Raw genomic sequence first — 72,089 nt, 5'->3', positions numbered from 1 at the left:
TGGATCTTATCTGCGTAGATCTGGCACTTGTGACATCTCTTCACGTGTTTATAACAGTCAGATTCCATTGTCAACCAATAGTATCCTGCTCTTAAGATCTTTTTGGACATTGCATGCCCATTTGAATAAGTTCCAAAGGACCCTTCATGCACTTCATGCATTAACATGTCTGCTTCGTGTCTATCCATGCATCTGAGCAAAACCATGTCGAAGTTTCTTTTGTATAGCACATCTCCATTCAGGAAGAAACTGCCAGAAAGTCTCCTTAGAGTTTTCTTATCTTTGTTTGATGCCCCAAGCGGGTACTCTTGAGTTTGGAGGAAGCGTTTGATGTCGTGGAACCACGGTTTATCATCGATGACTGCTTCAGTTGCAAACACATAGGCAGGCCTTTCAAGGCGTGTAATTCTGATTTTAGGCATATCATTCCAATGATTGACTTTGAACATGGAAGATAGAGTAGCCAAGGCGTCTGCCATTCGATTCTGATCTCGAGGTATATGATGCAACTCAACCTTGTTGAAGAAAGTCAACAGACGTCTTGCATAATCTCTGTAAGGAATCAAGCCAGGGTGGTAAGTTTCCCATTTGTCTTTGATCTGGTTGATCACGAGAGCTGAATCTCCATATATGTCTAGGATCTTGATCCTTAAGTCAATGGCTTCTTCGAGTCCCATGATACAAGCTTCATATTCTGCGATATTGTTGGTGCAATCAAATAGCAATCTGGCGGAGAACGGGATATGAGTACCCTTGGGAGTGATGATGATTGCCCCAATTCCATTGCCAAAAGCGTTTACGGCTCCATCGAAAATTAGGCCCCATCTTGATTCAGGATCAGGACCTTCTTCAGGTAACGGTTCGTCACAATCTTTCATCTTCAAGTACATGACATCTTCATCAGGAAAGTCAAATTTGAGAGATTGATATTCATTAATTGGTTGATGCGCCAAATGATCGGCGAGAATGCTTCCTTTGACTGCTTTTTGAGTACGATATTCAATGTCATATTCGGATAACAGCATTTGCCATCGGGCAATCCTTCCTGTTAAGGCAGGCTTTTCAAAGACATACTTGATCGGATCCATTTTGGAGATTAACCAAGTAGTATTGTTGATCATGTACTGGCGGAGACGTTTTGAAGCCCAAGCCAAAGCACAACACGTTTTTTCGAGCATGGAGTAACGAGACTCACAGTCTGTGAATTTCTTACTCAAGTAATAGATGGCATGTTCCTTCTTACCGGTTTCATCTTGCTGTCCAAGCATACAACCCATGGATTCTTCCAACACAGTAAGGTACATGATTAATGGTCTTCCTTCAACTGGAGGAATCAATATCGGTGGTTCTAACAGGTATTCCTTGATACTGTCGAACGCTTTTTGGCAATCTTCAGTCCATACAACCCCTTGATCTTTGCGGAGAAGCTTGAAAATTGGCCCACAAGTAGCAGTCATTTGAGAGATAAACCGGGAGATATAGTTCAATCGTCCGAGAAATCCTCTTACTTGCTTTTCAATTTTTGGTGCAGGCATCTCTTGAATAGCTCTGACTTTGTCGGGATCTACTTCAATACCTCTTTGGCTGACAATGAAACCCAAGAGTTTTCCAGATCTAACCCCAAAAGTACATTTGTTAGGATTCAAGCGAAGCTGATATTTCCTTAGTCGTTGAAACAACTTCAAAAGGTATTCAATATGTTCTTCTTCTGTGCTGGACTTGGCTATCATGTCGTCCACATAAACTTCAATTTCTTTATGCATCATGTCATGGAAGAGAGTAGTCATTGCCCTTTGGTAAGTTGCGCCTGCATTCTTCAATCCAAACGGCATCACTTTGTAGCAAAAGGTACCCCATGGGGTGATGAAGGATGTTTTCTCCATGTCTTCGGGAGCCATCTTGATCTGATTATAACCGGAGAACCCGTCCATGAAGGAGAAGACGTTGAACTTAGCGGTGTTATCAACCAGCATGTCGATATGTGGTAATGGAAAGTCATCTTTTGGACTGGCCTTGTTCAAGTCACGGTAGTCAACACACATTCTGACTTTGCCATCTTTCTTCGGAACTGGCACTATGTTGGCCAACCATTGAGGATACTCTGAGGTGACTAGAAAACCTGCGTCGAGTTGCTTTTGAACTTCTGTTTTGATCTTGTTAGCCATATCAGGGTGAGTCCTTCGCAATTTCTGCTTAACCGGCGGACATTCTGGCTTCAATGGCAAGTAAGGCTGAACAATATTGGTATCCAACCCAGGCATGTCTTGGTAGGACCAGGCAAACACGTCAACATATTCTTTGAGAAGGTCTGTCAACTTACTCTTGATATCAGCATCAAGCAGCGATCCAATAGTCACTTCTTTTTTGTCTTCTTCAGAACCCAAGTTGATCTTTTCTAAAGGCTCTTTGTGAGGCAGAATGGCTCTTTCCTCGTGCTTAAGTAATCGAGAGATCTCGTCTAGGATCTCCTCTTCTTCCTCTTCTTCGGCTTCGAACACAGGGAACTCAAAGTTGGGAGAGGGCATAGGGTTATTGCATTCAATGGGTTTATCAATAGTAAATCTGCACATGTGATTTATATTTATTTCAGAAAATTTATGAATGCAAGAGTGTATGCAGATTTTTTTTGAAAAAGATTTTTTTGGTTTTTTAGGATTACCATTTCCAGAAAAAAGCAAAAATAAAACATATAGTATAGGGAATTCAAAATGACACTTTATTTATGATTCATCTTTGAAAGAAAGCCCTAAATACAAACTCATTTGTCTTGGGCAGGACAAAGAGGGAAACTTTTAAAACAAAGCCCTATACACAAAGTTATTTGGGCGGAACATTTAAAAGCAAAGCCCTATAAAACATCTCTCTGCTTTGGGCAAGGCAGGAGGTCAAAATAACAGCGAGGTGATTACTTTGAGCGGCGAACAACATTTGGAACGTCGACAGCTTTCCAGTAGCAACGAACTCCTCTGTGTATTATGTATTCAGGAAAATTCTCCTCAGAGTTATCTTCAGTGTTGACATTGACTGCTGGTCGAGCAGGATTTGAAGGTCCTGGTTTGTCACCCTTGTTCTTTGTAGAGTTGAAACGGTCTTCTTCTATTTCTTGAAGAGCATAAGATGAGTCACAATCTTCAGAATTTTCAGGATGTATTTCCCAGTCTTCAGGATGAAGAGACTCATTGTCAGCGACACTTTCTGAGTCAACTGCGGGGCCATCTTCCCCTTCATCTTCAAAAATGGCATTTATGTGATAATAACCATCTTCAGGATTATAAATCTTGGCAGATGCATTGAAGCCGAAATCTTCAGTAATTTCAAGCTGCTGAGGAAATTGACAGGGCTGATAAGCCTCTTCTGGTTGACTATTATATTCGAAGGAATCTCCCCATCCAGTTGGTTGGATATCTTCCATGGAAATCTTTGAACTTTCAGGTGCAGTATATTTCACCATGTAATCAAATTTTCCACTTGGTTGTCCCAAGGTGTCCCAGATTTCTGCAGGAATAGGCTCAGTTTCATTGCCTTTGGATTTCTCTGACGGAGGATATGGTTCTTCCTGAGATATGTATCCCGAGTCATTGAGATAACATTTCCATTCTTCTTCAGTATCAGGTAGACCTTCTTTGATACATTCTTCGATAAGGACATTAACCTCTTGAGGAATCGGGTTAAGGAATCCTCCACTAATGAATGTTTCTTTGATCGGACGAAAGGTTTCATCCTTCTTGGTGCAGTTTGAGAATGTTGGTGAACATCCGAGACCTGCTCTAGTTTCATTCTTGGTAGGGATCACAACTTGCCCCCAGCCAGTGGTAGTTCCATCTTTTACTACTTTCACTGCCTCTTTGTAAGAAGAGATTGATGCTTTCTTTTTGGAAGATTCGTCTTATGAAGAGAGACCTTGGAATTGCGTTCCTTCCACATCATCAGCACTGATGAAAGAGAAATTGGACAAATGGCTCACCATCAAGGCTTGTTCTCCACTTATTGTTACCAATTTGCCGTTTGTTACAAATTTTAACTTTTGATGGAGCGTAGAAGTTACTGCCCCTGCTTCATGGATCCATGGTCGTCCTAACAGACAGCTATAAGCAGCTTGAATGTCCATAATCTGGAAGGTGATTTGAAATGTATGTGGACCAATTGTCATGGGAAGGTTGACTTCGCCGATAACAGATTTTCGCGATCCATCAAATGCTTTGACGACTACACCACTGAACTTCATAGGCATTCCTTGGTAAGACAAGCGAGCAAGAGTTGTCTTTGGCATCACATTCAAGGAAGATCCGGTGTCTACCAACACATTGGACAAAGAATCCGACTGACAGTTCATAGAAATGTGCAAAGCAAGATTGTGATTTTTGCCCTCCTCGGGGAGTTCTTCATCACAGAAACTTAAATTGTTGCAAGCTGTTATGTTAGCTATTATCCCATCAAAGTGATCAACAGTCACATCATGGTCTACAAAAGCTTGATCCAAGACCTTCATCAGGGCTTCCCTGTGGGCTTCTGAGTTTAAAAGCAATGAAAGTATTGAGATCTTTGAAGGAGTCTGCATAAGCTGATCCACAATCTTGTATTCACTTCTTTTAATAAGCTTCAAAATTTCATCAAAATCAGGATTGACATTGGTTCCACTGGATTGACCAACATCAGTGTTTGTATTACTGACAGGAGTTTCCTCAGGATTCCCCACTGGCGTATTGACAGGATTTTGCCTGGTTGCAGGAACAACAGGCTGCTTTGGAGGTAGTGGAGTATACACACGTCCACTTCTTGTTACACGACTTACATCAGCGATGTTTACGACAGATGAAAGAGTAGGTAAAGGAACTTCTTGTCCGTCCTTTATCATTGTGGCATTGTAGTTGTATGGAACTGCCTTGTCAGAGTCATAAGGAACAGGTCCAGGTAAACAAATGATCAAAGGAGCAATAGGAACCTTCGGCTTGTTGTAAGTAACTTCCATGCGCTCCGGCATGTTGAAATGAGGAACGATGATGTTAACTGTAGGCATTTCCGAGTTGATATCTGAGACTAAAAGCTCATGCGGATAACATCCTATCATGTTAACTTCATTTTCATCCCTATTTCTGTAGATCTCAATAGTACCATTATCTAGCAAAACTTGGAGATCTCTTCTCACAATCGAACATCCGTGAGGATCCACACAACATATTCTACAGGAACCGTATTGATGCTGGCAAAAATTCTGCCCCTGACAAAGAGTAGCGTGCATTTGTACCAAATCTGCTCTTGAGAAGTTGATATTATAGACTCGGTATTGGCCAGGACATCCATATACCATGTTTACAACATGCCCTCCATGATTGGGCAGCGGATTTGCTTGCACATTTGGATTCAAATTTCTGAAAGAGAGAAGATTAGATCTAACCAACCTCTGAACTTCATATTTCAAAGCTATGCAATGCTCAAGATCCTGGCCAGGTGCTCCTTGATGATAAGGGCATGAGACCTCAGCTTTGTACCACCATGGGAGTCTCTCAAGTACTGGTGGTGGTGCTTTAGTTTGAATAAGGCCTCTTTCAATCAGTGCAGGGTACAATTCTGTGTAGGTCATCGGAATCGAATCAAACTGTGGAGCTCTTTGCACACGATTCTGATTGTTGTTAAGTTGTTGAGCCTGTTGTCGAGGCTGTTGTTGTTGAAACTGCGGGGTAAATCCCGGATTTGGCGCTGTATTAACGACTGGCGCGATAGCAGCAATCTGTTGTTGACGATTAACATTTCCTCTTGACTTTCCTTGGGATACCATGTCAACACTTTGTTCTTTCTTCTTTGGGAAACTACTTCCGAACTTTTTGGTTCCGCTTGAAGATCCACCTTCTTTAGTTAGACGTCCGGTTCGGACCCCTTCTTCTAGACGCATCCCCATGTTTACCATTTCGGTGAAATCACTTGGAGCACTAGCAATCATGCGTTCATAATAAAAGGGACTGAGAGTATTCAAGAAGATCTTTGTCATCTCTTTTTCTTTTAACGGTGGATTAATCTGAGCAGCAGTTTCTCTCCATCGTTGGGCATATTCTTTGAAAGCTTCATGGTCTTTCTGAGCCATGGATCGAAGCTGATCTCTGTCTGGAGCCATATCCGAGTTGTATTTGTATTGTCGGACAAAGGCCTCACCTAGGTCGTTGAAAGTCCGAATATTGGTGCTATCCAAACCTGTATACCACTTCAGTGCGGCACCGGTCAAACTGTCTTGAAAGTAATGGATGAGCAGCTGATGATTATCTGCATAAGTAGACATCTTTCTGGCATACATCACGAGATGACTTTGTGGACAAGAACTACCTTTGTACTTCTCAAAGTCAGGGACCTTGAATTTAGCAGGTATTTGTACACTGGGAACCAAGCATAGCTCTTGGGCATTCTTTCCAAACAAATCTTTCCCACGAATAGCCTTGACTTCCAATTGAATCTTGTTGAACCGTTCTCGGAGATCTTCCACAAGATTACGCGGATTTGTGCTATCACCTTGATCATGATAAATCTCATTGCCATCATAAGGAACAGTGTGAACCGTAGGGGTCGGAACTGTCATAGTGGGTTGAGAAAGTGCCATAGTGATTTGGGAAAAAGTTACCCCTGAATGTGGAATAAATGCTGAACCTTGTGTAGCAGGTGCTTTAGTTGTAGCTGTTTGATCCCCAGAGAAATTATGACGGAATCCTGTACCAAAGCTGAAAGGTGGGCCCCAACCTTCTGGCATGGAGAAAGATGGGATGTTGAATGCAACTGTAGAAACTGGAGTAGTGACTTCAGATGTTACCGTCGCTTGACTGTTAGGTGGCGGCGGCTGATTCTGTGCGGCCATTAGAGAGTCAACCAGAGTAGTGAGACTTTCCAATTTTTCTTGAAGGGTGGTCACTGTACCACAGAGCTCAATATTCTCTTGTTCAGAGTGTTCCATTACTCTTCTTCTACTTGAACGAGTATTGTATCTGTGATCTGATTGCGAGCGCGGTCGAGAAACTTTGAGACGCGATAGCTTGACGATCTAATGGAGAAAGATCCAAAAGATGAGACTCTATACAACAGACTCGATATGCAGAATGATGTATGCAAAAAGAAATTTATGATTTTTCCAAACATTTTAAAGATTAGTTCCTTGCAAACATTTGAACACAAACTATTCTTTTATTCATTTTTTTTTTGCAATAATGGGAAATTTTACAACATTGGAGCGTAGCTCCTTACAGAATCAAATGATACATGAAAATCTAAACAAATCCTAAACATCTTCATCAGACGAAGAACCAAATGCATTGTGCAGCTTGAGCTTCATGATTTCTTTCCCATAGTAAGCTTTCAATTCGGCCTTTTCAGCCTTCAGCTTGTCAACCACATTCTTCCAATTGTCAGGCATCGGAGCGTTGCTTGTCGAGGCTTCAAGATTTTTCTTGCTTTCTTTGATGTATCTTCTTATTGCGACATCTTTCCGACGAATCTTCTCATCTTTGTTCATGAGCCATCCATCCTGATAATAGAGAGTTTCTTCATGTTCTTTCACTCTTTTCTTCAACTTTCTATTTTCCACCTCAGTGCTACGAAACTTTTCTTCCCAAGCGTCTTTTTCTATCCTCATCTTGGTCAAAGTGTCTTGGTATTCCTCCATAGCGGGAATGTTGGGTCGTTGAGATACCACAGGGAACATGGGTTTTTCATAATCATAAGGCATTTGAAACTCCTTTGCTCTTTTCTTTACCCAACAGATGTAGGCGTTCGTAGCGATACAGTTCCTTATCTCACCCTTTTCTTTCCATCGGATGTCGTACCAGGCTTTCACCATTTTTGTTTTCAACCCTTGAGGATCATTTCCTTCCTGATAGAAGTAGCTTTCCACTGTAGGGCCAATGGGTTTAGTTGAATTTGCATACCCGAGTTGTCGTCGGGCTAGGACCGGATTGTAGTTAATTCCTCCTTGTGTACCAATGAGGGGTACGTTGGCGAATTCTCCATAACTTTCAATGGTTTCTGTACCGCAGCGAGCCAAGGTATACCACTGAATATCATTATTAGTAAGAGACATAAGTCTTTGAGACCAACGTAAACCTTCTCGGTTTTCCGTGAAAATGGGAGACTTAGGTAAGTGTGAAACAATCCATTTAAACAACAGAGGTGCACAACATACAATAATTCCACCACCTTGGTGATTCCTATGATGGACAGAGAAATACATGTCACCAAGCAGAGTCGGAACGGGATTTCCATTCAAAAAGACCTTTATGGCATTGATATCAACAAAGTCGTCGATATTGGGAAACAGAACCAACCCATAGATGAGCAAGGCTAGTACAGCTTCAAAAGCTATCATGCTACCAGTTTCAATGAAATCAAAGGCTTTCTTTATTAGAAACTGCGAAGGCAAACCTGGAAGGTTTCCTTTGGTAGTCCAATTACTCTCTATTTCAGATTTCTTCAAGTGGGTACCTGTTGCAATGACTGGTGACTTAGGAATGGCTTCCAAACCATTGAAAGGTATTTTGTCAGACACAGGAATACCCAAAAGATTGGCATATTCTTCCAAGGTTGGTACCAACTGATAGTCTGGAAAGGTAAAACATCGGTAGACGGGATCATAGAACTGAACCAGAGTTTTGAGAAGTCCTTCATCAACATGAGTGTTCAAGATAGGCAAAAGCTTTCCATGGCTTTTCCTAAAATCGGAAGGATCTTGTACAAAAGGTGCTAACTCTTTCAGTCTTTCCACATTAGGCGCTTTGAAACCATACTTCTTGGTATGCCTCTTTACCCACTCCATCACTTAATCCTATAATGTTTGCAAGGAAAATTTCTCTAAATTTTTTTGGAAAAATCATGTTTTTATGGAAAAAGATGGGTTTTTTAATGAATGTATGAATGCATGGATGCATGGATGCCACATATTCAAACATGGTAAAGCAAACATGGTAACGCAAACATGGTATTGCAAACATGGTAATACAAACATGGTATACACAAGTTCAACGGTCCAGCGTCACGAGCATGAGGTCAGAGAACCAAACATGGGATAGTACTAGGGTTTATCACCTGCAAAACATGTTCTACTGATACGTCAGAGTCCACATTTTTCTTTCGGATATTACCGGCTTGCACAACTAAACTTGTGAGCCAGCAATATTCTCAAGAAAAACTCGTCTGAGTGTGGTTCTCCGCATGACAACTAATCCAAGTCTACACCTGAATAGTTTCTGCACCACAACCTAATAAGGCCAGGATGGGTTATGGGTTCTACAGCCAACTCAGCTTCTACAGTTCAATGAAAGCAATAATGTCTTCGCAACTGAACTTGCTAAACATATACTACCAACAAGGAACCTCCACTGAGCGGAAGGATTCTCATGCTGACTTTTTAAGGACTGAACTCCTTGTATGCCATACATGACTATACCCTCCACCTAATTCTTATGTGTACTTAATCCGGGTTAGGATTTGTCCATAATGTATCACTTGTAACAGAATCACAGAAGTAACAGAACCACAGAACCACACATGTAACAAGAATAAAATAAAAACAAAATAAATAGAAATAACCCTTTCTTTGGAAACAATAAAAAGTTTTGTCCCCAGTGAAGTCGCCATTTTTCTGTCGCGGGGAAAAATCGTTGTCTTTTTTCGGGATGAGACACCTGATGCCTTCTTTAGGCTCGAGTGCTCAAAAAATGATTTTTCTTTTGTATCGACCAAACTTTTTATTGTTTCCAAAGGAGGAAAAGGAAAAAAGTTGCAATAACCTAAAAACAGGTGCAAAGCCCAAAACTAAAAGCAATGCACAAGTGGGGGAGAGATTCCGGGTAAGAGGGTTGGTTATACGAAGGGAAGGTATTAGCACCCAACGTATCTATAGTACTCTATAGGTTTCTTTATTTTGTTTTTCATCCTTTGTGGTGGAGGTTCTTGTGAAATAGGTGGGACCTAAGGTGTTTGTTTGATTATGCTCGCAAAGATCATCGCGATCCTCTGCATACATATCCCTTAGAGGGAATCAGAGCATCTGTAGCTCGGGGTCTACGGGTGCTAAGGTTTGAATGGTTTTTTTTGTTTTGTTTTGCTCGCCAAGGATCGACCTTGTGCCTACGTATTCTCAAAGGGATGTTGAGAAAGTCAGAGCAATCGTAGTTCCCACTTATGCTAGTGGAAGCAAAAGAAAAGAGACAAATGTCATCTCAATGTTCGATGTATCTAATCTATATCATCACATACATCTGTTTGTTTTTTGTTTGAAAATCCTTTCATTATAAGCCCTGGGCCATGCCACTTATGGCGCTTAGAATGATAAAGATGTTTTTGTTGTTTAACCAGCCTTGTGGCAAAAACTTTCAATGAAGTCAGCCTTGTGACAAAAAGTTTTGATTAATCAGCCATCCTTGTGGCAAAAGTTTCAATGAAGTCAGCCTTGTGACAAAAACTTTGATTAATCAGCCAGTATGGTGGTAAAACAGTTTGATTGATTAGCCAGCCTTGTGGCAAAAAAAAAGAAATTTGATTGATTAGCCAGCCTTGTGGCAAAAAGGTTTGATTGATTGATTGTTTGTGATGATATATAAGAGATACTCCTATCATAGAGATGAAAAATGTCTAATCTCCTAGGGTGTTTGATTTGGATATTGGGGATGCTTATAAGAAGTCCGTGGGTCCTTGTACGAAGCCCAAGAGGAGGCTATCCGAGGGTCCTTGCATTGTAAGCCCAAGAGGAGGCTATGGGAGGGACAATCCAGGGTCCTTGCATTGTAAGCCCAAGAGGAGGCTATGGGAGGGTCACTCGTTTGTACAAAGCCCAAGGGGAGGCATGGTATAGTTGGTTTGAGCTCTTAGAGCGATTTCACCGGGAAACCATACTCTATGTCCTAACTTAAACTAGGGGAGATTCTTTGCACGAAGCCCAATAGGAGGCTATGGGGAACCTAGTGTTGTACTAAGTTGAACAAGTATATATAACACAATCACAAATATGAACAAGTACGAACAAATATGAACAAGTACATGCACAAATATGAACAGTTATACATATATGACAAAGTGTGTGTATATAATGGAGTTTATGAAGGAAATATACCTGTAAGCATGATCCATTTGTATACACAGGGGCTCGGGACTCATACTCGGGGAGAGACCCTTCTGAGTTTATTCAAAGCTATGTAAACAGGTATTTACAAAAGGGCTTGGGACTTATACCTACATGGAGGCCCACGATATTTTTGGGAAGATTTAAAGAAAACCTTCATTTTTTGATTTATTATTCAAGGTTAAAAATCAAATTTATCGATGTATGTACAAAAAAGTGTATGTACAAAAAGGTGTACAATGAAGTACCTAACTTCATGTACGGGAATGGGACTTATACCTATGTGGAGGCCCATGTTTGATTTTATAAAACATGGTGGATGGTTTTATTTAAAGATGCGTCGTTTGAAAACAGTTGTTTGAAAGCTTGTTTTGAAAGAAGTTTATTGTTTAAAAAAAACTGTATAAAAGGAAAAAGGAGTGGGTCTTATACTCTCTAATATTCGAGAGGCCCCACATCGCTTTGAAAATCAATTGATCAATTAAAAAGATTTAATCAATAGTTTCTTTTGAAATCAAAAAGGGATGGTTTATCATTTTTGAAAAGAATCGCGATCGCTTGTTTTAAAACGATTTGAAATAGAAAGAAATCAAATTAATCAAGATAAACAAAAAGATTATACTTAATTAACACCTAAATGATTAGGGTTTGCTCAAAAAATATTTACAAGTGTTTAAGTTTGAAAATCAAATGAAAAACAGTATTTAAAAGTATTAAAAGTACTTAAAAACAAGTCAATTTTAAACTCAATTAAAAATATATTAAATGAATCTTTTTTTGTGAGTTTTTTTGATATTGTCAAAATATGTATATTAAATAAAGAGTGTAAAAAAAATGAAGTGAAAATGATGAATTTTGATTGGTTTAATTAATTGGCGAAGTTTGTTAAAAAAAGAAATAAAATTAGTTGTAAAAAAATAGGTTTGGTCCCTAGAGGACTTGAACTCGTGACCCTAAGGTCACCAACCAAAACAATAACCAGCTGAGCCACGCTTGTGGCTTGTTGGTAATACGCGCTTGGTAAAATATATTTTCCAACTAAATTTCAAAAAAACTAAAACGCGCTTTGAATTTTCTGAAAACTGAACCAAATTGAACAAGTGAAAGGTCTATCTTGCTCGTTTTTTCACGGGGAACATGATGGTGCCCTCAAAATTCATTTATTTTCACTCTAAGGGGGTCAATTTTGTGATGAACACGAAGAACCCTAAAACTGAAATTCAATGTGAAATCGTGTATGATCGTGTTATGATGCAATTGATTGAGGGTTAATGATCCTCATAGGTGCAGAAACAAGATGGTATGCTCATATTTCATTTATGATGCGTGCAAGTATGAGTTTGAAGTTCAAGTGGCTTACCTTCAAAAACGGCAAAAGTGAGAATCGAATTCTGCAATAGAGGTGTTACAGAAGTTGTTTGATGATCTGGATAGCTTCAATGGACCATATGGAAGGTGTCTGGATGCTTGGAGTGGATTGAAAACATCTGGATCATTCCATGGAACCTGATCTGCAGTAGAGCCAAGTATGAATTGAACTTAATGATTCTGAGGTTTCTGGGCATGGATGATGATTGGAATAGTTCACATGAAGTATATGGATGATGTTTGGATGATTAACTTGGACAGAATTGGCCTGGATTTCATTTTGGCATGATAAGGCTAGTGTTATGCATATTTGGAGGTGAGATGATGATTCTGAGTTTGAGGTGTTTTTGGAAGGTTTCAAAGGTTCAAACAACTTCCATATGGTATTTGGGAAGTGTTAGAAGCATCACTTTGCTTAGAACTTCAAAGGTTTAGAGGTTGAGAATTTTATCTCTTTTGAAAACCATGAAACTTGCATTCTAAGAAAGGAAGAGAAAACCTATGTTTATGAGGTTTTGGTGTGATTTTGAATGAGGTAAGGACCTCTATTTATAGGCCAAAGTTTCTGAATACAAAGCTCTTGCAAGTTGATCAAGAATGATGATTTGACTTAAGAGATAAAATGGAATCTTTCACATTAAATGCAAATGGTTAAAAGTGACTTAACCATGGTTATTTCTCTAGCTTCTTATCCTCTTCCATTCTGATCTCAAATCAGAAAATATCATTCAATTATTGCTTCTATGCATCATTGCTTGGATTATAGGTCATGTAGTCTTGAAACTTAGTGAAAAATGGTGCAAATCCAAGTGAAAATGATCACTAATGTCAAAATTCAAAACCATGGCCACACTCCATATTTTTTCATGCTCTTGGACATTTTGGAAAGCTCATGTTACATACTTCAAAAGCCTAGTTGAAAGTTTCCTCAAGTCTCTTAAGGAAATGGGTGAAAAAGTTCCATGAACTTTGAAGAAAATGAAGTTTTAAGTGAAATTTTCATAAGATACCAACTTTGAAGCTCCATATCTCTTAAATGGTTGATCTTATGGAAAACAATTATATGTGACAAAGTTGTTCATTGGATCAAAATCTACAACTTTCATGTTGGAAGTTTTTTTCAGTTTGTAGGTGAAATTTTGAGTTATTCCCTTCCAAAGTTTGGAAAAAACCATGAAAAACACTTAGAAATTTTTCGAAGTATGGAAAGTCAAACTTTTGACTTTTTGATTCTTGATTGATTTTCTTGATTTTTCTTGATCAAATGACTTCATATATCATATATTGATTATTCAAAACTTCAAAAGTCATGGTTGACCAAAATTCTCCAAAAGTCAATGGTGATCTTGTACAGTTGACTTTTTCAGACGAATCGCGTTTCTGGAGATTTCAAATGAAACAGGCTATCCTCACCAAATGAATGGTATGAATGGATCACATTGAAGCATTAAAGGATATTGAGCCATGGTTTGAGTTGTGACACCATGTCCTGATTAAAAGGTCAGTTGTTTAGTGAATTAGGTCAAAAAACCCTAATTGTCGACCTGATAAAATTGATGACTGTGGATCTTGAATTGAGATGCAATTTCCATTGGATATTGTCATAGGGATTATTTGAGGATGATTGAAACCTTTGATTGACTCCCTGAGGATTTTTAGGGTTTCCCAAATGTGATCCCTGATTTTAGTCCCTGATAGTTCAAAACCTTAATCTGATGATTTGAAATTTCACTGTTGATCAATCCTTGTGTAGGAGATGTCTTGAGTCAATAGATTAGGTCAAAATGATGCACTTGGGGTCTTGAGGTCATGTCCCTAGTCATTAAGTCAAATCCTGAGCAAAAGTCAGGAGTATGCTATCTTCAGTCAAAACCCTAATCTGGTTGATTCAGAGCCTTTGAGCTTGTTGAAATAAATCTCTAAGGACCAAATGTTGATTGTTGATGAAGATGATTCATTTGAAATGAAGGGAGAACAAAACCCTAATTGGTTTGTACTTGTACTGATGAGTGATTTCCTGATCAAATCCTGCTGAGTCACAAGTAGCAAACACAAGCTATGCAATTTGTTAGAGATGCAAATGATGCATATGCAAATGATATGAGGTGGTATCTTAGGTCAAAAATTGGTGTATGACAGACGTATAGATCCTTATCCCACATACCTTATGAGAGTCTGGATCTGCGTCTCACGAGTGCCAAATCAGAATTCTACCTTGAGCTTCAGATCACCTTTGTCCCACACATGTCGGAAAAAGGATGACTCACGCATCTTTTGCACGATAGTGATACTGTGGCATTATACCTGTCCGGTAGTACCAACATGGTGGTCCAACTCCGAGGCCATGTATCCAGGTAATCTACCTCTATGGCGTATAACGATATCCACGCGTATCCTAAACCCACAACCGACAAGTGTCTGAACAGACCTCCAATAGGTGCATCGTTCCTCAAGTCCTTAGAATCACACTCCTCAGGATGCTAAAACCTGAGAGTGCTACACACCAAGGTTTACTTACTCGGAAAACCAAAACGCCAAGCACGAAGACTTGAAGTTCAACTTCGGATTACCATGCCATGCGCGTACCCACTCGTCCCACACATGCATGAGATTCCAAGGATAATTCGGTTCGGATGGGATTACTATGGTTCCTAACAACCAACGCAACTGCGATCATCCTACTGACATTCTAGATAGATCTTAGTTCTTACTCGCTTGAACGCCAATGCCAAGCGTAGTTCTATGGCTTCACTCGGGGTCAGACAAACAACAACTAACAAGAACTTAGGTTACTGCAATTCACGCTTCTACATCATTTCATATTCCATCTAGCGTAGTTCTAGAACTTAAATATAAAATGATAAGAACAGGAATACACATCCTCTTCCATTGATCGGGTATCAGGCCTCGCCCAATCGTAAGTTACCACACTCGTACATTCCACCAAACCTTATGATCAGTCACCATTTTTGTTAGTATTTCACCATTTAAAAAATAAGAATTCAGGTAAACTGTTTGATTTAACACGCGATTTTAAGTTATCTTTGTTCTTTTCAATAAAAAGTATTTTTGCTTAAGGTAACCACTTTCTAGTTCCTTTTTACGCTCTTTTGTGGTATAATTAGTGGTTTCAGGTATGAGCATGGATGTCCAAGATCAGGAGCACAAAAGCAGGGACAAGCAAGAAAGGGAGAAAATCCAAGTCAAGGCAGCCCATACGCGTATGGACCTGCTGATACGCGTATGCCTTGGTCAGGCTCCAGTCCCATACGCGTCCCTCAAATTCCAAGGCAAAAAACCAGTCTGCTCATACGCGTATGGGAATGTCATACGCGTATGACCCCCATCCTGTACGCGTCTCATACGCGTTGTGCTGAATTCATGTGTAAAAATTGCTCTGCCCATACGCGTATAGGGAGTCTCATACGCGTATGAGGCCCAAAATGTTGCCCATCTCAAACCTATATAAACCAGTACTGCGAATTTCACCGGGTTGGACGATTTTTGACTGCGAAGACACGTTCAGAGCGCTGGAGAACTCAGAATTTGGCAAGGGTTTCACATCATTCAAGAGTTTACACAATTGAAGATTGATTCCTCCACAAATTTTGTAATGACAACAATTCTTTTCATTGCTTTGTTTTTGATTATGAGTAGCTAAACCCCTTTTTGCTAAAGGGGGTGACCCTGATTATGAATGTAATGAATTCGTATTTGTCAATGCAGTAATTTTATTATTCATGGTTAAATTGATTTGTTCTTGTTATCGTTCTTAATGCATAAACCGTCGGAAAAACGGATTATGAGTTTTTATAAGTATTAAGCTGGACAGCTATTATCTATCGACCTGAATAAGAACATGGGATAATAAATATTATCTAGGACTAGAAATACTTTATCTTGACCGGAAAATTCTCGATATTTGAATGCTTGATCATTACCGTAATTGACTATGGACATAGAAGTTAAGGTTTGTGTTCAAAGATCTTCTGACTAAGGACTTAGGCTTAGATGCTCTAGAGGACCGGTAATCAATTGTTGTGAAGTATATTATTGCATTGATAAGTTGAAATTATTGCAGGCAGAATCATTCACCTACCTTTAGCATACTACTCATATTTGTTATTCGTTTAACCAATTTATTCGCTATTTCTAAATTGAATATTTTCATCGTTTCCTTATAAACCAAACCATTTACCAGTGACCTTTTGTTTAATTGAAATCATATTCAAACTCTATATCCTCAAGCAGTCCTTGAGATCGACATTCGGAGGAAATTCCTTTTATTACTACAATAGGCAAAAATAGTACACTTGCTATTTTCCTATCAAGTTTTTGGCGCCGTTGCCGGGGACTGCCAAAGATAATAGAGTTAATAGAATTATTTCAATTAAAATTTTGTTGCTCCGCGACTAAAATTTTATTATTACAGTTACTTTTGTACTTTTACCATACTAACTTCTGTCTAATCTGTTTATGCGAGGTAAGGCCTCAGCTGATTTTCATTTTGACGCAGAACCCGAAAGATCTTTGCGAGCTAGACTTCGACAAGCTAAACGAGAAAGACTGGCAGAACCAGAAAGCGAGGAAGAAATCATTGTTCACTCCGAACATTCGGATTCTGAGTCAGACACAGGTTCACAACCAGAAATTCATATCATGGCTGACTTACCTCCTCCAGAAAGACTCTTGGGAGATTATGGTAGAGAAAATAACCCAGCAGGGAGATTGACAATAGTAAATCAACCGGTAAATGTTGCTCACTTTCAGCTGCACCCATCAACCATTCGTCAGCTGGAAAGTAAACCGTTTTCAGGAAAAGTCAATGAAGATGCCAACAAGCACCTACAAAAATTCCTGACAATGACCACATCATTAAAAATTGAGGGGCACTCAGAAGAAGCAAAACGGTTGGTTATGTTTCCCTTTACCTTATCTGAGGACGCCGAAGAATGGTTTTATTCCCTACCTGCAGGAAGTATTACTACTTGGCAACAAATGGAAACAGCATTTCTGAATGAGTATTTTCCAGCTTCTGTGTATATCCGCAAGAGGTATGACATTATGAATTTTAAACAGAAGGATGGAGAGTCACTGGGAGATGCATACAAAAGGTTTAAGAGGTGTTTAGTTGCATGTCCCACTCATAATCTGGACGCAACTGAACAAATGCAAAACTTTGTGAATGGGTTGAGATTAAAGACAAAGCAACTTATTGATACAGCTGCCGGTGGATCAACTAATTTCGCGACACCTTCTGGTATTAAGAAGATTATTGAGGCTATTGCTGCTAACGAGCATTTGGAGCTCTATGATCGTACTGTGAGCCAACCTGAAGGAAAAATTGATTTAAAATTGGCAAATCAGGTTGTGAACATGGAAGATCAAATTAAAGCTGAAGTGGAAAGAAGACTGAAAGGTATGCACTTAGGTACTCAAACGGTAGCTCAAGTTCAACCCGCTCAAGCGATGGTTTGTGAAATCTGTGCTGGACCACACTTTGCCATTCATTGTATTGCTACTGCAGAACAAGTGGAGGGTATAAAGTTCTTGAGGCAGAATAATCCCTATTCCAACACTTATAATCCAGGGTGGAAGAATCATCCAAATTTTTCGTGGAAGGATCAACAGGGTAATGTCCAAAAGCAAATCCCTCAACAACAACAGTACATGCCTCAACAACCACCTTACCAGCAACAATATCACACACCTCAGCAATCCTATCAGCAACAAGGGCCAAAGAAAGCAGATTGGGAGATTGCCATTGAAAAAATGGCAATGCAGAATGTTAAATTCCAGGAAGAGACAAGGGACAACCAAAGGAACACTAATGCTTCTATCAAAAATCTTGAACTTCAACTTGGGCAGATAGCACAGCAGATCACGAGCTCTCAAGCACCAGGTGCTTTACCAAGTGCAACTGTGACAAACCCGAGAGAGCATAATAATGTGAGTGCAGTAACTACAAGAAGTGGAAAAGCAACTGAAGTTCTTGAAAAGAAAGTTGAAGAAGAAGATACACTACTTGAAGTGGATTTGGAAATCTTAGAAAATAAAACAACCCCAACGGAAGAAGTCATAGTGAAGCCAGCTGTGAAGGAAAAGTCCAATGAGCAAAAACCCATAATAAAGCTCCCATTCCCACAAAGGAACAAGAAGCAGAAGCAGGACGAGAAAAATTTTCAGAAGTTTGTAGAAATGTTCAGGAAGTTGGAAATCAACATCCCATTCTCTGAGGCACTTGAGCAAATGCCTATCTATGCCAAATTCATGAAGGACATCATATCCAAGAAGCGCACCACCGACACTGACTCTGTTATACTAACTGAAACTTGTAGTGCTATTTTGCAGGGTATGAAGATTCCAGTTAAAAAACCAGATAGAGGCTCGGTTACTATTCCTTGCACCATTGGAGATAGATCCTTTAAAAGGGCTCTGATTGATTTGGGGGCTAGTGTGAGCCTTATGCCTTTGTCCATCTACAGGAAGCTCGGGATTGGAAGAGTTCAAGACACCAGAATGACACTTCAATTTGCTGATCACTCGGTGAAAAAGCCCTATGGGATTGTTGAAGATGTTCTGGTTAAAGTTGATAAATTTGTTTTTCCTGTTGATTTTGTAATTCTGGAAATGCCAGAAGATGAGGAGATACCCCTGATCTTGGGTAGACCATTTTTAGAGACGGGTAGGTGTATGATAGACATTGAGAATGGTACTATGACTCTTAAGGTTTATGATGAGGAGCTGAAAATTAATGTGAGAAGCACTATGAAGCACAAAGAGGATGTAGGTACAAATCACTCAGTGGAAGTGATTAATCAGATAGTAGCCGATAACATTCAGAGTAGTTTTCCAGAATCACCTTTAGAAAGAGTTCTGTGTTTGTCAACTGAGGAGATGGAGGAGAGTGATAATGAGAAGGAAAAAGAAATTCTTGCTCTTTTTGATGCACAACCACCTTGGTTGAAATCCAAACCACACCGGTGGGAGGATTTAAGAGGTTCACCGGAAATAGAAGATAAAAAGGAAAACAAAACAGGTACAAGTTCTGAGTTAAAACAACTTCCTGTTAATCTTAAATATGTTTTCCTAGAATCTGGAGAAAAATGTCCTGCTATTATCAATTCTGAGTTAAATGAAAAAGATGAAGAAAAGTTGATACAGGTACTTAAGAAACATAAGAGTGCTATTGGTTGGACTATCGAGGATATTAAAGGAATTAGCCCCACGGTATGCATGCATAAAATACTGATGGAGGATAACCAGAAACCGGTTGTGCAACCTCAAAGGAGGTTAAATCCAGCAATGGAAGAGGTAGTAAGGAAAGAAGTGGTAAAGTTGTTGGATGCAGGATTAATTTATCCTATTTCAGATAGTTCTTGGGTGAGTCCAGTACATGTGGTACCTAAGAAAGGAGGAACCACAGTGATCTTGAATGAAAAAAATGAGCTGATTCCAACTCGCACAGTAACAGGGTGGCGAGTATGCATTGATTACAGAAGACTCAACACTGCGACAAGGAAGGATCATTTTCCTCTTCCGTTTATTGATCAGATGTTAGAGAGACTTGCAGGGTATGAGTATTACTGTTTTCTGGATGGATATTCGGGGTACAATCAGATTGCTGTAGCCCCAGAAGATCAGGAGAAGACTGCCTTCACATGCCCTTATGGTATTTTTGCTTACAGACGGATGCCGTTTGGGTTATGCAATGCCCCAGCTACTTTTCAGAGATGTATGACATCTATATTTGCCGACATGCTTGAGAAGCATATGGAGGTGTTTATGGATGATTTTTCTGTTTTTGGTTCTTCTTTTGATATTTGTTTGGCTAACTTATCTCTTGTTTTGAAAAGGTGTCAGGAAACTAACCTTATTCTCAATTGGGAGAAATGCCATTTTATGGTGCAGGAGGGTATCGTGCTTGGCCACAAGATTTCCCATAAAGGAATTTAAGTGGACAAAGCCAAAGTGGAGGTGATAGCTAACCTTCCACCCCCTGTGAATGAAAAGGGGATAAGGAGCTTTATAGGACATGCAGGCTTCTATCGCAGGTTTATCAGAGACTTCTCAAAAGTAGCCAAACCATTAACTGATTTGCTTGTTAAAGATAAGCCCTTTAATTTTGATGGTAATTGTTTGGCAGCTTTTGAGACTTTAAAGAGTAAGTTGAGTACTGCACCTGTTGTAATAGCCCCCGATTGGTCATTACCTTTTGAAATAATGTGTGATGCTAGTGACATTGCTGTGGGGGCTGTTTTGGGACAAAGAAAGGACAAATTATTACATGTGATATATTATGCTAGTCATGTCCTTAATCCGGCCCAAATGAACTATGCAACTACCGAAAAGGAGTTGTTGGCCGTGGTTTATGCTTTTGACAAATTCAGGTCTTATTTACTTGGGTCTAAGGTTATTGTTTATACTGATCATGCTGCTTTAAAGTATTTGTTTGCTAAGCAGGAATCCAAACCAAGACTGTTGAGATGGATACTTCTCCTTCAGGAATTTGATCTTGAAATCAAAGATAAAAAGGGGTGTGAGAATACAGTTGCAGATCACTTATCTCGCATGAACCCGATTAAGGAAACTGAAGAGGAGCATCCAATCCAAGACACATTTGCTGATGAGAGAATCCTAGCGGTGACTGGAACTCCATGGTTTGCTGACTATGCCAATTACTTGGTAGGTGGAGTTATACCTGATGATTTTAGTGCTCACCAAAAGAAAAAGTTTCTCTATGATTGCAGGTTTTATTTGTGGGATGACCCATTCCTATACAAAAGGGGAGTGGATGGCCTAATCAGAAGGTGTATTCCCGAAGGAGAGCAGAGAGATATACTGAAGGCTTGTCACGATTCCGAGTATGGAGGACACTTTAGTGGAGATAGAACCGCAGCAAAAGTCCTCCAATCCGGGTTCTATTGGCCTACGCTATTCAAGGATGCCTATTACTTGGTCCGAGAATGTGACAGATGCCAAAGAACAGGTAACATCACGAGGAGAAACCAGATGCCACAGAATTCAATGTTAGAGGTAGAGCTGTTTGATGTGTGGGGTATTGATTTTATGGGACCGTTTCCACCATCATTCGGAAAGAACTATATTTTGGTGGCGGTCGATTATGTGTCCAAGTGGGTAGAAGCTGTAGCATTAGCCACAAATGATGCTAAAGTAGTTGTGAGCTTTCTTAGACACAATATCTTTTCCAGGTTTGGGGTACCAAGAGCCTTGATTAGTGATGAAGGCACTCACTTTCTGAATAAGCTTATGGAGAGTTTGCTAAAAAAATACAATGTGAAGCACAAGATCGCAACACCATATCACCCTCAGACGAGTGGACAGGTAGAAGTGTCCAACAGGCAGATCAAACAGATATTGGAAAAGACTGTTAGTGCTTCTAGGAAAGACTGGGCTGTGAAATTGGATGACGCGCTTTGGGCTTACAGAACAGCATTCAAAACACCGATAGGTATGTCTCCGTATCAGCTTGTTTATGGTAAACCTTGTCATTTGCCACTCGAACTCGAGCACAAGGCATTTTGGGCCACCAAATTCTTAAACCTCGATCCCAAAACAGCTGATGGTTCCCGAATTCTCCAACTCCATGAGTTAGAAGAATTTAGGAACTATGCGTATGAAAATGCCAAAATATATAAAGAAAACACAAAAAAATGGCATGATCAGAGGATCGAGAAGAAAGAATTTTGGGAAGGGCAGTTTGTTTTATTGTTTAACTCCAGGTTGAAGCTGTTCCCTGGGAAATTAAAGTCAAGGTGGTCCGGACCATTCGTGGTCACGAAAGTATTCCCTCATGGAGCAGTGGAGGTTAAAAACCCAAGTAACGGGGATATTTTCAAAGTCAACGGACAGAGGTTAAAACCTTACCATCAAGTCCAAGAGGTAGGTTTGATTCAATATCTTCGTCTCACATCTTGATGTGGAGACCGTCGAGCCATGCGACGTTAAACGAAGCGCTGCTTGGGAGGCAACCCAAGGAAGGTACGCATTTTGTTTTACCGCAAAGTTCTTTCATTCAGTTAAAATAAAAAAAATTAAAAAAATAAAAATAAAAATAAAAAAAAAAAAAAATAAAAATAAAATAATAAAATAATAATAAAAATATTTTTTTGAAAAAGCTAAAAATTTTTGCTGCCCATACGCGTATGAGACCTAGCCATACGCGTATGGGATATTGGACACAAAGGGAGAGGGCTCTGGTCGTATGCGTATGGTACGCGTATGGTGGGCCAGGTACGCAGCCATACGCGTATGACATGTGATACGAGATCTGGATACGCGTGTTTGAATTTGTGACCGTTGGAGGTTGCGTATGAGAAACACCATACGCGTATGACTTTGGCTGATACGAGATCCATGAAATTTACACACAAAAATCACTCTGCCCATACGCGTATGAGGCGTATGATACGCGTATGGGTCGTCCATTCTCGCGTATGATACGCGTATGGTTTTCTGGTCCCACTATTTATACTTTTTCCTGACATTTCTGATCATTATTCTGTTTTTCCATACGCACAACTCTCGTATTGCTCTCATTTCATCTGCAGAATTTTGTATTTTTTTGTGTTTTTGTGCCTCAGTTTTCAGGTTACATTGTTCTTTCTTCTCAACCATGGCCCCATATGATCGTAACAGATTCAGATCTGCTGCACACTATGCAAAGTTTGAGAGTTTAGCCACCAGAAACATTATTGAAGAAAGATCCTGGACGTTAACACCCGAGGAACTACCTGAAGTCCAAACTGTTCTTCAAGAACAAAAGTTAACATTTCTGAATGAGCGGATTAAACCTGTTAGCAGAGTTTTGATCCAAGAATTTTATGCCAACGCCTTCAGGCCAGAATCAGAGGTTGATCCAGTGTTGGAATCTCGAGTTCGGGGTAAAAGAATAAACTTCAGTGCTGATAAGATTAATCGGATTCTGAAATCGCGACCCCTCGAGGAACATTGTCACTATCAAGAGATGAAGATGTCCATGAGAAGATTCTGGCCATTTGACGAGATGAAGAATTTGTTGCTTCAAGAAGGAAAAGACTGGCACCCTACTACAAGAGCCTCGCCTTCAAAGATGATGGTGGTGGATTTGGCCCCTATTCCAAAAGCTTGGGCGTTCTTTGTCCATCACACTCTGAGCACCAATCAAAGCGGCTCTGATTTAATTGCTGAAAGAGCAATGTTGCTATATTTTTTTCTGACCCACCGTCCTGTGAACATTGGGCGGATCATCTCTTCTGATATGGACGACATAGCGCAATCTTCTTCAAAGAAAGCGCTCGGTCATGCTTCTGTGATTTATTTGTTGTGCAGGAAAGCAGGCGTTCCAGATCTTGATGGACCGGTGGTTAGACCAGCTAAATCCTTAGGGACGAGTTGGTTGTCTCTCGTTGCTCCTCACAACACTCAGGCTGAAGAACCTAGAGATGATGGTTCAGGACCGAGTGGCACAGCTAGACCTGAGAACACCACCCCCGCACCAGAGAGTACTACTGCTCCAGATGCTTCTGCATCTGTTCCATCATCTTTACCTGCAGATATGATGGATGAAAACTCTCGGTTGTATCGGTTTATGATGTCAGGTTGGTGTCTGTGGCAAGACCAGTGCCTGCAGATGGGGATTCCAGCACGCTATATGTGTCACCAGACTGATTTGTGGAATGATGCTCAGCGCTTCCGTGATCGTTATTCGGGCACTTCAGATGATCCGTCTTTTGGGATCGTTCGCATGCCGGGATTTCCTGCACCATTTCAGATGGGGGGGCCCTTTATCCCGCAGGAACAGCCACATCAGCAAAACCCTGACCCACAGCCGAATGTATCCCCAATAGATGCATTTGTTCAGGGGACACCTTTTGATATCGATGAGCACATCAGTTTTGATGCGGATATGCAGGACAGAGATGGAAGAACCGACGCATAGAGTTCTTTTGTTATCTTCGAGTTTGTTTGTTAGTTTTTATTTTGTTTCAATTGCTTATAGTTATCGTGTGTTTTGATGTACTTTGCTTTCGTTGTTTTGGTTTTATTTTAGTTTCATTTCTCTGTAATCGCCTTTTGGGCATAACTTATTAATGAATTCGTTGTTTTATCATTCAGTATGAATTTCTTGTTTATAGAGATGGTGGTTCTAACTAAATGGGTGACCTTGATTCTAAACTCCACAAATGAGTAAATCATCCAATCATGTTACCTCATTCATAGATACCTGTGACTCACGATCGGACGCACTTTAGTCAACGTCATCCTGAAATACTAACAGCTTTGTGACAACTTGAGTGAAGAAGCACAATATGGAGAATCATCAGGAGACCTGTCAACATCAAACTACCATGGTGAGATCAGATATAGCCGATTATTCATTCCGTTCCATGAGAGATATTCAGGTATGATTCTACTATTCAGAATTTGCATGCGTCCTTTCTGTTGTATACTGCATGAACACACACTGAGGCAAGTTTTTTTCTTTCACCCTAGAGCCTTTTGTAGTCACCTAATGTTGATTATCCCTTGTTACCCATTTTCGAGCTAAAAAAAAAAAAAAAAAAAAAAAGCTATCTTTTCTTTCTCTCACACCCTGACCTTCCCCTGTTTCAAGTATGTAAATTACAATTGTTGGTTTCTTGGTTTTTGTGTAAGTTTGGGGTTGCTCCTGGAATAGCAACGTGTAAGTTTGGGGTAGCTATGCAATGATGTTCAAAAGATGAACTCACAATATGAGTACAAAAAAAAAAAAAATATTTATATATATAAAAAAAAAAAAAGAAAAAGAGAGCTTACAATGAAAAGGTACTCAGGAATAAGTGCATGGAATTACCCGAAAACTTTTCCAAGAGACCCAACAGTAACCGTGTTTAGCAATGAGACGCAGAGACACATACTTGAAACTTGAAACCTTCATCCTTCTGTTTTTATTCCACCTTGACCCGAGCCCCATTACATCCTTAAAGACCTCGACAAAGTGTGTGAATTATGCATGTTAACAAGGATTAGGATTCATTCGAATTATTGAGTGAGTATTACATACCATGAATTTGAGTGTAAACACATGAACCCCTGAGAGAACTGGTGAGAGTGTGAAAGAAGCTGACAGGTCGAATGATGTTTCAAAATGGAAGTGTCTCTAAGCGATGGTGGCATAAAGTTGGAAGAATTAAAGGGGTGATCGCGAAATGAGGTGCGAAAGATTTCACAGGTATTGTGGTAAGAGTTTTGTTTCAAATAAGTTTGGGGTGATATGATTGGTCTTGATTTGGAGTTGCTTGAGGACAAGCAACAATTTAAGTTTGGGGTTGTGATCAGTCACCATTTTTGTTAGTATTTCACCATTTAAAAAATAAGAATTCAGGTAAACTGTTTGATTTAACACGCGATTTTAAGTTATCTTTGTTCTTTTCAATAAAAAGTATTTTTGCTTAAGGTAACCACTTTCTAGTTCCTTTTTACGCTCTTTTGTGGTATAATTAGTGGTTTCAGGTATGAGCATGGATGTCCAAGATCAGGAGCACAAAAGCAGGGACAAGCAAGAAAGGGAGAAAATCCAAGTCAAGGCAGCCCATACGCGTATGGACCTGCTGATACGCGTATGCCTTGGTCAGGCTCCAGTCCCATACGCGTCCCTCAAATTCCAAGGCAAAAAACCAGTCTGCTCATACGCGTATGGGAATGTCATACGCGTATGACCCCCATCCTGTACGCGTCTCATACGCGTTGTGCTGAATTCATGTGTAAAAATTGCTCTGCCCATACGCGTATAGGGAGTCTCATACGCGTATGAGGCCCAAAATGTTGCCCATCTCAAACCTATATAAACCAGTACTGCGAATTTCACCGGGTTGGACGATTTTTGACTGCGAAGACACGTTCAGAGCGCTGGAGAACTCAGAATTTGGCAAGGGTTTCACATCATTCAAGAGTTTACACAATTGAAGATTGATTCCTCCACAAATTTTGTAATGACAACAATTCTTTTCATTGCTTTGTTTTTGATTATGAGTAGCTAAACCCCTTTTTGCTAAAGGGGGTGACCCTGATTATGAATGTAATGAATTCGTATTTGTCAATGCAGTAATTTTATTATTCATGGTTAAATTGATTTGTTCTTGTTATCGTTCTTAATGCATAAACCGTCGGAAAAACGGATTATGAGTTTTTATAAGTATTAAGCTGGACAGCTATTATCTATCGACCTGAATAAGAACATGGGATAATAAATATTATCTAGGACTAGAAATACTTTATCTTGACCGGAAAATTCTCGATATTTGAATGCTTGATCATTACCGTAATTGACTATGGACATAGAAGTTAAGGTTTGTGTTCAAAGATCTTCTGACTAAGGACTTAGGCTTAGATGCTCTAGAGGACCGGTAATCAATTGTTGTGAAGTATATTATTGCATTGATAAGTTGAAATTATTGCAGGCAGAATCATTCACCTACCTTTAGCATACTACTCATATTTGTTATTCGTTTAACCAATTTATTCGCTATTTCTAAATTGAATATTTTCATCGTTTCCTTATAAACCAAACCATTTACCAGTGACCTTTTGTTTAATTGAAATCATATTCAAACTCTATATCCTCAAGCAGTCCTTGAGATCGACATTCGGAGGAAATTCCTTTTATTACTACAATAGGCAAAAATAGTACACTTGCTATTTTCCTATCACCTTACTAGGTTACTACTCTCGCTTAGGGTACTTCAAGTTGGATCAGGATATAATACTCCTCCCATCCAATTACTGTCCGTACCAGCGCAATTAGAAAGGTCTGACTCCTCCGTCTGCATATCCAAAGGTTATTCTGTTCTATCAGCTCATCAGTCACACCTAACACCAGCAACATCATTAATACTGAATCCTACTAATTCCCAGCTCAAAACCTTCGGAGAATCTCACTTACAAGGCTCCTACTCAATCCTGTTTGGATTTCCCTTGCTATTACCAAGACTTAGAGAAAGTTTCATTTCGTCCAGTCAAAATTCTGGGAGTTCTAGTTGTCTCGATCCACAACTTGACAGTTCGGGTATCACTACTTCGTGTCGAATGCTCTCCTTAAGCTTGACGACTCCAATATCATCCACTTAAAATGTCCAATAATTCATTACTCTTCCATCTCCAACAACTTAGGTTCATAGTCTTGCAGGTATTACGAGTCCTCGTGGCGGCTCTGCCGTAATTCCACTATCACGCATTCAGTCGATGAGTTGATCAAGTTCAATGACTCAATGAGATATCAGCAAAATCAGGCTAGCAGCGTGTCATACCCCAAAATTTGCCCATACTATTTCGCTTGTTCAAACTCAAGTCAAGGCACAAAGCTCAAAGACATCCCTCCTAAACAAAAGCTCAAGAAACTAGGGTTTGTGTTCTGAGAAAAACCAATGGACCAAAAGACTCTAAGGCACCTTGTATGGTTTATGATGTTCCAAACTACCTCCATGACAAAATACAAGGCTCAATTCAAAAGATTGACCACTCAATTGCTCAGAAAGTCAACAGTCGACTAGTTTAATCTAAAAGTAAACTATGGTCAAAGTACAGTCAAAACTCCCGATTTTTTGTCAGCATCCTCATTTTGAAGTATCATTCACCATTTGATCAAGGACTGATCATGGTTCATCAAGAAAAGATCAGAATTCAACAATTTTAAAAGTTTCTAAATTAGGGTTTTTAAGGAGAAAGTCAACCCAACTTTGACCAGCCATATCTTTCACATGGAACATCATAAATTTCCCATCTAAAGCTCATTTTGAAGGAAATTGAATTCTCTACAATTTTGTCTCTCACATGCTAAGGCTGAAAATGCTTCATTTAGGAGATATGGATCAAAGCATTACAGGTCCTTCTAAGAGATCACAAAAAGTCATTTTTTCTCAAAGCTCATAACTTGAACATGGTAGACTTAATTGAGATGAAACCAAAACATCATTTAGAGTACATCTTGAGCTTTCCAAAAAGTCCTAGAACTCCTCCATACCTTAAAAATTAAGGGAGATATGCCTTGTCAAAGTTGGAAAATTTTGAGAGAAAGATGTGAAACAAAAAGGCTTCAAAATGAGATTTCTTGCAAATGGGCACATTCTTTTTGATTCAATCTTCATCCAAAATGTGTCCAAAATATCAAGGCTAATTACCACGAACTGTGGAATAAAATTTGATTTTATTTGAATTTTTATTTACTTAAAAGGAGATTAAAATCATATAATCAAGGAATTTTGAAAGGGATTTGATTTGGCTATAATTTCCAATCAAATCCAATCAAATACTCATCATATTTTCCACCCAATTTCGTGAAAATAATATTAATAGGATTAGATTGAAAATTGGCCAAGATTGGAAGATTCTATAAATCAATTCTCTTAAAACTTGAATCAAAAGATTCAAAGAGATTCTGGCCTAGATTTTTACCCTAATTTATTCTCTTATAAGAGCATGAGGGTTCTAGAAGACAAGGGGGCGGTTTTGGCAGCACAAAGAACTAGGGCTTGCATCTCAAAAGTTCCAAGTCATATTGCACCTTCGAACTCCATGTTATAGCCAGTTTCAAACAATTTCAAAGACATATTCGCGTTCCTGGGGAAAAATAGAGTAAGAATGTGCCGATTTCTATAGTCAAGGTACTCTGAATCACGCCATGCATGAACCCCGTATCCATACTTTTTCTTAAATTCAAGTTTTTTTATATATGATGTTTACATTGGAACTAACATGACTAACAATTTCTTGAGGATCTTTTGATGAATTTGGAACGATAGCATGGAGTTTATCGTGGCTAAAACACGATCTGCCATTGATGAAGCTTCAGAACGGAGAAGCTCTGGATCTCACCACTCAGCTATCTTCAAGACCTAAAAATTGATCCATGGAATTCGCAATGTGGTTCATAGTCGATCTGGGTGGTTTTGTTTCGTTTTCCAATCGTTTATGCAGGTTTGGACGCGTGAGGGTTATCGGAGAAGATAAGCGGACTTACTATTCCGGTGGTGTGCTTCCTAGGACGGTCAAAACGGCGCACGTGGCCCAAGCATCAAGATTCTATTGGATGGTCAATCCGCCTATGTTCTCTCTCCACTGATAATTGGTTCATTCATGATATGTGGGCCCGGTTTGACTGATTTGTTGAATTTAGCATCTAGAAATCATTATTTTATTTATTGGTAAAAGCTGATTACAATAACAAGTTGTACGCGCAATCCATGTGGTTGGTGGATCTTTGGTAATTGGCGAAACCAGGGTTCGATCCCTGGATTGCGTCTTCGTTTTATTCATTTGCTACATTGGTTTTTCAGGTTAGATCCAGCGCATACAGCCAGATGGAGCTCACGGTGCATCCCCCCAGAATCACCATTGGATGGCCAAATCTGCAGATCCAAGGATCGGTATAATGAAGGACCACCATGGAACTTCACTAGCATATCACGCCCAATCACAGCTAAGCATCTTTTAATTTTTACTTATTTATTTCTTTTATTTGTAAACTCTTCTTATTTTATTTTCTTTTCTCTATTCTTTATCCTTTTAAAAATTAGTTTTTTAAAACATGTTATTCATTAGTTAATTAAATAAATATTTTCACCATTATTTCTTTTAAATCAAAAAATCTGATTTTTCTTATAATATTAAATTAATTATTTTTAGGCTAATGGTTATTTTAGGATAACAATTTTAATATTTGGGCTAATCAAATTTATTTTATACCTTGAGCCCTGATTTTATCATGATAGCTAATCACTGTTATTGGTAGGCATCGCCCATTAACTTAGTGTGTTGAGTTTTCTCATAAAACCTCCATTCCCTAAAAATCAGGGTTTACCCCTGAATATTTTCAAAACCTTTGCCTTTTCAGAACCTCTTTTATTTCTTATCAATGTCTTTTATTTGCCACAAAAACTTTTCTACCTTTCTCTTCTTCATTTTTCACGGTTAATCAGGATTATTCAGCCGCGCGCCATACCATTCGAAAATCTAAGTTCTGATTCCCTTTTTATTTAAATATCATTTTATTTTTAACTTTTGCCTTGTAGGTTCAATTAGGTTTTACTTCATCTGTTAATGAATTCCTCCTACACTCACCCCTATTATTTTCTGTTAATTCTCAGATGATCAGAGTCAATCAAGGGTTCGAGAAAGATCAAGGCATTCAAGGATCTTTTATTTGTCTGTTTATTCTTTTTCCTTTTAATTTCCCCCATCCCCGCGGGTGTTTATTGTAATAGTGTAGGATTTTTGTTTTCCTGCCTTTAATTTTCTGTGTGATATTTGCGTGGTTAGTAAAATAGGGAGTGCAAGATAATTAATCAAACGTAGCTCATTATTTCAAGATAAATATAATCGAATACTACCACATGATTGCAACACACACACACACACACACACACCTTTAAGGTAACCACTCTCATGCTGCCTTCTCAATCAAAAATAGTCAAGCCCGTCGAATATATGGATACCATAGCCTGCTGGCTTCGATTCCAAATCACCATGTCCCTCCGATAAAAGATCATAGTCCCTTTAAGTTGCCTACGATAAATATGATATCGTCCCTTGATAAAATGGTGATAGTCCCTTCGAATGCTAAGGTATCCTTACTGTTGCCTAATGACTATTATATACTCCCCTTATACGACCTGCCCTCTTCATGGTAGGGACAGTCTTATGGCGAACGATTATTCTCGATGACCCTTTGATGACCCGCACATCCAATTGAAAGACTTCCTGCCCTCTCATGGTATGGATAGACTCTTTCACCCGAAAGACTTAAAGAACAAGAAAGACAAACTTAGGGTAGGTAGTTCTTAATTGCTTGCTCCATTCAAAACAAAATCAAATGCTTTCCACACCTCTCTTTTCAAATACTTTCAAACAAGGCTACGCTTATTTACAAGCTAAAGTCCTTAACAAAACCTTTTTACTATTCACACATGACACTCAAAACTTTTCAAAACAAACAAGTGAGTTAAGCAATTAAGAGCCCATGGATAACCATGGATGCAAAGGGTGCCTTACACCTTCCCTTTGTATAGCCTACCCCCCGAACTCAAAATATTTCAAAGTTCTTTCCTTTTCTTTTTGCCTTTCCAATTGGATAAAATAAAAGTCGGTGGCGACTCTTGCTTACCGCGACATTTCAAATAAAGTCAGTTCACCGTATTACAGAACTGGCGACTCTGCTGGGGATGCATTTGAATAAAAGAGGGGTTACCTTTAAGCTTAGGATCACTTAATGTTTTTTTTGCTTGCTTTATTTTTCAGGGCTGTTTTGGGAATTAAATGAAGGACGAATCCTATTCCCGGATTCAAGAACACTTAAGATTAGGAGTGGCATAGTCATGGCGACCTCTTTCACATATGTGGGAGATGAGTTAATATGAAGTTCACACTTGAGTTAGGACTCCATAGCATATTGTCATACCCCAAAATTTTCCCATCATATTTATTCATATTTCAATCCACCTGACTTCCAAATGCTCAAAGATACACAAGAAGGAAGCATGCAGTCTCTCTCCTAAATAACAACCTCTAAATTAGGGATTCTTATTTAATCAAGGAATCTAAACTTCTGACACCTCAAGTGGACTACATGGCCTCTAATATGATTCAAAGTCCTCATGCCAAGTTTCAAGTCCCGATTCAAAAGATTGCTCACTCAATGGCCCAAACGATCGATAATCGACTGATTGACCTAAAAGTCAGAATATGGTCAAACCACAGTCAAAACTTTTGATTTTTGGTCAACATCCTCATTATGAAGTATCATTCATCATTTGATCAAGTATTGATCATTATTCACCAAGAAAAGGTCAAAAGTACACAAAAGCTCGAAGTTGCTAAATTAGGGTTTCTAGGTAAAAGTCAACCGAACTTTGACTAGTCATAACTCTCTCCTACCTTCTCAGAAATATCTCAACCAAAGCTCATTCTCAATGAAATTTGATTCTCTACAACTTTGATGTTGGGCCCAAGGTCAAGAAATGCTTCCGCATAAGAGATATGAGTCAATACATTACAGGTCTTTCTAGAAGATCGCAAAACGTTGTTTTTTGTCAGGAGCCATATCATCAAGATAAAATCTTCAAATGGAAAAAAACTTCCAAAGTGGCTTGTAGAGGACATCTTGAGGTTTCCAAAAAGTCCAAGAAATCCTCCATACCTTGAAAATTGAGTGAGTTGTGGCTTCCCAAAGTTGAGCAATTTTGACCAAAAGGCATGAAGGCCAAAGTGATGATTTTTAAGTTTTTGGACTAATGGGCCTAAGATTTGGACTTCAAACACATACATGACCTAAATTAGGTCTTCTAAATCCATCACCATATTTTTGTCATTTTTACTTTTTATTTCTTTGAATTTTATTAAATTAAAACTCAAAATAAATTAAGTAAACATACAAAAAATATGAAACAAATTACATGATCCAATTTTTATTATTATTCAAAAGCCCAAGTAACCACCATTAAAAGTCCAAAAACATGAAACCTTTGGTATGAGAGATATCATCCAATTTTAGAAAGAAAAGTCATATCTTTTTAGCAAAAATTTAACTCATGAAATAAACTAATTATCCAAGCCCACCCTTAACCTAATTCCCCTTCCTATATATACATAACATTATCAGCATAGAGGGACATGGTTTTATAGCCCTAAGACACTTCAACCAAACTTCAAAAAATCAAAGAAAAGATGGAATTTGGTTTCATGTTGGGAGTCTAATTCAAAGGCTCATAATGATCAGTGAAGGATCCTGAGACTCTCTGGAAGCTGCTCCAATGATTCCTAGATGACACAACATCGTGAATCACTCTCTCCAAACTCATGGTTTACGCTTGCTTTTATTATTACTCAAACTCATAATTCACGCGATTTAAATGATATATAATCGTATGTTCATGTTCATGTTGATGATTGAAGTCGTTTAGCACCATTTTTTCAAAGGTTTGATGCAGGAACAAGGTATCACCATAGCTAGGGCACAAACATGGAAAGCATTCGTTTTCGTACATAGAAGGCGATTCAGTTTAAACAAATCACGCCATTGAATTCGCAAGACCTTGATTATGGAATCTGGGCACTCATGTTGTATTGCTCCACGTGTTTTTTTGAATGTTGATTTGTTTGCAGAATTCGAAGGATAAATCGCAGCAAAAATCGCAGAAGATTCCAAAGCTAAATCCGCAGGTAATGAGGATGAAGACGATGACATGGCACTTTGACTCTTGGACCATGCGTGCGCCTTCCGTATTGGCCAGTCAACCAACCCGACCCTCTCTCAGCGTTTGATTGGATACAACATATCCCCTGGGACCCACGCGCCTCCATCTTTGACTTATTCTATTACCCGTTTGTTTTTATATTTATTCAATTCCATACATATATTTAATGACTAACAATTCCAGCGCAGGTGGCAAGGCATACTCATTCAGGACCATCAAGAAGCGTGTTCGATCCCCAGGATGGCCATTTATTTTTATAAACTCACGTGAACGCAGATCCAGTGCTTTGTCATCGTCGCACGCCTACCATGCAGCGTCAAATCTCTACCACTGATCTCCTCAGCAATCCAATCCAACACACACAGATGTGAAGGCTCACGGTGGACACTCACACGCCAACCTCATAGGATCCCAGCGTCCCACTTTCAAGTTTTATATTTTATTATTGTGTTTATTTATTTATTCTCAATGCTTTTTTTTTATTTTTCCTTTTCAATAATAATAATAATAATAATAATAATTAGGTAGTTATTATTTACATTAGTTGATTAATTTAAACTAGGATAATAAATTAGTAATTTAATTTAGAATAATTAGGATTAATATTTTTGATTTAGTTACAATTAATTAATTTTAGGCTAAATGATTAAGTTAATTAAAAATAAATTGGGATTAATTAGTTTTAGGTTTAAATTAATTAGGGTTTAATCTTTAAATTTCAAAAAATCATAGATAATCATAGAATACTTTTAGGTAGGTGTTGTCCGTCAACTAGTATTTTACCCTTAGGTTTTTTAGCCATTACCCCTTAAAGTGTAGGTTTGCCTTTGGTAATCAAATCGAATTTTTCAAGCGCGAATCTCTCCTCATCTCACACTCTATGATTGTCGCGTGCCTTTATTTTTCTTTTGCCTTTATTTATTTATGACATTTATTTAATTATTTAATTTTCGCCAAGTGAATTTTGCCTTTATGTTGCCTTCATTTTTTATCTATTTATGTATTTAATTCCGTTATTTAAATTCTTGAAGCTGTATAGGTTGCAAATTTTCGGATGTAATAGTAATTAGGATTTAATTTCTGCTTTTCACATTCCCCGATTTTTGGTTATGTATCCCCCAATCCCGAAGCTCTGTAATAGCGTAGAATTTGATTTCTGCAATTTATTTTCTATCAATATTAACTGTGTGGTTAGTAAAATAGAGGGTGCAAGATAATTAATTGAACGTAGCTTACTACTTCAAGATAAATACGATCGAATACAATCATGTGATTGCTGCACACACTCACCTTTAGGGTACCCCTCTTGTTGCCTGTTGCCTTCGATTTTGATCAAATAGTCAAGTCCCTTCGAATATAGGGATACCTTAGCTTGCTGCCTTCGATTCAAAATCACCACGTCCCTCCGATAAAAGATCATAGTCCCTTTCAAGTTGCCTACGATAAATATGATCTCGTCCCTCGATTAAATGGTGATAGTCCCTTCGAATGCTAAGGTATTCTTACTGTTGCCTTAATGACTATTTTATCCTTCCCTTAGACTACCTTCCCTTTTTATGGCAAGGGACAGTCTTATAACGAACGATACTTTTCCCGATGACCCGCACATCCAATCGAAAGACTTCCTGCCCTCTCATGGTATGGATAGATCCTTTCGCCTGAAAGACTTAAAGAACAAGAAAGACAACCTAGGGTAGGTAGTTCTCAATTGCTTGCTCACACATTCAAAATCAAATTACTTTTCACACCTCTCTTTCCAAAACAATTTCAAACAAGGCTACGCTTATTTACAAGTTAAAGTCCTTAACGAAATCTTTTACTATTCACACACGACACTTCAAAATTTTCAAACAAACAAATAAGTGAGCTAAGCAATTAAGAGCCCATGGATAACCATGGATGCAAAGGGTGCCCAACACCTTCCCTTTGCATAATTACCCCCCGAACCCTGTTTTTATTTAAAAGGTTTTTCCTGTTATTTTAGCCTTTCTGATTTAATTTGGATAAAATAAAAGTCGGTGGCGACTCTTGCTTACCCCAACATTTCGATAAAAAGTCAGTTCACCGTATTACACATATGCACACCTTTCTCAAATGAGGGAGGTCTATGTATGTGTCTGTGGGTGAGCCGGAGCTCATGGACCTTTAGTTACCCTTAACCCATCTGGGCCTTTAGGAACGTAGTGGGGGGACTACTCTTGACAAATGTTGAGAACTAGTCGCTACCCGATGCTACAATTCAGATAGGTCCTTTCTCAAAGTATCATTGCATAATGTGAATGTATCATGTCCGAAGGTGATTTAGAAGGGCTGACAATTCTGGATATCTTATAGAACCCGTTGTTGAAATCTCCTTATCCATAGAAATACCCTTGGGAAGGACACCTGATCAGACTCCATGCAAGCCTTAAGTCAAAAATTGTGTGACTTGTGTGACTTGTTTGCGTTTGCTACTAACATTGTTTCCTTGCAGATTTTTTTAAAAGGACTTGTTTCTCCTTATTATCTCGCGCTATGCCTAATGAACTGCATTCGCATAACATCATGACATCATAAGCATAACATGATTTAACTAACCCTTTCGAGGATCTTAGGAATATAGGGCGCACAATTTCAGGTGCTCTTATCGAGGACTGAACTCTTATCTAGGGGCAAGAGGATTTATTTTCCTCTGTCCATTCGTCTTCCAATTCAAAGACACAGTACATATCAAGGGGCAAGAGAATTTATTTTCCTCTGGTCGTATGCCTTCCAGTTCAGGGACACGACATCTGTCAAGGGGCAAGAGGATTTATTTTCCTCTAGCCATATTGCTTTCAAATTCAAAGTACAAGTATCCCGAATCAGAGGCGATGACCCACTCGATATGGTGAGCTTGATTCTTAAATAAGGACATTCAAAGACAAAGACTAAGATTCTTCAGACGAAGCGGTGACCAGTCAGTTCCTAATCTCACAAACTAAATTTCCTAACGATCCTTGAAAACATTGCATCTACATTCATAAGCATTGCATAACAGGTTTCCACAATAGGCTTCCCATTCTCTCTCGCTGTTTATTTCAGCACAAATGGATCTCGAGCAATCAGTCAAAAATCTTTGGGCTCAAAATATCCGGTTCCAAGTTTTGATTCTGAACTTAGCCAAGGGGCAACACGAGTTGAAAAAACCTTGTTAACCTAGAAGAAGAAGGATCAGCATACGCGGAAAAGTTTATTCCATGGCACATGCCGCTGTCTCAAGTTCTACAACAGTTGCTCAATCGGAGCTTGATAACTCTATTGCCTCCGTATCCATTTTCTTCCAATCCTACTCCTGGATATAAATACAATGCAAGGTGTGCTTATCATTCGAGCATTACTAGCCATGATACCGAAGATTGCGAACCCTTGACGCATAGTATTCAAGACTTAATCGATGACAAAATCATTGATTTCAATTCCCCTGAGGAACCTCATATGACTAATTTTGCACATAACCAGAAAATCCTTAATGAACGTAACCAATTTGTGAAGGCAGTTTTGAATCTCTACGCTAGTTCCACAACAACGACGCAAGCCAGACGCGCCTAGGCGTCAATTCACCAAAATTAACATGTCATTAGATCAAGCGTTGCAACGTTTGTTGAAGGCGTGAATGATTACCGTGAGGGATCCTCCTCAACACATCGACACTTCCTCTACTAAACACAATCCAAACATGCGATGTGCCTACCATTCCAATAGTCCCAGGCAAGATACCAATAGCTGCTGGGCATTAAAGAATAAGATCCAAGACATGATCGATGATGAGGAAATTAAACATTCCTGAGACCCCCGATGTGATCACTGCTCCCATACCTAATCATGACGAGACTGACTATTGTCTAGAAGGATGGACTATTGGATCATTAGATCTACTTTCATTTGCATATTTCTTTTCTGTTTGTTTAAACATTCGACTTATGATAGACATTATTTGTCTTAGTAATCATCATCAGTGCATTGCATATGTTTGTCTTGAATAATTTATTTTTCTATCACTCATTTTAAACTGCGTCTTTACATTGCATATGTTTTGTGATACTCGACTCCTGCTAAAGCTGTATGCCTTTTGAGGGAGGATGAGGAAAATGATACCGCCACCTCATACAGTATGCTTTTGAACGGACTATGCTGACGATGTACAGGCATTGTTTCAATTCCTAAACGGTGGAGATATAAGGATGTTAATTCCCCGTCAACCCCTTTGAGCCTAAGAAGTAAAGGTTTCTTTCTTGTATTAATTAAAACCCTTGATCATAACCTAGGCCGGGTAGTTCTCAGTTAATTTGGCTGTGCATTCTATTTTAAGAGAATCATTCAGTACACCTTTCAACAAAGGTTTCAATCACAGGCGTTCATCCGCACACATCAAAGAATTGTCGGAGATGTCAATCAAAAGCCAATAATGGTTCATCATTCATTAAGTAAGGCAGGCAATATCTTTCAAAAAAAATGAATGAATGAAAAAACATATATACAAAGAAAAGCCTGCTAAGTCAAAAATCAAAAAGAAGACTTAGGCAAAAATCAAGGCATCCCGCTGACTGTAAGCTCAAAATAGACAATTCAGGCAAAAGTTAGGGATATCAAAATGATGAAAAAAGAGAAGTCAATAAATTCTTGAACAACACGATGTTGTGACTACCAAAAGGAAGAAGTGTCTGCCATCTCAAAAGTTCTCTTTGCTTCTGAGCCATCATCATTATCAAAGGTGCAAATCCAAAAGTATCTTGGAACCTGAATGCATAAGTTGAATTAACTAAGCTTAGGACTAAAGATCATCACAAAGAGGGGTGGGTATAATCAAATTTTGAGCCATTATCCTTTGCTTTTTAAACCGTGAACCAAGCCACGTTACAACCCTTGAAAGTCCTAATTGAAGCATGGTTAGTTCGAAAGCATACTGTCACCAGAAAGGTATCCCGACTCCTTAAGGTTTACTACAAATGCTAGGTTGATATCCTGTTTTTTACAAACATCACGTCTTACAAATATCACGCTTTTACATGTTTAAATGTTTTTCGAAAAACTCAAGTCAAACGTATGCATTGCATCTCATGAATTCATTATTAAACATATTCTGCTACATAATTTCAAATGTTAGCAACAGAAAGAATTTGCACAGGGTACAACTAATGACCGAAAGTTATCCCGACAGACAAGATTACTCCAAGAAGCAATGTCTCCTACGTATACAAGGGGCATGGCACGTTATGCCCAATCAACCTAGGGCAATCAAGTCAAGATTCCAAGAAATCTCTCAAATGCCAAACAAACAAAGGCATACATCCCAAGTAGGTTTCAAACTATTTCCCAATCAATATGGGGCAATCAAGTCAATATTCCGAGAATCTCTCAAGGATGCCAAAACAATCAGGGGCATGCATCCAAGTAGATCTGAAGCTGCTTCCCAATCAACATGGGACATTGTCCTGGGCCTATGATTACTAGGGGCATGTTACCCATAGTGCACATCTCACAAATTCCTCGCGAGGCAAATCTTTCCAAAATCCCTACTAGCTGGGGCAAATTTATGCAAGTCCAGTTTGACACCTTGATCAATACTCAGTGGTGTGTCCTAATCAATATAAATCCAGGAATGACAATTACTATAATACTATGGGCAACGTTCAAGACCTCCATTTCTTCCCACAAGGCCAGTTTCACAGGAACATATCCCCACAGAGTAATCATTAAGAAGATACCTTCAAATGCTCTCGTCCCAACAAAGACTTAGTTCCTCAACGGAGTTTACATATTCAACACTGTCGGTTCCCTAACACTCTTTCTCTTCTCCAAACATGGTTATTCATCTCTCTTATCCCCGGTCAGATTACATCAAGACCAATCATTCAAATCGCGTTCATCCCCAAGCAAAAGTCATAAATCTCCAGCTGAGCATCTTCAAGACAAGATCAGACAACAAAATCACAAGGACATAGAGATTTATTTTCTCAATCAAGACAACATAAATCATATTAACATATCATATTTCATAAACATATTCATACATTGCATGCATTACCTCATAATGAATTCATACATAACACACAAGTTTCTCATTTATTTTGAGAGGCTCGTCGCTTAACTCATGCATCAAGACATTACCTTTTTCAGGATACAAGTACCAGCAAATGAACAAAATCTCCAATTTTCAAAGTCTAATTCAGTTACTACGAACGGTGCTGACACGAAAAGAGATCTAATTCTATCATCACGAACGGTGTACACACGATCATCTTTCCAAGATCTAATTCAGCTACTACAAATGGTACTGACACGGTCAATGCTCAAAGATCTAATTCATTTACCATGAACGGTGATGACACGATCATTCTCAAAGATATAATTCAGTTACTACGAATGGTACTGACACGATCGACTCTCAGAGATCTAATTCCATCATCACGAACGGTATGGAGACGATCAACTATTTCCTAAGTCTAATTCAGTTACTACGAACGGTGTTGACACGAACAACTCTCAAAGATCTAATCCACCTATTACGAACAGTAATGACACGATCAACATTCAAATATTTCTCAACACAGAGGATCCGGTCTAACGCACGACCCGTCCTTCAGCCTAACGCACGGCCTTCTAGACATCTACTGATGCAAATTGGATTCAGTCTAACGCACGACTCATCCTTCAACCTAACGCACGGTTTTCCAAACAGCTATGGATGAAAATTGGATCTGATCTGACGTACGACACATCCTTCAACCTAACGCACGGTTTTCCAAGACATCTGCTGATGCAACCTAGCCCTAGTCTAACGTACGACTCAACCTAAGTCTATCTCTCAGAAACAGTCTGATGTACGACGTATTCTGACACTCAAGTATATCAAGTTGGATGGCATATTCAAACCCATCTCAATCATACATCCTCTCCAAACACCTGAATGGCATCTTCAAGCCCATCTCCGACAAAAGTCCTTACTTCAGCTAGGGCAAATTCTTGGGTATTCTAGTGTTCAATCCTCTTCTACCTTCAGATTCCGGCAGGTACACATACCAGTCTACACCTTCAGATATAAGAAAATTGAATAGGGGCAGCTGTCATACCCCAAAATTTGCCCATATTATTTCGCTTGTTCAAACTCAAGTCAAGGCACAAAGCTCAAAGACATCCCTCCTAAACAAAAGCTCAAGAAACTAGGGTTTGTTGTTCTGAGAAAAATCAATGGACCAAATGACTCTAAGTCACCTCATATGGTTTATGATGTTCCAAACTACCTCCATGACAAAATACAAGGCTCAATTCAAAAGATTGGCCACTCAATTGCTCAGAAAGTCAATAGTCGACTAGTTTAATCTAAAAGTCAACTATGGTCAAAGTACAGTCAAAACTCCCGATTTTTTGTCAACATCCTCATTTTGAAGTATCACTCACTATTTGATCAAGGACTGATCATGGTTCATCAAGAAAAGATCAGAATTCAACAATTTCAAAAGTTTCTAAATTAGGGTTTTTAAGGAGAAAGTCAACCCAACTTTGACCAGCCATAACTTTCACATGGAACATCATAAATTTCCCATCCAAAGCTCATTTTGAAGGAAATTGAATTCTCTACAATTTTGTCTCTCACATGCCAAGGCTGAAAATGCTTCATTTAAGAGATATGAATCAAAACATTACAGGTCCTTCTAAGAGATCGCAAAAAGTCATTTTATCTCAAAGCTCATAACTTGAATGTAACACCCCTCTACTACCCCGCGGCAATTAACAAAATTAAATCAGAGTAAACATGCAAAGGGTGTCACAATTAAAAAATAAAAGAAAACACACGTTCGGCATATGTCATGCATTCACTGAAACATCTGAATTATAACTCATCAGATAAAAATCATGTTTACACAGCGGAATCAAATCATCAAGTCAACATTACATCGTTAATGTATCAGACTTCAAATAAAATAAACAATAGAGTTATAATCAGAACTCAAAACATCGCGTTCCCAGTGTTACATCTATTAGAGCATGACACCGGCACAACAACTAAACCGACTTATGAGCTAATCCTCACCAAGTCGAAAGCAACTATCCTCAATCTGAAAATGTCAACAGTAAGGGTGAGTCTCATCACAGTTAACAAATGTTATTGCATCTTAAATAACAACACATCATAGTTATATCATTCACCCAATTCATCATATTCAGATTATCAGGAACATTCATCATTTACACAAATGCCAACAGAACACATCTTTCAAACAGACAATCATACTCAACATTAATTCAACAAAACACGCAATCAACACATCATCAATATTTATAACACTGAAATACTTCCAATCATGTTATAAAAGTATGCATATGTATGAACTGACACTATGCATGTGGTACCAACATCATCCAATGGGAATAACCCATGACCGATCCAACATCATCCAGATACGGCCCTGCCAGCACAGATTCCACACAATGGGAATCATGCCCTTCACTGATCCAACACACCCTTATGGATACAGTATCATCAATGCACATGAATGAATGCAACATATACAACATACTTATACCATCGTCAAGTCTAATGAGTAACATCGTCAAATACTCATTTCATCATCATCATCAACATCATCATCATCATCGAATTATGTTTATATACATTAGCATCATTCAAAATACAGTCAATCATCATCATCATCATGAAATAACATACATGTGGCCACATTAATCATCATCATTAACAAGAAGAACACACATGTATCCACATCATTCCAACACAACTCAACCAACATCATATAATTCTCAACAAATCATCACATCATAATGTTTTTCAAACAACATCTTATATTGTCACATTTCATCATATATGTCAATAATACACCATCCAATTAAACAAATCGTCACATGATTAATATTTCAACATAGCATGTATTCAACATATCTTATCACATATATGTACATTCACCAAGAAATAAAATCATATTTAAAAATAATTGGATTCACACCTCATTTCATCATTTAAACACGTAGGCTATCTCATAAGATTCATCGTGCTCGAAACGACACTAAAAACGGACCTACGGTTCGAAAGTTACACATCATTTAAATTTTCAAGAAAACAACTATTGCTACAGCACGCGACGAAACCAAAGTTTGCGGCGCAACCTGAACCACAAAAACACGTTCACGGCGCTACCTATGTACGCGGCGCGGAACGAGAAAAAGTTACGCCTTCGCGGTGCCAACACGGGGACGCGGCACGAACTGGCGATTTCGCAGACTTTTGGGTCTGCGTCAGATCTTGCGATCTGACTCAATCTGAGTCCAAAAATGACTCTAAACGTCATATACAGGCAGTTAATCATCAATTGCATCATTATTCATCATCACACATCAAAACAACACATAATCAACCTATAATCCATGCAATTTTCATCAATTCGTAACCTCCCTAAACCTAACATATAACCTCCCTAAACCTAACATATGATCCAATTGACTCAACAACATCCCTAATCAATATTATTATCTAAGAACACGATAATAGATGATAACCAGAGAGTCCCCCCTTACCTTAGCCAAGAGTTCTTGATCTTTGGTCCTCTTCCTCTTTGGTTCCTCTTTACGTTCCTCAGCTCTTCTCTTCCACTTCTCATTTTTCACATTCTGACTCTTTTTCCTCATTTCCCAATTTTCCTTATTTCCTTTATTTTATGAAAACATATAATAATTAGTAATGGGCTTACTCACTTAGCACCCCCATACTACTAATCTCACCATCCAGCCCAATGGCCCTTAATCCATAATTCTTCAATAATTCAACAAAATACCGAATAATTCTAAATAATAATTTAGTTTCTGATTAAATTAAAATTAGAAAATATGGGGTGTTACAACTCTCCCTCACTAAAAGAGTTTTCGTCCTCGAAAACATACCTCAAGTAACCAGCTCGTATAAGAGTCCTTCACCTGACTCTCTAGCTCTCAATTAACATTACTATCAGTCAACCTCAAAAATCCATCTGACATAACCAACAGGAAACATGTTTCATACATTCAAATCCCAATTCTTACGTCGCATTTGACCATCCAAAGGTGTACCACTCATTATATCTCCAAAAGGCTAACTACAATAGAACATTGAGGTATAACCTACACAATACGCTCAACAACTGAGTAATACAATTACACAATCCATAGTACGATCACACTTGATCAACAATGCAGTAATGCATTCCATCTACCAAGCATACCAACCTTAGACACACTTTTCCATCTGAGTGATAATGTAATACTTACATTTTTCACCAACTGCTTCCTTCAAGAAACTCAATATCAACATTCCTATACTATTGAATTCCAACTATCTGACTCCCCTCAAGTCTCACCATCAATTATCTAGCACGTTACATTCCGCTTTTCCGCACTACTCTGATCACTCCTCACAATCATCTATACCAATTAGATTTCTGAGTTTTACCCGATTATGACTCTCTTTACTCATTCGTTTCAAGAATCATTCTTCATCATTCATGGTACCAATTTACCACTCAGTAATACTTACTCGCACTCAAAAACAAATTCCTGAGTTACTACATCTATTAAAACATTTTCACCATCGGAACGAGTACGCACAAGTAGTTATAATTACACTTATCAGCCTCAATATACCATTTCTTACAAAACAATTCAAATTGAGTTTCACTCTTTTCTAAGAATTAAATCAATTTCTCCCCTCATAGAGTATAATTCCTCATTATATCTGGAAATCTACAATAACCCTTAACAACAACACCAAATCATTATAGCATCCAGTGGCATCAACTCTTCATTTTAATTTTGTCGAATACATACTCGTTAACTACGTACAACCATAATAACATATTCATCCTCTCGGCAATTATTCAAAGGAGTTATAATTCTTCGACACGACATCCTTACATCCACTGGATTCTAAATCCAACATATAGATCAATACATATTCTCTATGTAGGCTTTCCGACATATTAATTCCTTACTTCCCGCGAGTAGTACTCATAACACTACTCCACATCACACTTTCGTTGCGCGACTCTGATTACCCGTCTTAAGTCATCATCCACCATGTTGCACTCTTTCATATTCACTTCTTCATAAGTTCACACAACATAGTGAGTGATTATTCTCACGGCTTAGTATTCATCACATCTTAAACCATTAAGGTAACAAAACAAGCTTATTTCTTCTATATGATTCCATCTACTACCAACAAGAGGTTTAGGGTGATCAAGTCCTAAATTTGTCAATATTAGTTGAAAATCATATTTAAGTATAAACCGTCGTTACTACATAATAGTGTCCCTTTCAGAGTTTGCACCCAAACTCATTAGCATCGTCATAGTTCAATAATTCACTATGGCGTCCTTCTTCTAGAATATTCTTCCGAAGCTCAAAACATCAGGAACACAAATCCAATCACTCAACCTCATTATACTATTCTCGTTGATTCTGAATCCACCGCCTTTACCTTGGTAATTCAAAGTCAACCTATCGATCAACTCAACATCATCTTTCTGACCTTCTCTAATCTCGTCAAGAATACCACTAGTCATCTTCCAGCATACTCAATCTAACACTATTAGGAGTGCCTTCACATACCAACTCAAGTCTCAAAATTGTCCAATTAAATCCAACCCATTCACCATTAGCACCGACATTTTTAAAGACTTCCTACGCAACACAATAACACAACATTCATAACTCGTGGTTTTAATCCAAATTCCATGACATCCTTCACGTCCAAATATCATTCCACTCGGAATCTCAACAAAGTCTTCCTCACATTAACAGATGTTAGAAATCCTCTAAAATCCTCCTTTTATACTTATCGTTACTTTTCCATAACAAATACGATTCCAAGAGTTCTAAAGTTTATTCCATCTTTACTACTAATTCACTCTTCACTAAAATCCATCGGCATTCAAATCATCTTTATTACCGAATATCTCATCGACTTATTCTTCAACAACATGTCCTACTCAACTTCGTTTCAAATAATCGGTAGTAGACATCCCTATTCAACAAGTTCCACGCTTCCTTAACCGAATTCAGACTATCTCCTCATAGGATCACCTCTACTGTACTTATAACTCTCCCATAAGGTAGAACATAATTTCACCTCTTCGTAGGCTCCCACGGCACATCAACCCGACACTCGGAACTCAAGATATGAATTTTCCAATCGTTATCCGAAAATAACACATCGACATCATGCAGCGATGCTCTATACGGTATTCTCAAATCTCTTCAAATGGTAAATTCAATTCTTAAAATTACTCCTCAACAAACCTTCTAATTATTCCACTAATCCATTCAACACTGACACTGACATCCCGTGCAGTACCAATAAACAAGTCTAGTTATAAGAACAAGAGCAACCGCAACTTCACCTCTTTCCAACGTCATTCTGTCACAATTAATTATCTTACAGCAGTTGCAACCATTTTTATAACAAAGTTCATCTCGTTAGCTTTCCGACGCTTCAAACGGAACTCAATTCGGATGTCTAGAACTCCAGTTATGAATTTTCGAAGTTCCGCAGCTATTCAGCAATTTTCCTGCGTTTTGCTTACGAAAATCTCTCTCCAAAACTCATTCTCTTCAACTCTATCACATTCCAAATAGCCCCTTATCGTATCTCTTCACTTCCAAACATTCTTATGACTTGAGCAACACATCCTATCGCCGAAGTGCGATTTTTGGAACATTACGACAACAATCCTCTTTGCAAACTTGCAGCTGAATCTCTTCCGAGACGTAAAGCTACTCAACTGACATCTTCGCAGTACACCAGTAGAGCTGACACATCGCAACTTTCCAATTTCCTCCTCTTACAATAACTGTCAATTACCTCTAATCATCTTCCTTCAAGATGTCCCAACTCAATTACCAGTCAAGTCTTAATTCCAAGTCACCTTCAATTCGGGAAACAACAAACTTCCACAACGCTTGCACTGTTGCCAACAACAGCCTGTTGAATCAATCATCTTACAACTGAAATATAACCGAGAAGCGAAGCTTCTCCCCCACTTGTTTCAATCCAACACCTGCAACAAACAACCAAGTACCGACAGTGATTCACTCACATGTCGCGTACCAAGGAATAATACACCGACAGTATACAACTGTCGTGCAACTCAACTAACTCGACAACTGGCCGGACGGACCGACCTGCTTTGATACCACTATTGTAACACCCCTTTAATACCCCGCGGCAATTAACAAAATTAAATCAGAGTAAACATGCAAAGGGTGTCACAATTAAAAAATAAAAGAAAACACACGTTCGGCATATGTCATGCATTCACTGAAACATCTGAATTATAACTCATCAGATAAAAATCATGTTTACACAGCGGAATCAAATCATCAAGTCAACATTACATCGTTAATGTATCAGACTTCAAATAAAATAAACAATAGAGTTATAATCAGAACTCAAAACATCGCGTTCCCAGTGTTACATCTATTAGAGCATGACACCGACACAACAACTAAACCGACTTATGAGCTAATCCTCACCAAGTCGAAAGCAACTATCCTCAATCTGAAAATGTCAACAGTAAGGGTGAGTCTCATCACAGTTAACAAATGTTATTGCATCTTAAATAACAACACATCATAGTTATATCATTCACCCAATTCATCATATTCAGATTATCAGGAACATTCATCATTTACACAAATGCCAACAGAACACATCTTTCAAACAGATAATCATACTCAACATTAATTCAACAAAACACGCAATCAACACATCATCAATATTTATAACACTGAAATACTTCCAATCATGTTATAAAAGTATGCATATGTATGAACTGACACTATGCATGTGGTACCAACATCATCCAATGGGAATAACCCATGACCGATCCAACATCATCCAGATACGGCCCTGCCAACACAGATTCCACACAATGGGAATCATGCCCTTCACTGATCCAACACACCCTTATGGATACAGTATCATCAATGCACATGAATGAATGCAACATATACAACATACTTATACCATCGTCAAGTCTAATGAGTAACATCGTCAAATACTCATTTCATCATCATCATCAACATCATCATCATCATCAAATTATGTTTATATACATTAGCATCATTCAAAATACAGTCAATCATCATCATCATTAAATAACATACATGTGGCCACATTAATCATCATCATTAACAAGAAGAACACACATGTATCCACATCATTCCAACACAACTCAACCAACATCATATAATTCTCAACAAATCATCACATCATAATGTTTTTCAAACAACATCTTATATTGTCACATTTCATCATATATGTCAACAATACACCATCAAATTAAACAAATCGTCACATGATTAATATTTCAAAATAGCATGTATACAACATATCTCATCACATATATGTACAATACATCATTCACCAAGAAATAAAATCATATTTAAAAATAATTGGATTCACACCTCATTTCATCATTTAAACACGTAGGCTATCTCATAAGATTCATCGTGCTCGAAACAGCACTAAAAACGGACCTACGGTTCGGAAGTTACACATCATTTAACTTTTCAAGAAAACAACTATCGCTACAGCACGCGGCGCAACCAAAGTTCGCGGCGCGACCTGAACCACAAAAACACGTTCGCGGAGCCAACTTATGTACGCGGCGTGGAACGAGAAAAAGTTACGCCTTCGCGGCGCCAACACGGGGACGCGGCGCGAACTGGGGATTTCGCAGACTTTCGGGTCTGCGTCAGATCCTGCGATCTGACTCAATCTGAGTCCAAAACTGACTCTAAACATCTTATACAGGCAGTTAATCATCAATTGCATCATTATTCATCATCACACATCAAAACAACACATAATCAACAATTAATCCATGCAATTTTCATCAATTCATAACCTCCCTAAACCTAACATATGATCCAATTGACTCAACAATATCCCTAATCAATATTATTATCTAAGAACACGATAATAGATGATAACCAGAGAGTCCCCCCTTACCTTAGCCAAGAGTTCTTGATCTTTGGTCCTCTTCCTCTTTGGTTCCTCTTTACGTTCCTCAGCTCTTCTCTTCCACTTCTCATTTTTCACGTTCTGACTCTTTTTCCTCATTTCCCAATTTTCCTTATTTCCTTTATTTTATGAAAACATATAATAATTAGTAATGGGCTTACTCACTTAGCACCCCCATACTACTAATCTCACCATCCAGCCCAATGGCCCTTAATCCATAATTATTCAATAATTCAACAAAATACCGAATAATTCTAAATAATAATTTAATTTCTAATTAAATTAAAATTAGAAAATATGGGGTGTTACATTGAACATGGTATACTCAATTGAGATGAAACCAAAAACATCATTTAGAGGACATCTTGAGCTTTCCAAAAAGTCCTAGAACTCCTCCATACCTTAAAAATTAAGGGAGATATGCCTTGTCAAAGTTGGCCAATTTTGAGAGAAAAATGTGAAACAAAAAGGCTTCAAAATGAGTTTTCTTGCAAACGGGCCCATTCTTTTTGATTCAATCTTCATCCAAAAGTTATCCAAAATATCAAGGCTAATTACCACGAACTTGGGAATAAAACTTGATTTTATTTGAATTTTTATTTACTTAAAAGGAGATTAAAATCATATAATCAAGGAATTTTGAAAGGGATTTGATTTGGCTATAAATTCCAATCAAATCCAATCCAATACTCATCATATTTTCCACCCAATTTCGTGCAAATAATATTAATAGGATTATATTGAAAATTGGCCAAGATTGGAAGTTTTTATAAATCAATTCTCTTAAAACTTGCATCAAAAGATTCAAAGAGATTCTGGCCTAGATTTTTACCCTAATTTAATCTCTTATAAGAGCATGAGGGTTCCAGAAGACAAGGGGGCGGTTTTGGAAGCACAAAGAACTAGGGCTTGCATCTCAAAAGTTCTAAGTCATATTGCACCATCGAACTCCATGTTATAGCCAGTTTCAAACAATTTCAAAGACATATTCGCGTTCCTGGGGCAAAATAAAGTAAGAATGTGCCGATTTCTATATTTAAGGTACTCTGAATCACGCCATGCATGAACCCCGTATCCATACTTTTTCTTAAATTCAATTTTTTTTATATATGATGTTTACATTGGAACTAACATGACTAACGTTTTCTTGAGGATCTTTTGATGAATTTGGAACGATAGCATGGAGTTTATCGTGGCTAAAACACGATCTGCCATTGATGAAGCTTCAGAACAGAGAAGCTCTGGATCTCATCACTCAGCTATCTTCAAGACCTAAAAATTGATCCATGGAATTCGCAATGTGGTTCATAGTCGATCTGGGTGGTTTTGTTTCGTTTTCCAATCGTTTATGCAGGTTTGGACGCGTGTGGGTTATCGGAGAAGATAACCGGACATACTATTCCGGTGGTGTGTTTCCTGGGACGGTAAAAACGGCGCACGTGGCCCAAGCATCAAGATTCTATTGGATGGTCAATCCTCCTATGTTCTCTCTCCACTGATAATTGGTTCATTCATGATATGTGGGCCCGGTTTGACTGATTTGTTAGATTTAGCATCTAGAAATCATTATTTTATTTATTGGTAAATGCTGATTACATTAACAAGTTGTACACGCAGTCCATCTGGTTGGTGGATCTTTGGTAATTGGCGAAACCAGGGTTCGATCCATGGATTGCGTCTTCGTTTTATTCATTTGCTACATTGGTTTTTCAGGTTAGATCCAACGCATACAGCCAGATGGAGCTCACGGTGCAACCCCCCAGAATCACCATTGGATGGCCAAATCTGCAGATCCAAGGATCGGTATAATGAAGGACCACCATGGAACTTCACTTGCATATCATGCCTAATCACAGCTAAGCATCTTATAATTTTTACTTATTTATTTATTTTATTTGTAAACTCTTCTTATTTTATTTTCTTTTCTCTATTCTTTATCCTTTTAAATATTAGTTTTTTAAAACATGTTATTCATTAGTTAATTAAATAAATATTTTCACCATTATTTCCTTTAAATCGAAAAATCCGATTTTTCTTATAATATTAAAATAATTATTTTTAGGCTAATGGTTATTTTAGGATAACAATTTTAATTTTTGGGCTAATCAAATTTATTTTATACCTTGAGCCCTGATTTTATCATGATAGCTAATCACTGTTATTGGTAGGCATTGCCCATTAACTTAGTGTGTTGAGTTTTCTCATAAAACCTCCATTCCCTAAAAATTAGGGTTTACTCCTGAATATTTTCAAAACCTTTGCCTTTTTCAGAATCTCTTTTATTTCTTATCAATGTCTTTTATTTGCCACAAAAACTTTTCTACCTTTCTCTTCTTCATTTTTCAGGGTTAATCAGGATTCTTCAGCCGCGCGCCATACCAATCGAAAAGCTAAGTTTTGATTCCCTTTTTATTTAAATATCATTTTATTTTTAACTTTTTCCTTGTAGGTTCAATTAGGTTTTACTTCATCTGTTAATGACTTCCTCCTACACTCACCCCTATTATTTTCTATTAATTCTCAGATGATCAGAGTCAATCAAGGGTTCGAGGAAGATCAAGGCATTCAAGGATCTTTTATTTTTCTTGTTATTCTTCTGCCTTTTAATTTCCCCCATCCCCACAGGTGTTTATTGTAATAGCGTAGGATTTTTGTTTTCCTGCCTCTAATTTTCTGCGTGATATTTGCGTGGTTAGTAAAATAGGGAGTGCAAGATAATTAATCGGACGTAGCTCATTAGTTCAAGATAAATATAATTGAATACTACCACATGATTGCAACACACACACACACCTTTAAGGTAACCACTCTCATGCTGCCTTCTCAATCAAAAATAGTCAAGCCCCTCGGATATAGGGATACCTTAGCCTGCTGCCTTCAATTCCAAATCACCATGTCCCTCCGATAAAAGATCATAGTCCCTTCGAGTTGTCTACGATAAATATGATCTTGTCCCTCGATAAAATGGTGATAGTCCATTCGAATGCTAAGGTATCCTTATTGTTGCCTAGTGACCATTATATCCTCCCCTTAGACTACCTTCCCTCTTCATGGTAGGGACAGTCTTATGGCGAACGATTATTCTCGATGACCCTTCGATGACCCGCACATCCAATTGAAAGACTTCCTGCCCTCTCATGGTATGGATAGACTCTTTCACCCGAAAGACTTAAAGAACAAGAAAGACAAACTTAGGGTAGGTAGTTCTTAATTGCTTGCTCCATTCAAAACAAAATCAAATGCTTTCCACACCTCTCTTTTCAAATACTTTCAAACAAGGCTACGCTTATTTACAAGCTAAAGTCCTTAACAAAATCTTTTTACTATTCCGACACGAAACTCCAAACTTTTCAAAACAAACAAGTGAGCTAAGCAATTAAAAGCCCATGGATAACCATGGATGCAAAGGGTGCCTTACACCTTCTCTTTGTATAACCTACCCCCCGAACTCAAAATCTTTCAAAGGTCTTTCCTGTTCTTTTTGCCTTTCCAGTTGGATAAAATAAAAGTCGGTGGCGACTCTTGCTTACCGCGACATTTCAAATAAAGTCAGTTCACCGTATTACACAACGCACACTTGAGAGGAGGAAGGGATTTGCTAGTGATGTCTCATGGCTCGGCCGAGAATCGACTTGCTCTGATACCAACTGTAACACCCCATACATAACTGACTAGTATATTATGCATGAAACGTTAAAAGTTGATACTGAGTACATACAAAAGCTATAGTTATAGAAAGATCCATATTGAATACAACATGAAATTTTACTAGGAATAAAAAAACATGTGTCTTCAATGGATCTGCACAGCGGAAAATGAGATCTGACGAGGTCTCCAAGCCATCACCACTTCCAAGTCTTCAGTCCAAACCTGCTACTGACCAAACGCTACTAAACTGCACCTGAAAATAATATAAGTTGATTGGGGTGAGATTACTAAATCTCAGTGAGTCCTCCTATCCTATGGGTCCACTAGGATCTACAGGGTACATGCATCAAAATCAAATCCACCATTGATTTGGGGTTTATCCTCACATCCGGTACAAGTACGGAGAAAATAAGGAATCGTCCACCATAGGACTCATCATATCACAAGTATACAAACACGTATGCCAAAACCCATACCTGTGCACGGGGAATCCAGAAGCGCGTTAATACCACTACTAAGTTACTAACACACCCTCGGTGGGTTCACCCATGCCTAATTGTCAAGAGACTTGCACAAGCACCCTGCAAGAGTGATTAAATGGATTCGCACAAGCCTACATGGCTGCGAGGTAACCTTGCCTAAGAGGCGACACCGTCCCATTAACCATCTGTACGCACGTGGTGTTAACGGCAAGTGCAACACGCCATCTCGATGCATGAGCTCAACCGGGTAGGAACCTAATGATATAGCCTACTTGGCATCACTTGAGATGGTTTACCTGTTATGCGTAGGCTTACTTAGCCGCATAACGCCATCATACCGAGCACGCGAGTGTGTACACAGCAAGTGAGTAAAATGCCTCCAAACCCTCACAAGCACACTGCAATGGTAGTTCAGGTATGTGCCTCTAGGATCCATGATCAGGGCAGTCCCACGGACAACTCAAGGACCCACGGTCAGATTCGTAACTTAGTACCTAGTCTATTTCGATTCAGCACACACACATATCAAGCGCCAAAACCATATAAGACAAACAGATCCGAATGCTTACCCGAAACATTGGACATCAGCACATTATCATGTTCCATCACATTGCATTCATAAAAGCATTAAGGGACAATTATTAGTAGTTGCATTAGCACATTCATGATGATATACGACATAGCATGTTCAAATATTATTAATTCAACATTCTGGTTTGGGGACCTATTTCATTAGATAGTACATGTTACTAGCTTTCCAACGATATAAAGTTTGCGCGAAACTGACTTACGACGCAAAAGTTATGAATTTCCGATGTTGTGAAAAGTCTGCCCAACAGTGATGTAACCGGTTACATGAATCATGTAACGGGTTACATGACCCAAAAGCTACGTTTTTCACCCTTTTTCACACATGTAACCGGTTACATCAACCATGTAACCGGTTACATGACTGACAGACCCAAAAATTCTGCATTTTAAGAGTTCTAATCCAGACCCAAAACCCTCTAATTGATTCCCGCATCATAATTTAATCCCAAACGAATTTACAACATGCAATAGTGATCTAATGTATATATTACATACATAAAACACAATCTCATCATTAAATCAAGCATGCATCAAGTTAGCTCACACTAAAACCCTTGACATGCAAATTCTTCCCCAAATTCTACCCAAGGTTTCTAATCTAATGGAACTCACCTTGGCTAAATAGAGGTTAGAAGGATGTTCTTGCTTCCATTGGACTTCCACCATAGCCAAAGCTTCCTCTCCAAGCTCACCAAACCTGTAACCCCTTTATAACTCATTTCAGCATGCATCATCCAACTTCAAGCTCACATATCTCCTTCAAAACAGAAGCTATGAACGCGAACCATATATGCAAATCGAAGAGAATTTTGTTAGCTTTCCAACGAGACTAGGACCGTAACGATCGGAGTTACGAGAAGAGAGTTATACCTGATTTAGTGGGAGTTGCACCATTGTTGCGAAAATGAAACTTGAACCACTTCTTTCTCCTTCCTCTCTCTTGCTTCTAATCATTCTCTTCTCAAAATTTTGGTTTTGAAAGAGGTAATGTCTCTACCAACAATCTTAGGTCCATGCATTTATAGGTTAATGTCTCCTTTACCCTCTAACTAAGTCATATTCACCAAATTGCCATTTTGTTGGTTTTTAACTACCCCCTTTGGATCCTAACCATCTCAAAAGTCATCTTGGTAGTTCTTAATATAAGTACATGTATGTACTACTTATACATCCTCTAATCTTCATTTGAACAATTTAAAATGACAATTACCAGTGTCGGAGAATCGGGGTATCACAATTTTAAAAAAGTTTAATAGTAAAAAAATAAAATATTTTAATTAATATTTAATAAATGTTTATTTAAAGTATTATTAGAATAACTTCGTGGTGAATTTTTTTGTAACAAAAATGTGTAAAAAAATAAATAAAAATTGGTTCTTATGCTGATATTTAACGATGTGTAAATCTATTTACACATAAATATCACATAATCCACAGTAGCACTACCGACAATTCTAACATTTTCAAGAATTTGGGATCGAATCCCGACTGCGGAATGTAATTTTTTAATTCCTCTTTATGTTTAGTAATATAAAGGCAAAACAAAATAACTAAAAAATATATATTTTATAAAAAATATTAAAACTATTTTTAGAATAATTTGTGGTAAAAAATTTTGTAAAAAAATGTATAAAAAATGTATATGAAAATTGGTTGTCATCTTGACACACAACAATATAAAAATCAACTTACTCGTAAACATCACATCTTCCATAGTAGCACTACCGGCAATTCTAAGATGTTTAAGAATCCATTTTCGACTCCCGGCTGCGAAATGTTATTTTTCTTAAAGATCCCCTTCATATTTAGTAATATAAATATATATTATTAGCATGAAATCAAGCAAAAACAAAATAATTAAAATATATATATATATATATATATATATATATATTATAAAAAAAAGTATTGAAAATATTTTTAGAATAACTTTATGGTAAACTTTTTTGTAACAAAATGTCTACAAAATTTATATCAAAATTGGTTGTTATGTTAATTCACAAAAATATAAAAAACAATTTAAACATAAATAGCGTATCATACATAGTTATTTTTTCTATTTGCCTTTTAAACAATTCAAATCCCAACTGCGGAATGCTATTTTTTCTATTTGCCTTTTATTTTTATGTAGAAGCATCTTATTAAATCAACAACTTTTATAAATTAATTAAATTAATATTATTATTTAGTCTAATATAACTAAGCATTTATCTAAAAAAACTTTAAAATATTACTTTTTATATTACGTAATTTACTTATACGTTATTAGAGTAAAATTCAATCAAAACCACTTAATCAAAAAATCTCTAGGTTTTTATAAAAAATATTTAAAATAACTTTGCACTTAAATACTTAAAACAAAATTTCATAGTAAAAAAATAAAGTATTTTAGTTAATATTTAATAAATGTTTATTGAAAGTATTATTAGAATAACTTCGTGGTGAAATTTTTTGTAATATAATTGTGTAAAAAAATAAATAAAAATTGGTTCTTATGCTGATATTTAGAGATGTGTAAATCAATTTATACATAAATATCACATAGTCCGCAGTAGCACTGCCGACAATTCTAACATTTTCAAGAATTCGGGATCGAATCCTGGCTGCGGAATGTATTTTTTTAATTCATCTTAATGTTTAGTATTATAAAGTCAAAACAAAATAACTAAAAAATATATTTTATAAAAAATATTAAAACTATTTTTAGAATAATTTGTGGCAAAAAATTTTGCGACAAAAATGTATAAAAAATTTATATGAAAATTGGTTGTAATGATGATACACAACAATATAAAAATCAATTTACTCGCAAACACCACATCTTCTGGAGTAGCACCACCGGCAACTCTAACATGTTGAAGAATCCATTTTTGAATCCCGGCTGGGAAATAATATTTTTTTTAAAGATGCTCTTCATATTTAGTAAAATAAATATATATTTTAAGCGTAAAATAAAGCCAAAACAAAATAATTAAAATATATGTATATATTTTATAAAAAAATGTATTGAAAATATTTTTAGAATAACTTTGTGGTAAAAAATTTTTAAATAAAAATGTCTATTAAATTTATATAAAAATTGGTTGCTATCTTGATACACAACAATATAAAAATCAAGTTATACATAAATATCACATCATACATAGTTGCACTACCGAAAATTCTATCATATTTAAGAATCTGGGTTCAAATCCCAACTGCAGAATGCTAAGTTTTTTAATTCCTTTTTATTTTTATGTATAAGCATCTAATTAAATTAACAACTTTAATAAATTAATTAAATTATTAAAAAGGCCATTGCAAATCAACTGATTTCCTAATTAAATTTTGTCTTTTTTCTTACTTGATCCCAATGATCTAATTTAGCTCCCCAAGTCATTATAAATAGGCCATTGCAAGATGCTTATTTCCAAATTTAAAACCAAGATGGCATTGTACAAGACTCTCCTTATAACATTTATGATCATTTGCATTGTTTCAGACATCTTTGCAAGTAATAACCTATATATATATATATATATATATATATATATATATATATATATATATATATATATATATATATATATATATATATATATATATATATATATATATATATATATATATATATAACTCAATTTTCATTGCTTCATTTGCATTGTTGTGTTTTTAATAAAAGTACTTGAGTCGCAATTGTGTTTTTAATAAAAGCCCTTGAATTGTATGATACTATCTAGTATATTAAAAGGCATATGTTTTTGTTTTAAATAAATAATTTTTTTATCATTTGCATTTCCTCAAACATATTTGACGGTAATAATCTATATCTTTATCTTAAATTTTATCGCATCATATTATGATTTTAGTAAATCACTTGGATTGTTGGATGCTATCAGGTATATTAAAAGACATATGTTTTGTTTGAGAAATAATCATTTTATGAAATACAAGATATTTGAAAAGTTATAAGTACACAATTTCTATATTATATCTAATGGAATTTAAATTATTGTTTCAGGAGAAATTGAATCCGACTCCACAGCATGTTTTCCATCGAATTATTGTCCCACAGAGCCAGCACAGTGTAACAATTTTTGTGTTAAAGTCGTAGGAAAACCTAAAGGTGGCTCATGTAACGGGGGTTTATGTTGTTGCAATTTGGCGGTTGGGAAATTTTAATTTAAAATAATAGTTTTTACATTTGGTTGAATAAATTTATCTACAAACAGTCTATAAAATTCTCATAAAAATAAGTTGAACAATTAATAATGTAATTTCTTTTAAAATATTTAATTATATAATTTCTAAATTTTTCAAATGAAGATTTTATATTTTTCAATACAAAGTTATGGTTAATTATTATATTTACAAATCATTTAATTAATAGTTATATGAAATTTATAATCAAATTTATAAAAATAATGACTAAAATAACATTACTAACTTATAAAAAATCTACCATTAACTTCAAAAAACAAAATATTTCAAGACGTGATATTTTGTTTTTCTCGTATTGTGAAAATATAATATAAACTTAGTTTTTTAATGTATGGCATTTATAATTCATTAAAAGATGTATCAATTTAATTTTTATCCAGTAACTATTTCTTTACCAATATTTAATAATAAAATACGTAATATATGTACAATATTTTTGTAAATATATTAACTAAAAGATAATATTATGGTTTAAATCAGAAGAAATTATGAAAAAATCATCATAATATAATTTAATTTTAATTAATATTTAATTATTTAATTAGTTAATTAGACTGATATTCTCATCCCCATGAACACAATGACAGAGCAAAAAAAAATTAGGAGATAGAATTCATTTATAGATGAAATCATTCAAATTTTATAAAAATAATTTCCAAATATATTCTTAATGATTAAATTAATATATATTTTAGCTCTAAACTACTCTACTTTATGGATGATACGCTTTATAGGACTAAAAATTGGTTTGTTAAAAAAACGAATGATTGGATTTTAAACCACAGTTTAGCTTAGGATATTAAATTGGGGAAAATAGTATACATTTTATTAACAAATAACATCTATTATAGGTAAAGTATTAAATAATTTTTTATCTTAGAGTATTTTTTTATTGTTTTTTTATACCGATGTTTATGAATTTGAGCAAAACTCAAGTATCTCCGAGTATATTTATCAAAATAATACTTAAATGACAATATTGTGATTTATTTTACAAGAAAATCTCCCTAAAAACCACATAATTAAAAAGTATCTAGGTTTTTATAAAAAAAAATATTTAAAATAACTTTGCACTGAAATAATTTTTAAAAAATTTATTAATAAAAAAAAATATTAATTAATATTTAATAAATGTTTATTTAAAGTATTATTAGAATAACTTCGTGGTGAAATTTTTTGTAACAAAAATGTGTATTTAATGTATCTGCGGAATGTAGTTTTTTAATTCCTCTTTATGTTTAGTAATATAAAGTCAAAACAAAATAACTAAAAAAGAAATATTTTATAAAAAATACTAAAACTATTTTTGAATAATTTATGGTAAAAAATTTTGTAACAAAAATGTATAAAAAAATGTATATGAAAATTGGTTGTTATGTTGACACACAAAAATATAAAAATCAATTTACTCGTAAACATCACATCTTCCACAGTAGCACTACCGGCAATTCTAACATGTTTAAGAATCCATTTTCGAATCCTGGCTCCGAAATGTTATTTCTCTTAAAGATCCCCTTCATATTTAGTAATATAAATATATATTATTAGCGTAAAATCAAGCCAAAGCAAAATAATTAAAATATATATATATCTTATAAAAAAAGTATTGAAAATATTTTTAGAATAACTGTGGTAAACTTTTTTGTAACAAAATGACTACAAAATTTATATCAAAATTGGTTGTTATGTTAATTCACAAAAATATAAAAATCAATTTAAACATAAATAGCACATCATACATAGTTGCACTGTCGGCAAGTCCAACATATTTAAGAATCTCAGTTCAAATCCCAACTGCGGAATGCTATTTTTTTTATTTCTCTTTTATTTTTATGTATCAGCATCTTATTAAATCAACAACTTTTATAAATTAATTAAATTATTATTATTATTTGGTCTAATATAACTAAGCATTTATCTAAAAAAACTTTAAAATATTACTTTTTATATTACGTGATTTACTTATACATTATTATAGTAAAATTCAATCAAAACCACTTAATTAAAAAATCTCTAGGTTTTTATAAAAAATATTTAAAATAAGTTTGCACTTAAATACTTAAAAAATAATTTCATAGTAAAAAAATAAGATATTTTAATTAATATTTTATAAATGTTTATTGAAAGTATTATTAGAATAACTTCTTGGTGAAATTTTTTGTAACAAAATTGTGTAAAAGAATAAATAAAAATTGGTTCTTATGCTGATATTTAGCGATGTGTAAATCAATTTTCACATAAATATCACATAATCCGCAGTAGCACTGCCGACAATTCTAACATTTACAAGAATTCGGGATCGAATCCCGGCAGTAGAATATAGTTTTTTAATTCATCTTTATGTTTAGTAATATAAAGTCAAAACAAAATAACTAAAAAAATATATTTTCTAAAAAATATTAAAACTATTTTTAGAATAATTTGTAGCAAAAAAATTTGTAACAAAAATGTATAAAAAGTTTATATGAAAATTGGTTGTTATGTTGATACACAACAATATAAAAATCAATTTACTCGCAAACACCACATCTTCCGGAGTAGCACTATCTGCAATTCTAACATGTTGAAGAATCCATTTCGAATCCCGGCTGCAAAATAATATTTTTTTGAAAGATGCTGTAATATCCCACATTAATCTAAGCATAATTAAGAAATAATTAAGAAATACTAAGAAGAAATATGGATTAATTATGAATTAAGAGGAAGTTAATGGATTAATTAGAATCCAACTAAGTGGCATCTCGGTAATTACCATATAGTTGGAGGGTATTGTGTGTTAGACGATAGGGATGGTCTAGAGGGGGTGAATAGACCACCTTTTTCCGACTTAAGAAAATTTTAGTTTTTGAAATGTAACTTCCCTGAATCACTTAATCGTGTCCGAACGATCGAGTTATCGGGGACCGGATATGTGCACTAAACCTAACGGATAAAAACAGGGAATTATGAATTACATTTTAACGAATTTATCAATTAAGTCAAATACACACTTAATAGAATATTACTCACAATGAACGTTTATACAAAAATTTGACCAAAAATTAATTGAATAATTTTATCGAACACTTGGTGATTAATATTCACAAGACCTCAATTTTTGCTCAACAGTGGAAATTTAACAACTCAAATAGAAACAATATAAAAGTAAGAACGATAAAGAACACGAGATTTGTTAAGGCAGTTCCTCTGTCGTCCTCGCAGGAGTACGTCTGCCCCTAATTTCAAATGAAATTAGGAAAGTTTTATTTGATTGCAAAATGTTTAACAAGGATAGAAATTACCAATCACCAACTACAACATGCAATAAAATTGAATACAATTCGACCCTCCCCTTGATTCAAGTTGAGTCAAGTCAATGATCTTCATGATCAAGACCCCGATCGTTCCTTTTTCAATCCTCCAGTTGTAGCAAATTTGTTGAGCGGATCTTCAATCCCTCAATCCCTTATGCGTGGCTGAATTGATTACCAAAGCAAAGCGATCATCAAAAACCTTCGAATCAAATCTTTGATGAAGAAGGAAAAACCCTAAGGTTTTATACAAGAAACACCCTCAACAATCTTCACTCGAACAAGATAAATGTCTACAGTCAAATCTCGAATAAGACAAATGTCTACCGTCGAACCTTATCTACACATGTTCCTTACTCCGATAGAAAAAGATGATTATGTGTGATTTTCCATCAATAAGCAAAATGTTGAAGATGAGAAGAAGCTTGAGTATATCTTTCACGTTTCTTGTTAAAATGCTTAAGAATGATCAATTGGATATTTATACCACACCCTTTGCATAGGCCAATTAAAACAAAGCAAAAACCAGTATAAGAAGCGATAGGTCGACCTGCTCCCCTGCATAGGTCGACCTGTTGAGATTTTTGCACCTGCATTTGAACTGAGTGTGACACTTGCGTTGACCTGAAGGGTCGGCGTGTGCATCTTCGAGGTCTCCTCAAAATCTCATGCGTCGACCTGAGCCATCAATGCGTCGACGCATTCTGTTTGTACAGTAAATCTTTGAGCTACCAAGATTGGATGCGTCAACATGAAGGGTCGGCGTGCGCATACCCGAGGTTCCCCCAAAATGGTATGCGTCGATCTGAGGAGGCAATGCATCGACGCATTCTGCCTTGACATAGAATCCTTCACAAATGTTTGCAGTAGGTCGACCTATTGTACTTGTGAGTCTACCTATTGAGGTTTTGGAGCCAAAAATACTATTCTTTGTTGCATCCATTTGATTTCTTCGATTTCACTTTAATTGTGTCAAGTTCACAATGTTTTGACATCATCAAAACCATACAGTTGCCCTCACATTATGGACCTTGATCTCTATTTCATGATCATAAGGGCATGTTTGGTGGGTTAGTTGTTATAAGTCAGAATTTTTGAGAAAGAAGGACTTAGAAACAAGTGGGAGAAAGTAGAAGTCATGTCCATCTTCTCCATTTTCGCAACCCATGTACAACCTCCACCAAAAGTGCCATAACTCTCTGCTCACAACTCCGATTCAGGTAGTTCTTGAAGTTCTGGAAAGCTTACGAAATTCTCTTCGATTTGGTATATTATTTCGTCCTAATAGCTTGTTTATTAAAGGAGATAAATGAGTTTGAAGTTGATGGATCCATGCTGAAAGTGTGAATAAGAGGGTTACGCGTTTGTTCATGTTAGAAGTGAAGTTTTGATCAGTGAGCAATCGATTGCACACTAGTGCAAATTGATTGCACGTGACAGAAAATTATCCCTTTATTGTTTCAACCATAACTTGAGTTCTACAACTCCAAACGAAGCCCGGTCGGAAGCGTTGGAAAGGTCTTTTGATGCTCTTTAATAATATGCTTAAATATAATGATATTTGGTTCAAATATGAAAAATGGTAAGTGAATTCCTAATGGTATGATATGATCATTTTAGTAGAAATTAAGTGATGACGAATAAATGGATTCCATAATAATGCTATGACATTGAAATTCCAAAAATGAGTATAGATACGGTTTATGTATATAGGTATAATACATATGAAGTGTCGTGATTTGTAATTGATTGTTTTATCCGTTGTTCCGGTTGAATGTTCGGTTGTATGCCTTTTGCGTATGCTTGCGTGAGGTATGTGAAGCAACTGGAAAACTCATCGAAACAAATACAATGAAGTCGCCATCGAACATCTATATATCCTACAATAAGGAATGGAAAATATCGAAGAAAACCAAATAACAAGTGATGGTCTCAGAGAAAGGGTAAGGGTGTCTGTTACATGAGGGGAAGGTCTTAGCACCCCTCACGTCTGTGGTACTCCACAGGATCCATTCTTGCTAATTTTCTAATCTAAGGGTGTGTGTGTGTATCATGCTATGGGCTAAGGGAAACATGCAATGGAAGGATATACAAGACAATAGGAACAAGCAAATAGTAGGTAAACAAGATAAAGGAAAAATCGAACAAAACAACGAAAAAAGAAAAGTTTGCTCGCTAGGGTGTTCGTACCATGTGCCTACGTACCTCCAATGTGCAATGGAGAAATCAGAGCGCCGTAGTTCGGCTCAAAAGTTTCTGTTTCTATCCCGATCCACGTCTCCTAGCAAAACGGAACCGAGCACCCTAAGGGAGCATGCAAACAAGGAGCATCACAAAGATCCTAGCAAACATGTCATGTGAACAGGCATCACAAATAAGAACATGCGAGCAGGCATCGCAAACAAAAAACAAACATGTAACAGGTATACACGAATGTGAGTATGTGAACAAGTATCACGAATAAAAATGCGAACAGGCATCACAAACAACATGTAACAGGCATACATGTGCAAGTGTGAACAAGTATCACAAAGGTATCATACTAACAGGCATAGCAGATAAGAAGATAGTGAACATGCATCACAAAGATATCATGCTAACAGGCATAACAGATACAAAAATAGTGAACAAACATCACAAAGATATCATACTAACAGGCATAGAAAATACAAAGATAGTGAACAAGTATCACAACCATAAGGGATACAATCGAGCTCCGCTCGAGAAACAAACAAACTACCGAAGTAGTAAACAATGCAAATGCAACACATAAACGAGCTCAGCTCGTAAAACAAGCAAACTACCGAAGTAGTAACCTGGGGACAGGGGAAGTGCTTTAGCTAACGGGGAAAGCCACCCGAAGCTACTTTCAATGGGGAAAGCCACACGAGATAGATACACTACAGACTCTTAGCTAACGGGGAAAGCCACCCAGAGCTATTGTCAACAGGGAAAGCCACCTGAGACAGGTACGCCACAGACTGTTAGCTAACGGGGAAAGCCACCCGAAGCTACTGTCAACGGGGAAAGCAACCCGAGACAGGCACAACACAGACTGTTAGCTAACGGGGAAAGCCACCCGAAGCTATTGTCAACGGGGAAAGCCACCCGAGACAGGCTGAAAGTAAAAAGAAAGAAGCGAGGAATAATAAACAAACAAATACAGAGCCTCTTTCGAGGGCTTGGCCAGATGAATGTCTACCCTACTTCTCTGGAAAAAATGATGTTGCATGCCTACCCTACTTCTCATGGCAAGGTATGGTACGTGAAAGAGTAAAAAGACAAAGGGGATACCGAGCGGATAGAAAATCCGCAGTGAGCTAGCATCGCAAGCAGAACTTAGAAACTTGACGTAATCTAACATCCAGCAAAGCCAGGAGTCCAACATAAGTGTCAAAGCGATGCGGCGCGAAAATAAATCACAACCGCTATGTGGTGCATTTGTAACACCCCTCTAATACCCCGCGGCAATTAACAAAATTAAATCAGAGTAAACATGCAAAGGGTGTCACAATTCAAAAATAAAAGAAAACACACGTTCGGCATATGTCATGCATTCACTGAAACATCTGAATTATAACTCATTAGATAAAAATAATGTTTACACAGCGGAATCAAATCATCAAGTCAACATTACATCGTTAATGTATCAGACATCAAATAAAATAAACAATAGAGTTATAATCAAAGCTCAAAACATCGCGTTCCCAGTGTTACATCTATCAGAGCATGACACCGACACAACAACTAAACCGACTTATGAGCTAATCCTCACCAAGTCGAAAGCAGCTATCCTCGATCTGAAAATGTCAACAGTAAGGGTGAGTCTCATCACAGTTAAAAAATGTTATTGCATCTTAAATAACAACACATCATAGTTATATCATTCACCCAATTCATCATATTCAGATTATCAGGAACATTCATCATTTACACAAATACCAACAGAACACACCTTTCAAACAGACAATCATACTCAACATTAATTCAACAAAACACGCAATCAACACATCACCAATATTTATAACACTGAAATACTTCCAATCATGTTATAAAAGTATGCATATGTATGAACTGACACTATGCATGTGGTACCAACATCATCCAATGGGAATAACCCATGACCGATCCAACATCATCCAGATACGGCCCTGCCAGCACAAATTCCACACAATGGGAATCATGCCCTTCACTTATCCAACACACCCTTATGGATACAGTATCATCAATGCACATGAATGAATGCAACATATACAACATACTTATACCATCGTCAAGTCTAATGAGTAACATCGTCAAATACTCATTTCATCATCATCATCATCATCATCAAAGTATGTTTATATACATTAGCATCATTCAAATACAGTCAATCATCATCATCATCATTAAATAACATACATGTGTCCACATTAATCATCATCATTAACAAGAAGAACACACATGTATCCACATCATTCCAACACAACTCAATCAACATCATATAATTCTCAACAAATCATCACATCATAATGTTTTTCAAACAACATCTTATATTGTCACATTTCATCATATATGTCAACAATACACCATCCAATTAAACAAATCGTCACATGATTAATATTTCAACATAGCATGTATTCAACATATCTCATCACATATATGTACAATACATCATTCACCAAGAAATAAAAATCATATTTAAAAATAATTGGATTCACACCTCATTTCATCATTTAAACACGTAGGCTATCTCATAAGATTCATCGTGCTCGAAACGGCACTAAAAACGGACCTACGGTTCGAAAGTTACACATCATTTAACTTTTCCAAGAAAACAACTAACGCTACAGCACGCGGCGCAACCAAGGTTCGCGGCATGACCTGAACCACACAAACGCGTTCGCGGCGCCAACCTATGCACGCAGCGCGGAACGAGAAAAAGTTACGCCTTCGCAGCGCCAACACGGGGACGCGGCGCGAACTGGCGATTTCACAGACTTTCGGGTCTGCGTCAGATCCTGCGATCTCACCCAATCTGAGTCCAAAACTGACTCTAAACATCATATACAGGCAGTTAATCATCAATTGCATCATTATTCATCATCACACATCAAAACAACACCTAATCAATCAATAATCCATGCAATTTTCATCAATTCATAACCTCCCTAAACCTATCATATAATCCAATTGACTCAACAACATCCCTAATCAATATCATTATCCAAGAATACGATAATAGATGATAACCGGAGAGTCCCCCCTTACCTTAGCCAAGAGTGCTTAATCTTTGGTCTCTCCCACTTTAGTTCTCCTTCGGTTCTTCGTGTTCCCCAAAACCTCTGTTTTGCTTTTCACGTTCCTCCTTCCTTTCTCCCAATTCTTATTATTTTATAAAAATAAACTTTAATTGGAATAAGACCTTTACTAACATAACACCCCCTCATTCCTTAACATCACACATGGCCCAACACCATAAACCATCCTTTTCCAATTAACTTCTACAAATCACCAATAATTCTAATTATTAATTAAATTTCCATTTAAATTAAAAATTAAAATATACGGGTGTTACAACTCTCCCCCACTAAAAGAGTTTTCGTCCTCGAAAACATACCTCAAGTAACCAACTCGTATAAGAGTCCTTCACCTGACTCTCCAGCTCCCAATTAACATTACCATCAGTCAATCCTCAAAATCCATCTGACATAACCAACAGGAAACATGTTTCTTTAATTCAAATCCCAGTTCTTACGTCGCATTTGACCATCCAAAAGTATACCACTCGCTACATCTCTAAAAGATTGGCAACAATGTACCATTGAGGTACAACCCATACTGTTGCATCCAATAGCTGGATAATATAATTACACAACCATGGTGTAGCGGGGAAATTCTGATATCGAAGCCATGGGATTGACTCGAATCAATATTCCGTTTGAAATTGCCACCGCGCTTTATTTTTTCAAAGGAAAAGGGAAAAGAACGTAAAACCCAAAGATGTTTTTTTTTAAAACAAGAAAGAGAACTCAGGTTCGGGTGTTGATTATATGAGGGGAAGGTTTAAAGCACCCCTCATATCCGTGGTATTCCACGGGAACCTTTTTGAAAATCTGTGTGTGTGTGCTAAAAAACGGTTTGTTTTATCTTTAAAATAAGCTCGGAAAAGCGTTAAGCTTTGGGCCTACATACCTCCTCGGTGCAATGGAGAAGTCAGAGCTAATGTAGTTCCGCTTTAAGGGAAAACGATTTTAAAACGAATAAACACTTTGTTGTCGTCGGAGAGAAATACTCAGCCATTGATCTTGAGCATGAAAGAAGGGCTCCAACTCGGATAAAATCAACGAGTATGCCACTAGCTCTCTCACGCGGAAAAGATCTCGTTTTTATCAATCAATTTCAAAATCGTGGGGTATAACAACTCGTTTCGACAATTAACGGTGTCTAAACTTTTGAAGAAAAGCCACTAAGGGCGAAAGATATTTTTTGAGAAAAGGTTTTGAAAAGGTTGCAAACCTAAGAAGATTTTGGAAAAAAGGAGAAGATTTTGAAAATCTAAGAAGTGGGAGGAGATGAAAAGGCTAACCTAGTGCATAAAATAAAAGCTAAGGAAAGAAACGGTCTAACCAAATTAAGAAGCCAACACTTGACATTAAGAGTCAAGGTAGTTTTCCCATCCTTTGAAATTATCAATACCAACACATTAACACTTGAGGATCCAGATGAACTTATTATCTTAGCACCACTTTGCATTAAGCACATTAAGAATCTGACGAAAAATCGGGCAGAGTAACGGCTGTTTTTGGGTAAAATCCTTATCTCAATGCCTTGGAATTAACCATCAAGGGCTTTCAAGGAAATACCTGCACACATAAACAGACAACAATCCAATGCCAGACAAACAGAATAATAGTAGAATAATAACAGAAAGGGTCCAGAGGCACTAAGTCCATAAGTCCGAATCTCCAAAATGCTCAGGATAGTAACCAATAGTCCAAAGAGAGCCTTATGTGTTTTTTAGATTTTGGTTGTTTATTAGTGTTTTAGCATAAAAGTAAAGTATGGTCCAAGTGGACAAAAGAAAAATAGCGGAAGCATAAACATATGTCCAAGTGGACAAAGAGAAAATGGCGGAATGTAAATATGATGAAATGATAAAATAAAGCGATAAAGCGAGAAATATAAAGAGCAATATAATAAAAGTGCGGAAATTAAAGTCAATTGTTAGATGTTAAAGATAACCATCTTGAAACTTGTCAAGTATGTTATCAAAGTTAGTAATGAAGATCGATGGTGAGTGAAGGATGTACTAGGATTTAAATTCAATGGAAACTTGTCAGAAGCTTGATAAAATCATAGCGACTACACGAGAAATTTCCATAAGTCATAAATCAACCGCATACAATTCTCTTCCATATTTGATCTTTTTGATTCGGGACACGAAATATTGCGCTATGTTAAGCAAATCGCCAAGTGATTTATGTAGAAATCACCCTACAACGAGGCCGGTCAAAACTTTATGTGCTAATGCATGCGAGAAGAACGATATGTAGATCGCCTTCCGAAAGCAATACCGCACGAAAAGAAAATAGGTAACGATCTAGTCTTTACTAAGAATCCATAAGAATTCTCAAAGTATTAAGACTTTCATCGATCAAAAGAAAAAAAAAGGAGAAGAAGAAGATAAAATGCATAAAGATAATCAACTCACGCTATCATTAATATCATTCATCTAATATTATGGATTTGGTTCTTTCAAACCTATCAACATCCTAGATCCAATGATATTAATGAAGTGGAGGAAGTAGGAAACCAAAACAAGCATAAAAAAGGAAAAAAAACACATTCTGCCAGCAGGAAATCGATTTCATGCAGGGGGAAATCGATTTCCATAGTGCAGTTTTCAAAAAAAAACAGGTTACGTTCAGCAGGAAATCGATTTCAGCCTTAAGGAAATCGATTTCCTCAGTGTAAATTCCAGCAAAAACAACATTTAAAGGCATGAAACTTGACTTGAACAAGTATATAAACACCTTATGATCAAACATCAATTGGAGCACGAATTTTCCATCAAATCACCATCAAATAGCACCAATATAGCATCAAAGATGCATCACACACAAGCAACAATGAATCACATTATGATATACAAAAAGGATGAAGAAAATTTACCAAATCTTGAACAAAACTTAGATCTACTTCAAGAATCACCAACACAAATCTTGATCTCTCAACAATTGAAGAAAAAAAGAATGAAATGGATGGTGGCTTAGCTCAAAGTTTGTGAGGTTCAAGATGTGACTCACAAACTTTATGAAAGAACAAAGAGCTTTGGTGAATTTTGTAGGGATGAGGAGAGAAATTGCAAGGGGTTTTTTGGGTCTCAAAGCTTGAGAAATGAGAGAGTAGAGGGCTCTATTTATAGGATGAGATCAAGAGTAGTGGTAGTTTGGTCTTTTTGCATTTGGTAATTAGCTTGTGTTTAATTGGTAATTAAAGTGGCATTTAAATGGTAAGAAATGGTAAAATGAGGTTTAAGTGGGTTTAATGAAGGGATTAATTTTGATGAGGTGGAAAATTGGTAAAATGATAAAAAATTATCAAAGAAAAAGGTGCCAAAATGATGTCAAGCTTCCCTCCTTATATTTTTTGAATTTCTCCTTAAGGAAATCGATTTCCCCAGGAGTGAAATCGATTTCACTCTGTTCCAGAAGAGAAATTGGCGCAAAATAAACTAGGGAAATCGATTTACCTAGGGGGGAAATCGATTTCATGCTGTCCAAAATGTGATTTTGTTGAAAACTGCTGCAGGGAAATCGATTTACCCAGTAGGGAAATCGATTTCATCAATCAAAAATGTGAAAAATGCCTTGTTTATTGCATGTCTTGGCTTGGTACCTACAAAACAAAAGCCTACAAAGAAACAAATCAATATTTTTGGTATTTGGGTTAGTATAATATGTATACAAGATAAACAATCATTGGTGCTTGATGGTCCCTCTTATTGATGAGGTGAGTGCAACACCATAAATAAAACTTCCAAGTGAAGCTCTTGATTAGTGATTGAGATATGGATGATATAAGATCTTAGGGTCAAAAATTGGGGTATGACAGATGCCCCTATTTAAGTTTCTTCGATTTGGAGATACGATGATTGGAAATCTTCGTTTTGACAAAATCGAAGAGACTTAAATATATAAAACACAATTTTTGATCCTAAGATGCAATGCAATGTTAATGAATGCATGTGATGATAATAAAACATGACAACACTGGGGAGTAACAGGTAATCCACTGGGGAAAACAAATGTCTTGCTATAACTCCGTTGGGGAAACAAACGTCTTGCGAGTAGAAACTCCACTGGGGAAGGCAAGACTTTGTTGGAGAGACGGAACTTTGGTGGAGAAAGAAACTTCTCTGGGGAAAACACTTCGCGTCAGAGAGGTTATAGCATCCTCTTTCACTGGGGATGAGAAAAGGGGATCATCCTCTTTCACTGGGGATGAGAAAGTATCATCCTGAATCAGAATGCCAATCTTCCGTTAACAGAAATCACACCATCGTACCACTAATGATATGAAGAGATGTACCGCCGTACCACTGACGATAACACATACCAACGTTCCACTGCAGGCATGAAGAGATCTACCACCGTACCACTGATGATATGAAAAGAGATAATTCATCGACGTACCACTGAAGATGAAAGAGATGTACCACCGTACCACAGACGATAACGCATACCAACGTTCCACTGAAGGTATTAAAGAGATATACCACCGTACCACTGATGATATGAAAAGAGATAATTCATCGACGTACCACTGAAGATGAAAGAGATGTACTGCCGTACCACTGACGATAACGCATACCAACGTTCCACTGAAGGTATTAAAGAGATATACCACCGTACCATTGATGATATGAAAAGAGATAATTCATCGACGTACCACTGAAGATGAAAGAGATGTACCGCCGTACCACAGACGATAACGCATACCAACGTTCCACTGAAGGTATTAAAGAGATATACCACCGTACCACTGATCATATGAAAAGATATAATTCATCGACGTACCACTGACGATGAAAGAGATGTACCGCCGTACCACTGACGATAACGCATACCAACGTTCCACTGAAGGTATTAAAGAGATATACCACCGTACCACTGATGATATGAAAAGAGATAATTCATCGACGTACCACTGAAGATGAAAGAGATGTACCGCCGTACCACTGACGATAACGCATACCAACGTTCCACTGAAGGTATTAAAGAGATATACCACCGTACCATTGATGATATGAAAAGAGATAATTCATCGACGTACCATTGAAGATGAAAGAGATGTACCGCCGTACCACAGACGATAACGCATACCAACGTTCCACTGAAGGTATTAAAGAGATATACCACCGTACCACTGATGATATGAAAAGAGATAATTCATCGACGTACCACTCAAGATGAAAGAGATGGTGTACGAAGATGACATAATCTAGCATGTCCCAAGCTGAACACCAGAGCAGAAACTGCTATCAATCTTTTGATGGCTTCAGAATATATGCTGCCCAAAACTAGGGAACATTGAAGCTGAGAGAACATAGTAATTTATTTCTACACCATATTTGTGCCAGGCCAAAGGTGCATTGAGTGGAACACATTCTTCTTCTTTTGCATATGAATATATCAACATATCCATTCCTTGTAATGCACTGATGAATCAAAGTAAAACTTATTTTATAATTTTCAAAAGGATTTTGTTGAAATCAATTTTATTTTTGTTTCAAAAAATTACTATCAACAATAAATGACATTTTGAGAGATATGAAAGAAATAAGATTGCCAAACAAAAGGTTAAGGCTCAAACTTTTTTAATAGAATGGTAGCCTGCAAAAGGCAAGACCCCATGGATTTTTACAAAGTTTGGAAAGTGGTAATTTTGTGGAAAAGGTACATTGAAATGTAATGACCCCATCCTCTCCCTCAACTGGGAATTCCTGAGCAAAGGCTTCCGTTGAAAAGTGTCGAACTTCTTCATGATAAACAGATGACTGCTAATGATCAAGTCTTGTCTGATGTAGTTACTTGCCATGAATCCCTAACTTTTGCCTGGACCGCCCTTTCGGGTTTTCAGTCCACCGGGTATTTCATTCTGTTTTATGTCTCTAATTTTTGC

This window comes from Vicia villosa, linkage group LG6 (genome assembly GCF_029867415.1).
Source record: "Vicia villosa cultivar HV-30 ecotype Madison, WI linkage group LG6, Vvil1.0, whole genome shotgun sequence".
NCBI lineage: Eukaryota > Viridiplantae > Streptophyta > Magnoliopsida > Fabales > Fabaceae > Vicia > Vicia villosa.
Note: the sequence above shows the minus strand (reverse complement) of the source record.